This window comes from Selaginella moellendorffii, unplaced genomic scaffold, assembly GCF_000143415.4.
Source record: "Selaginella moellendorffii unplaced genomic scaffold, v1.0 SELMOscaffold_27, whole genome shotgun sequence".
NCBI lineage: Eukaryota > Viridiplantae > Streptophyta > Lycopodiopsida > Selaginellales > Selaginellaceae > Selaginella > Selaginella moellendorffii.
The window spans coordinates 114,993-185,509 of NW_003314288.1; the positions used below are offsets into that span (position 1 = coordinate 114,993).

A 70,517-nucleotide genomic window follows, 5' to 3' on the forward strand; every position below is an offset into this window, starting at 1 on the left:
AACGAATTTGATCCTTCCCAAGACCAAGTCTCCAAGTAAAATCGGCGCGTCAACCGCTGCCAAAAAACCACGAGGAAACTTGCTCGGTTGTTATAGAGAGACTCCCTCTTCTATCCAGAGGATCCGCAGAGACTCCTTGTTCTTTTTACTTGCAGTAGCAGTGTGTTCAGAGGTAGGATCTGGTCCAGCTACAATTCGGACTTATCTAAGTCTCGACGTGTACACAGTAGCACCCAGGAGGTAGTACCCAGGAGGCAGATTTGAATCTGATCTCTTTTCCAGACTAAGTCTAGCTAACACGATTGCTCGGTCGTTGCAGGGGGCGTATATATAACGCGCCTCACTCTATCAAGACGAAATCACCACACTTACACTTCTCTTATAATCCACAGGTTTTACTCTTAGAGTGGCAGCAATGGCGATGGACAAAATTCGTCTGGCTTGCCTTGGGCTTGTTGCCATGTTTGTGTTGCTCGTGATTATGGGAGTGGACGTGGGAGGAATCGCAAACGCTGCTGCCCAGCGCTGCAAGTCGGGGTGGTATTGGTATGACAATGGTTGCCACCGTTGCCCGAGGGGGCGCAAAAATCGCTGCTGAAGCCTCTGCTTTTAAGGGGTAAGCGCAATTCTCAATTCAACTCGTAATCTCTATGAGTGCATTGCCAGGGTCTGGAAACAAGAATAAAAAGACACCGGACTGGTAACATGTTTGTGTGGAACAAATAAAATATATTTTTGTTTTTTTCTTTCTCTTTTTGTTTTTTTGTTTTTTCTTTTTTTGCTTCATCTCGAGAGTTTTGAGCTCCCGTGGCAATACTTCCTCATCGTCTAGCAACCTTTCTTCTTGGTTTACAAACTAGAAAATTAAGCTTTTTGGATCAATGGCTATCTTCGTGTTGGGAATGGAACCCATGTTGTGAGACAACCACATGATTTGCAGGTGGAAGTAACTCGCATGATGAAGCCGGCTACGAACGCATTATCGAGCAACATTAGGTTCGAGATAGTCGGAGGACCTCTTTTGTTCCGTTTGGATTCGGTGCCACAGATAATCACGCAAGTAGCAGGATCTCTGGCATCAGTGGCAACTTCCGCCATACCAATACCAGCTTTTCGGGCACCGGTAACAACCATTGTCATACCAGTACCACTGGCAGCGCTTGGCAGCAACCTTTGCGATTCCTCGCATGTCCATTCCCATGGCCACAAACATGGCAAGGCGAACAAGGCAAACCAGGCAAACCAGTTGAGTCTTGCTTTGCTCTATACTCGAAAAGAACAAGAATCCAAGATCTTCTGAAAGGAAACTTGTATTGATTTGATTATGGTTTTTTGTTCTTTTCTCTTGCAGAGTGGCAGCAATGGCGATGGACCAATGGCTGCCACCGTTGCCAGACAAACTGGGATTAGAATAGTTTGAGCTGCGAAATATATTTTCTCTATTAATCTCTAAAGATTAAGCTTGGCTCACGATCAATATAACACTACCAACATTATAATATAGACATGTATCCAGAGCTAGCTAACCAGTGTAGCTACGACAGACTTTGTCAAGTCGATGTGGAAGGACAAATAGCTTTACTTCCGTATTATCGAGAGTACTACGTACTTAGAAAACCAAATTGCCAGCGGATCTGATCCTTCCAAGACCAAGTCTAGCAAACGGCAAAGTTATCCGCGAACAATGCTAGCAGAAACTTGTTAACATAGATTGGCTTTTTCACACCCCAAAAGCTCATTAAAGGGCAGTAATATAGGTATAAATACACTTTTAATTGTGGCTGACAACTTTCCAGAAAACAGACCATATTTATCATTGATAGTCTCAGAGCAGATTTCACACAAGATTCTATAGGACTCCAAAACATTCTCGTTTCGAAGCCACAGTTTTATTCTATGTACTTCTTCACCCATTCGACATTCGCTGGCAGGCCCCAGAGATCACTCACAAACTTTCATTAATTGACGCAACGGCTGCCATTCCAGCGCCACCCACGCTGGCATCGATGGCAGCTGTTGTCATACCAGTACCAATTGCATTGCACGCAGCGAGATCCATTCCAGTACCATCCCCTGCGGCAGCGCTGCGCCACCGCCTTGGTGATCCCCCCGACCTCCACTCCCACCGCCAGGAGCATCACAAACATCACAACCAGGCCCAGGCACACCAATCGAGTCTTGCTGCTTGCCATAGCAATCGGTCAATCGATCGATCGATCGATTGGAATTGGATAAGAAAGAAGGAGCAAACCAAAGCGAAAGAACAAAGGAGCTCTAGAGAGTGTGTGGGGGATTGTAAGAGATGTGCTGTTTATATAGCGTCGAGAGTGTGTGGATAGATACAAAGACCGCGCGGTTCCAGGCCAAAGTCTTTCATTACAATTCGCGCCCACCATTTGAAAAGACTCTTGAATTTGTTAAAATCGGTCGCCACTTGGCATAATCGCCAACGTTGAGTTTTGGACGGTCATGATTGCAGATCTTTTTCTTTTTTTAGATCGATGATCAGGAACGATCAAGCGCAGCGCAGGATTGCTATCGCTTGTCAAGCTCGGCTTCGCAGCATTTGGATTTCTAGGGCTCTTGTTGAAAGAGTGAGGGAGCGGTGGGATGTTCCTCCGCATGGCCTACATTTTATGCGCGGAGTGCTTGTCTCGCATGAGCTCACTCTCACAGGTATTTCTTGTAAGCAACCAAAGGGAACGACTCGAGAGACGGTCCATGAGGTTCAAATATAAAAGGAAAGGGCCTATGAACAAGAGTGCACCCCTTTTTTCAATCGGTTAAGGGTCTTGGGATATTTGGGGTTAAGTGTCCTTGGGTTTGAATAGTACTGGGCTGGGTGACTTCCCGGGAAGTCCAAATTTAAGAGCTTACATTTGGTATCAGAGCGGTCTCAGGTCCGACTCTGTTGGTTGGCTAAGGGAATCGCACCATATGTTGATTGACGTCTGGCTGGAGCGAGGCTCTCAGCTTCCGTTCACGAGGGCGTGAACTTGCAGGGAAGCATAGTGGATTGTAAGTGCCCTCGTGAACTTGCAGGGAAGCATAGTGGATTGTAAGCAACTAAAGGGAACGACTCGAGAGACGGTCCATGAGGTTCAAATATAGAGGGAAAGGGCCCATGAACAAAAGTGCACCCCTTTTTCCAATTGGTTAAGGATCTTTGGGTTTGAATAGTACTGGGTTGGGTGACTTCCTAGGAAATCCAAATTTAGGAGCTTACATTTCTCTCTTAGTTTTTGTTTCCTTAAGGATGTATTTTGTTGTAGGGGTCCTTTTCTGCTCATGGAGATCGCTGTGCTTCTCAAAACACTGGCGCCACTGTCCAGTGGATTACTATCAAAGTGATGAAGTTACCGAAAATCTAAGGAATCCTGGTGAATGAATAACTTACCTAGTCTTGTTCTTGAGTGAATTGATTCTTTTGGTTCCAGCAAAAGGAGAAGAGACTCTCCGCGCAGCGGTTGATTCGGACTTCGTTTTCCTCAAGTGGATCGATTCTACGCTCCCAAAGTTCTGTGGTGGATTCCCGGTCACTACTTCACGCTCAATTATGTCAACGTATGCCCGAGATTGCTGCAGTGATGATAGACTCTCATGCCACAGCCGAGTATTGGAACAACAGGACACAACAGCATCTTGGGTAAGGAATAGAGCCTTCTTTCGATATCTTACGATATGAAAGTGCGTGATAAATCTTTTTAGTTCTCCAGGATAAAGATCCCAAAGGTGCATCTGGGAAATAGCAAACATCTCACGGAAGCAGCGCAAATTCCTCTCGCTCGTCATTTGCTCCGTCAGCATGTAAGAGAATCGCTCAGTATTTCGACCGCGATGTTATGTTCTCCGCGATCAACAGTAAGCTCTACTTAAACTTTTAAGCATGAAAGTCTGAATTTACGTGTATTGCAGGTATTTCCAGAGGCGAAGGCCAGGACCTCTTTCTCAAGGCAGGCCGAAAACTCTAGGGTCTAGTGCTGGAATTTACGCTGTTACAGTCGGAAGCGACTGGATCGGGCAGCCAAAGTTTGAAGCGGAACTGCGAGAGCTTGTCGAGAAGACACCAATGTGTACTTTTAAACTGTTTGACTTAGACCAACGAAAGAATAAGAATATGACTATTGGCTAGCTGTGTAATTCTGTTCATAATTTTTGGTAATATGTTTGTTCCAACTTGGCCTCTCTCGTACAACATGCGTTCGTGTCCACTATTCTAGTACGTTCTTGTGAACTTTAAAGGACAAAACCACATAGACCAGACTCTCCTGGCTTGATTGGGTTTTGGAGCTTGCAGACCAGGCGATTCTTATCTTATCCAAACACCAGTGCCGGCCAAATACCGCCACAATCTAAAAGATAAGTAACATAATTCTTGCTGTTCTGTTTGCTACATAACAACACAGAACTGCCACCCAAGAAAAGCTCAGTGCATAGTGCCTAATCTACTCCAGATGAAATTAAACAGCACAAACACCTTATCGTTTTATTTTAATTAGGATTTAATAATCACAAAAACCCCTCAATTGAACCTCTTACAATTATGGCCACAGCTGTGTCTTGCTAATCACCATTGTCCTCGTGCTTAAATAGCACATTCCCAAACAAAAGTTTGTAGTTGGCTTTACGCTCGCTCTTGGCAGCATAGCAGTCGGCGTTCTTCCCCAATCGTGAAATGACAGAGGACTTTGTCTTTGCTTCTCCCCAGATATAGAATCTAGGTCACCCATGATGGCGGAAAACATCAGAAATCCCAACCGTATTTCTAACATGGAAATTTTAGGGTTCTTCGTTTGCCTTTGCAGGGTCCCCCATGACTTCTTACTTGCAGTAGCAAAAGGGATCTGGTCCTAGTTACACTTGAAGTGAGAACAAATGAAGGTCATAGACATAACATCACCAACATGACAGTAAATATTTATTTTGGTGAGGTAGTATATAGTCGCCCTTGCAACGACCGAGCAAATTTCTACGTGCATTTTTGGCGGACGCACGCCGCATTAGAGTTGGAGACTTGGTCTTGGGAAGGATCAGATTCGTTGACAAATTGGTTCCGATAATAGTACCACAGATAATGGACAAGTAGCAGGCTTCGAATTCTCTGGCTAGTACATAGTACCACGCGGTAATACGGAAAAAAAGCTTTCCAATTTTGTTTTCTTCCGTTCATACCGATCTGACGAAGTCTGTTAGTCAAATCGTAGCTCGACACTGTCATGAAATGGTTACTAACCTGTTCTATATTGACTTCAACAAAATATTGGAGCTAGTCGATCACCAGAAACACTATTCGAATTATAAAAGTCTTCTCCATTACCTCAGCGACTTGACCTATAATGTTGCTCGAGAAATCTCTGGACTGGACATCCTGGTACCATAAAAGCTCGGTAAAGAAAATCACATTCCCCAGTGAGAGCCCTCATCACTTTATTCTATTTAGTTTTTTTTTTTGGCATGATTTCTTACCAGATTTGCCCAATCTCAGTTTCGCCCGCAGTGGCCATTCCGGCTCAAATCATTCTGGCATCGACAGCAGCTTCCATACCGATGCCAGTTTTTCTGGAAACGGTGGCAACTATTGTCATACCAATACCGTCCTCTCTGGCAGCGCTGGGCAGCAACCTTTGCAACTCCTCCGCCCACTCCCATGGCCAGCAGCATCATCACAAACATGACAACAAGCCCAAACCAAATCATGCCTATCGCCATAGCAAGCTTAGTGCTTAGAAGCCTAAGTACTGAGAGTGCAAAGAACGAGCTTTGACCTTCTGGATCTGGATGATGTTTAGAAGAAAGTGGGAAACCTCTCTTGAGAGGCGTGTCTATATACTACAACCGAGCAAGCATTATGTCATGCATTAATCTCACGAGGGAATATGCTAAGTCGTTGCCAGCCGTGGCAGGAGCAAAATAATTTATAGGTGGGAGTGTCTAAAATCACTTCTACTGATCGAGATGGGTACGCTTCTGATCAAGAGCATGCCTCCCAGGCATCAGTCATCCAGGGAATTCGAAGCCTGCTACTTGCCTATTATCTGTGGCACCGAATCAAAAAGGAAGAGTTCCTCTGACTTTCTTGAAATTCTTCCGGATAATGTTGCTCGAGAAAACGTTCGCTCACGCATTAGGTCGAGAATGCGTTCGTGGCCGGCTTCATTTTGCGAGCTCTCAACTTCTTGAAAGTCCAGCTCGGCAAAGAAAATCACGTTGACTGGTGTGGATTCAATCGCTGGCCTTGTCTCTTAGTTCCAGTCCCAACATGAAAGGGCTAATCTTCGAGTTTGCAAATCAAGAAGAACAAAGTCCAAGCAACACAACAAAAGAAGTAAAATGGCACCCAAGAGAAGCGCCTGGAGTCAAAATCAAGTAAACTCTAAATGAAAAATACATCTTTGACTTTCAAGGCCTGGACAATTTATATATATCATTGCTGGACGCAAGGTCATGCATCACAAGTTCCAGACCCTGGCACTGCAGCATGATCAAAGGCAATTACTGTTGATTCTTAACTTGGGCTTCAGTTTGCTTCAAGGTTTCAGTTGCGCCAGTTCCAACCCCTCTGGCAACGGTGTTGTCATACCGATACCACCCCACTGGCAGCGCTGGGCCGCATGCTTGCGATTCCTCCCACGTCGACGCCCATTACCAGGAGCAACACAAACATGCGGATGAGCCCAAGGCCAGCCACACGAATCTTGTCCATCCCCATCGCTATAGACTTCAGTGCCACTGAATGAACAAGAAACAATATCCTAAAGAGTTAAAATCATATAACCTGGAGTTGGATCTTGAGAAAAGAAGACACGACCAGGCAACTTATATTGATTGCTGTAGAGATCAGATTCGACGACAAATTTGTCTGAGTCATATGGAATAGATTTTCCAAAATTAGTAATATATATACATACATACATATACACATACATACATATATATATACATACATATATATATACATACATATATATACATATATATACATATATACATATATATATATATATATATAAATATATAAAAATTATAATTTGACTTAACCAAAGACTTGGAACTCTTGTATGTACACTCACTATAATGGTACCAAAAGCCAGACGCTTTACTCCAGATTTCTGTAACCAGATTCTCTGCTTCAATCTCAATAGTTGGCATTCTTTGTTTATTAGTATATATCTATATATATTTTTTGTCATTCTGTGCACAGCTGTTTAACGTTTTTTGGCTGCCCATATATTAAAAATCCATACATTGCGAACGTTACACAGCAACAACTTTTTTCCCGAAAACACTCCATAATTATCATTGACAGTCTCAGGGCCTGTACATCTCAAAAACTTGAATAGATCTCACACAAGATTCTACAGGACTCCAAAACATTCTCGTTTCGAAGCCACACTCTTATTCTATGACTTGCTCTCCCCCAAAGATATCACTCACAAACTTTGGCGATTCTTCAGCGGCTGCAGCGGCTGCCATTCCAGCGCCACCCGCGCTGGCATCGATGGCAGCTGTTGTCATACCAGTACCAATTGCATTGCACGCAGCGGAATCCATTCCAGTACCATCCTCCACGGCAGCGTTGCGCTACCGCCTTGGTGATGCCCCCGACTTCCACTCCCACCGCCAGGAGCATCACAAACATCACAACAAGGCCCAGGCACACCAATCGAGTCTTGCTGCTTGCCATGATCAATCGATTGATTGGAAGTCTAGGTAGGGATTTGGAGAAGAAAGGAGACAAAGCGAAGGAACTTGAAAGGAGCTCTAGAGTGTGTGTGTGGAGGGATTGTGAGAGATGGGGTATTTATATAGCGTGGAGGTGTGTGGATAGATACAAAGACCGCGCGATTCGAGCCCAAAGTCTTCCATTTCCATTCCCGCCATTTAAAAAGATCTTATATCATGGTCGCCACTTGGCGTAATCGCCAACGTTGAGTTTGGACGGTCAGGATTGCAGATCTTTTCTTTGTTCTTTAGGGCGAGGACGATCGATGATCGGGAATGGGAGGAGCGATTCCGGGCAAGCGCAAGGCGGGATTGCGCTCGCTGCTCAAGCTCGGCGTTGCGGCATTTGGATTTCTCGCCGGGATAGGGCTCTTGGTGGGGAGCTACAGTGTGAGGCATCCGGCTGCTGGGATTTCTGGCGTTGATCGCCGCGATGCTCCTCCGCATGGCCTGCATTTTATGCGGGGAAAGAATGTGGTGCTTGTCTCTCACGAGCTCACCCTCACAGGTATTTCTCTCTTAGCTTTCTCTTCCCGTCTTCATTGGATTTGTTTGTAGGGGGTCCTTTGTTGCTCATGGAGCTCGCTGTGCTTCTCAAAAACGCTGGCGCCACTGTCCAGTGGATGACTATCAACAAGAGAGATGGTGCTGGGAGTGAAGTTACTGACAATCTCGAGCAGAGATTACAAAACAAAGGAATCCTGGTGAGTGAAGAGCTTAGTTTTTTGCTTCTACTCTTGTTCTTGAGTGAATTGATTCTTTGTCAGCTGGTTCCAGCAAAAGGAGAAGAGACTGTCCGCGCAGCGGTTGATTCGGACTTGGTTGTCCTCAACACTGCCGTTGCGGGGAAGTGGATAGATTCTACGCTCAAGGAGTCGGATCAGCAGCGAGTTCTTCCCAAAGTTTTGTGGTGGATTCACGAGATGCGTGGTCACTACTTCACGCTCAATTACGTCAAACATATGCCCGAGGTGGCCGCAGTGATGATCGACTCTCATGCCACGGCCGAGTATTGGAAGAACCGGACACAACAACGTCTCGGGTAAGGAAAAAAAAATCTTCTTTCGATATGAAAGTGTGTGACAAATCGTTTTAGTTCTCCAGGATAAAGATCCCAAAGGTCCACGTCGTGCATCTGGGAAATAGCAAAGATCTCACGGAAGCAGCGGAAAATCCTCTCGCTCGTCATTTGCTCCGTCAGCATGTAAGAGAATCGCTCGGTATTTCGGACCGCGATGTTATGTTCTCCGCGATCAACAGTAAGCTCTAGCCAAAGATTTAAGAGCACGAAAGTCTTAGTTTGTTTGTACTGCAGGTGTTTCCAGAGGCAAAGGCCAGGACCTCTTTCTCAAGGCATTCGCTCAGGCCTTGAAAACTCTGGGGTCTAGTACTGGGATTTACGCTGTTATAGTGGGAAGCGACTGGATCGGGCAGCCAAAGTTTGAAGCGGAGCTGCGAGAGCTTGTCGAGAAGAACGGCATGCAGCACGTAGTTCGATTTGTGAACAAGACGATGAATGTGGTTCCATATCTTGCTGCGTCAGACGTTCTCGTCCAAAACTCTCAGGTTAGTCAGTGCAAGAAAGACGTGTACTCAAACCTTTTGTTTCTTGACGATTGTCCAGGCACGAGGAGAGTGCTTTGGAAGAATTTCAATCGAAGCGATGGCATTCAAGCTTCCCATTCTGGTAGTCTATCGCATCGGCTGTGCGAATGAATCAATCGGCTGATCAACATTTGCCTTCACAGGGTACTGCTGCCGGTGGAACCACGGAGATCGTCGTGGACGGATCCACTGGTTTCCTTCACCAAGTTGGCAAGGAAGGTGTTCCCGACTTAGCCTCCAACATCATCAACCTCTTTCGAGATCCAAAGTTGAGAGCTCGCATGGGTGAAGCGGGCTACAAGCGCGTCCAGGAGCAATTTCTCGAGCAACACATGTCCGAGAGAATAGGAAGAGTTCTCAAGGAAGTGCTGCAGCAGTAGTGACCTCTTCCTTTCGATTCGTGCCGCAGATATTGGACAGCAGCACGTAAGTCGCAGCCTTCTCCGGACTTATGACTGATGCCTGGTTTGCAGCGTGCTTCCCGAGCTGGATATCACGAGAAACTTTGCATGAACCGAGGAGTGTCTGCCACGCCAAGCTGTCGGGGACGAAGGGCATGCTCTCGATCAGCTCTCGGGCGTCCTGCTGCTGCCCGGCTCTCGCAAAGAGATCGACCATGCAGTAGAAGTGATTCTCGTCAGGTTGGATCTGATAGTCGGCTCTCATCTGGTAGAAGTTCTGCAGGGCCTCCTCGACCAGCCCGAGGTGGCTACACGCGTGAATGACACACATGAAGACGATGCCATCCGGCCTCTCTCCCTCGAGCTGCATCGACTGGAAGAGCGAGATGGCCGAGCTCTGGTGCCCCGCCAGCGCGTACCCGGCAATGAGGATCGTCCAGGAGAAGAGGTTCTTGCTGGCCATCGCCTCGAAAGTTCTCATCGCGTCGGCGAGGTGGCCGACGTGAGCGTGCGCCGCCACCATCGCGTTCCACGAGAAGATATCCTGGACCGGCATCGTCTGGAACAACGCTCTCGCCTCAGCCACCATCTTGCTCTGTGCGAAGCCCCCCAGCATCGTGTTCCACGAGATCAAGCTGCAGTGGCTCATCCTCTCCAGCACCGAGCTCGCGTCTTCCATCCTTCCACTCCGGACGTAGCCCGCCATGACCGTGTTCCAGGACACCACGCACCGCCCAGGCATTCTCGCGAAGAACACACCAGCTCGGTCCATATCCCCGGCCTCGGCGTGGACTTGGATCACCAGGTTCCAGGAGCACGAATCATACTGCGGGATCCTCGAGAAGACTGCTTCGGCGTTGCTGGCCAGACCATTTTGGCTGTAGGCGCCGAGGAGAGAGTTCCAAGCCATGGAGTCGCGCTCGGCCATGGTTTCGAAGAAGAGCTCCTCGCAGTCTCTGATATGCCCGCCTTGGGCATATCCCTGGACCATGGCCGTGGAGGCCACCACATTCTTGGCAGGCATGGCGACGTAGAGCTCCCGCGCCTCGTACATATGCCCGGCTTGGGCATACGACGCTAGAACGATCGTCCACGCCACTGGGCTTTGCTCGGGCATCTTCTCCAGCAGAGCTCTCGCGTCTTTCAGCCTCTTCGTCTCCGCCAGCGCCGAGAGCATCGTGATGTAGTCGCCCATGTCGCGCTCCGGCTTGGAGTGGAACATGGCGATGGCGAGATCCAGTCGGCCGTGCTCCGCGTAGCCGTTCATGATCGCGACGCGAGAGATCGCGTCGTGCTGCGGCATCTTCCGGAAGAGGAGCTCGGCCTCGCGGATCCGGCCGGAGTGTGCGTAGCCTCCCAGCATCGCGGTCCAGGACACGACGTTGAGCTGCGGGAAGCGGTCGAAGAGGAGCTTGGCTTGGTCGACTCGATCGTTCCTGGCCTGCGCTTGGAGCATCGCGGACCAGCACACCACGTCCTGCTGTGGCATTCGATCGAAGACGCTCTTGGCCTCGTCCGGCTGGCCCGTGTCGACGAAGCCTTGGAGGATCCCTGTCCACGGGACGATGTCTCTCTCGGGCATCTCTAGGAAGGAGCTCCACGCCACCTCCAGGTCTCCGTTTTGGGCGAATGCCAACACCATCACCGTCCACGAGAGAACGTCTCTCTCGGGCATTCTCCCGAAGATCTCGGTCGCTTGGGCGAGGTCGTTGTTCCTTGCGCTGGATTGCATGAGCTTGGTCCATGCTAGCAGGCCTCTGGACGGCATGGAGTCGAAAAGGAGCTTGGCTTGATCCAAATCCCCGGACCTGGCAAATGCCGTGAGGAGGATGTCCCAGCAGAAGCTCGACGGTGGCGTTGGAATTCGATCAAACAGCTGCTTGGCGAGATCCAGGGACCCGTTGAGAATGTAAGCGTGGACCATGAAGTTGTAAGAGTAGTCGTTTTGCCTGGGAATCCCGTCGAAGACGAGCTTGGCTTCGTCCAGCTTGCCACACTCGCTGTAAACTCTGATGAGAAGATTGCTGAGGAAGGTGTCGTGCCTGTAGGGGCTCTCCAGCATTTGATTGTGGACGCGCTTGGCCATGGAAACATTTTTCGTGACGCAGTAGCTCCGAAGGAGTTTGGCGAAGTAGTCTTGGGTCTCTCGAGTGGACGTGCAGTAGCTTCTCTTGACTCTCATCTACGTGGTTCTGATAGTGTCGAAAACCAGCCCATCAAAACTTTTTCAACTTTTGGATCAACACATGTACCTGGCGACGAATTTAATAGCCATCTTCTCTGTCGAGCTCTTCTTTGTCACTGCTGTTGGCTGGAAATGTGATGAGGAGGTCCTTGTTGTCACGATAGGCTTGGACAAGAGCAGCAGCTTTATAAGCAAAAAAGCCGAGCAGCATGGGAGCAATCTGATAACAAAGCCTTTTAGCTTTCACACAGGAAGTAATCGAGGATCATACCTCCAGTTTGAAGGGAAGATCTTGGCATAACTGAGAAGAGCCCAGCCATAGTCCATAAAATGCAACCACCAGTAGCAACCGTGGGGACGATAGAGCAAAACGAATGCCTTGCAAGTTCTTCTCCACGGAGTCTCTGAGGTCATTGCTAGTGAATCCAATCCTGCATGACACAACCTACAGAGTTGTAACAAGAAAACTTTAGACGTCCTTGCTTACGTCTTTCTTCTCTTCCTTTGTGTGAAAATCTGTGGCACCGTCAGTTCTGACGTCTTGTCAACTTGATTCGCAAGCAATTGCAAGTAGACCCAGCTGAAGGACTAGATTGAGTCGAGGAACGTTAAAGATGAGATGAAATTTTTACCTTCCAAACACACCGATTTCATAGCTGACAGCAGTCTGAAAATCACAAAATATCTTAACAGTACGAAAACGAAGGAGATTGACACACCTCGGTTGATAAAAAAGCGAGACAATAGACACCAGTCACGAGTCCAACGCCAAGTGTTACAAGCGAAAGCTCCCGTTTCAACTACAAAAACACACATTACAACAAGTAAAACCAAATGAGAGACACTCTTACTGCTTCGTAATCCAGCAGGCATTTACGACGAAAATCATCTCTTTCCTTCTCAGCTTCCTGAAAGAGAACTTTCAAAGCCTGGATAATTTGGTGACAATGATATACTCACGAGTAGCTTCTGGTTATAATTCGCAGGAGCAGTAGAATCCAGGCCCAAACTCCAATTCTTGGCCTGACTTAACCTTAGAAATCCACCACTCTCGGAAGAATCATCGTCCGTCTTTGAAAGGAAAAAAATCAGAGGACAGCACGTCATAGAGAGGAGCACTTGCCTTTTGTTTCTCTGCAAGACGAGTCCTGATTTGTTCCAGCTTGGCCTCATCCTCTTCCTGGAGCTCCTTCTTCCACAATATATCCGACGCTCTGGAAATAAAATCCACATTCCCTCTGCGGCTTCGCAAGAATGCCTCAAAGAATTCCTGCGCTGAGAGCCTATCTGCTGGAATCCACGCCAGATCAATCTCGGCAGCGAGAGAAAAAATTCCCACAATGCAGGTACCTGGCGGCTGCTGCTGCGCAATCGCTGCCACGGGAATCGTCCCTCTTCTCCTTCGAGCTGGAAATCGCAGCCGAGAGCACGAGAAATTGGGGCACAACGACGCCATGGTCTCCCAAGAGCCCTAGAATTTGCCCAGACGCTTTGCCGCCTAATAGTGCTTGTGCGTTTGTGGTGGATTTTCGCCGCCATCGGGGCCGTCCATCTCGTCGCCTCGCGGCCGGAATCGGAATCCATCGGTTGGCATATTCCGGAATGGAATGGCGGTGTCGCGACGGATCTATGGCGGGTAATGGCGGGCATTTGCTGCTTTGAAGCCTCGCATTTGCATGGCCCTGGCTATGGCTGTCAAGAGCAAGGCGCCCGACGCCGTGAAGCTCTTTGTAGGTCAGATTCCCAAGCATTTGACGCAGGAGGAGCTCCTTCCAATCTTTGAGGAGGCGGGAGCCGTGTTTGACATCAACATCATCAAGGACAAGTCCACCAAGCAATCGCGAGGTAAAATCTCTAGCCTAGGAGCTAGTGTCATGCTAGAAATTCTTGTTTAGCTTCGAGAGCTTTGTCTCGTTTGTTTCATCGCATTTGGGAATCTTTTCTCTATCTTTTGCTGTGTTTTGGCTGAGATCTTATCGATTTTTCTTCTTCTTCCAGGCTGCTGCTTCCTTACTTACAGCTCGAGATCTGAGGCTGACAATGCCATTGATTTGTTCCACAACAAGAAAACCATCTCTCCGGTAATGGATTTTTTTTCTTTCTTTCTTGTCCGGTTTTTAAGTCGATTTCCAGATTTTGGTCGAGTAGATGAACAGTCCGATGCAAGTAAAATATGCTGACGGCGAGCTGGAGCGTTTAGGTACTGTTTTTCCCGCTCGTGCTTTTCTTCCACACTTGACTTATAGTTCTGGTCTTCTCAGAGCACAAACTCTTCATTGGAATGCTACCAAAATCCGTCACGGAGGCCGAAGTCCGTGATGTGTTCTCGGAGTATGGAAACATCAAGGAGCTACAAGTCATCAAAGGTTCCCAGCAAACTGCTAAAGGCAAGTTTTACTCGTGCTCTTGGGACTTTAGCTGATATCATCGTTGCTTCTCGATTCCCAGCTTGCGCGTTTTTGAAGTATGAGACGAGGGAGGAGGCCGCCGGTGCTGTGGAGGCCTTGAACGGAATTTACAGAATGGAGGTAGCTTGAGAAGTTGTCGTGATGGTATATTATATTCAGCGCTTTCAGGGTGCGTCTTCTGCCTTGGTGGTGAAATGGGCCGACACGGAGAAAGAAAGGCAAGCTCGAAAGATGCAAAAGTCTCAAACGCTATCTCCTGCAACGAACGGTGCTTTGGCCGCTCCTTTGCCACAGCAACCTGCGTCTGCGTCATTCGGACCTCTTCCATTGGCGACACCTCAGTTTAATGGATTTGCGTATCAGGTATGTGTCCATTCATATATTCTCTACGTTTCACAATCCACCTACAGGCTTCAACATACGGGATTGTTCCTTACCCAGCCTCTAGCCTTCAGAACCAGCCACTAATCTCTGGAATGACAACAGGAACCACTCAATCTCTACCAGGAACACTCTCCGACATAGGATCGGGGGTTTTGACTCCTGTTCAGCCTGCTGGATATGTAAACAGTGCTTTCTCCAACGTTGCTGGACGACAATATCCATTAGCATATCAAGGAGCTTTGCTGGGACAAGCATATGCGGGTGCCACTACTACAGCCGTTGTCGGCTATAACTCCACTCCAGTCGCTCCAAAAGCTAAAGCCAGCATTACTCCTCAAGCTGAAGGTACTTTTCTCGGCTTGTTGTTTGTTTTTGTTTTTCTAGAGTTCCAAATTGTTTTCTCTATTTTTTTGTTTTCCAGGTCCACCGGGGGCAAATCTGTTTATCTACCACATTCCTGCCGAGTTTGGTGATTCAGAACTCTCCACAGCATTTGCGTCTTTTGGAAACGTAATCAGCGCCAAAGTATTTGTCGACAAAACGACCGGAATCAGCAAGTGTTTTGGTAATGAGCCTTGTTCTTCGCTGCGATGTTTACTAAATCCTCCCTGTGCGTCTTTTGTAGGATTCGTCAGCTATGACTCGCCAGAGGCTGCTCAATCAGCCATCAATGTCATGAACGGGTTTCAATTAAGTGGAAAGCGGCTGAAAGTTCAGCTCAAGCGAGACAACAAACCAAACAAGCCATATTGAGAAAAACGTTTGTGAAGGTAAGCGAAAGGTAAGCAAATAACAGACAGAAGCTGGCTGACGCGCAGTTCTTTGTTTTGCAGTGGTTTGTTGATTGACAGTCACACCAAGTTTGGCTGACAAGAACCCGACTATCAGCTAAGGTGGGCAGTGTTTTGTATCCTGTGAGCAAATTATCGTTGCAATCCCTTGACTTGTATCATACCAGCATTTAGTTTGCTTGGCAAACTGCATTGTCTTGTGCTATTGCTGTAATCGCTTCAATTGGAGTTTTATCTATTTCGTGCGTGTCCTGTTTTTGTTGACTTTGTGTCCCAAGTTTTTCTTTTCTCTTTTCCTAGTTTTGTCATTGCAGCGACAGTGTTGTTCATGAAGATTTTGTAGTGACAATCGCCAAAGGCTCAACTTCGTAAGCATTGTCTTGGTTTTTCTAGTGTGATGCGGGCTCTCGGATTTGTTTCAGGTGTGCGCTGGCCCAGTGCTGTTTTCCTGGTTTCTGGAATTTTTGCCGCTCTCACAGCTCCGCATTCTAACGAGTTTTTCCAATCCCTGCAGGAAAATCCTTGATGATAAGTTTTGGGTGGAGATGATGGTGTCCTCGTTTATGAGGTGATTTGAGAAAAACAAACAGGTACTCTTTCTAATGCTACTCCATTAATCTCAGCTTTACTCTTTCTTCCAGTCTTTGGTCTTACACGACTGCTACCAAAATCTCCGCGTTGTCAAGAACAGATCTCAGCTCAACTCATCACGAGAAATGGTAAACAAAACTAGCGTTTTTTCTTTTCTGGAATTTTGCCGCTCTCACAGCTCCACATTCTAACGAGCTTTTGCAATCCCTTGGGTGGAGAGGAACTTATCCTCCTTTGTGAGGTGATTCTCTAATGCTACTCCATTTTACTCTTTCTTTCCAGTCTTTGGTCTTACACGACTGCTACCAAAATCTCCGCGTTGTCAAGAACAGATCTTAGCTCAACTCATCACGAGAAATGGTAAACAAAACTAGTGTTTTTCTTTCTGTTCTGGAATTTTGCCGCTCTCACAGCTCCACATTCTAACGAGCTTTTGCAATCCCTGTAGGATAAGTTTTGGGTGGAGAGGAACTTATCCTCGTTTGTACGAGATTTGACAAGAACAAACAGGTTCTCTCTATGCTACTCCATTACTCTCAGCTTTACTCTTTCTTTCTAGTCTCTGATCTTACACGACTGCTCCGCGTTGTCAAGGACAGATCTTAGCTCAACTCATCACGAGAAATGGTAAGCTAGCGTTTTTTTTTGTTTCGTTCGCTCGTGAAACACTCTTATGGACGAAACAAAACAAGGAGACTCCATCCATCGAATTTAATGAGAGTTCCTCGTTGACAGAAGAACTGACAATCGATCACTGGGGAAACTCCCATTAGTTTGGAGCTTCTCTCCAATCTTAACGAATTTTAACGCTCCAAGACTACCGTTGTGTGGCGTTTTTGCTTGACCGGATTCGAACCGGCGACTCTTTAATGTCAAAAGAGGCCAACGGCTCCTTCTCGGCTGGCCTGGTCTACACGGAGGAAGCTCGTAAGATACGAGGGTTTCTTGGTTTTTCTAGAAGAGAGCTTTCTCTCGCCAATCTTCCTAGATCTCTGGAGGGGCTCATTCATCGCGCGCGCCAGCGACCGATTCAACGCTGCTGTCAAGGCGGCTTGCGGCTTAGGGTTTTCGATGAGATTTCGCCTCGCCAAGGGGTTTCTAGCAGGGATTGATGGACAGGGACAGAGTCTGGGCGATATTTCTCGTCGCCGTGGTTCTATCGATCGCTCACGCGGCAGCGGCTTCGATCGGCAAAGAATGTGATGCTAGAGCAGTGAATTGCGAGGCCACGGTTGCCGAGGGAGCTTCGCTGCGCTGGAATTTCCTAAGAACAGTCGAGGTATGTGTTCCCGAGATATAATAATTGTCTTCCTTGTTCTTAGTCTCTCTCTAGAGAATGCGCGTTTGATCTGCTCTTTCTTGCCAGGTCAATCGAAGGCTCAAAGTCCCATTCGTTAGATGGCCTTTCGGACAAGACGATGCGGTATCGCCAGCTCCAGCTCCATCCTCAAGCGGTGACGGCTTAGACGAAGCCAGCATTCCAGGCCGTGTACCTCCGCCGGCTCCAGCTATGCCAGGTACTCGATCGTTCTCACAGGCAAGTCCTCCCAACTCTGTGACAAGCCTCGCAAGCTCGTCCAGCCCTTCGCGTGCTGCGGCAGTGGCCGTGGCAGTTCCCATTACGGTGGTGGCTACGTTGATCGTGGTGGGAGTTTTGTTCTTCTGCTACCGCAAGTTTAGAACGCCCAAGCTGGTCCCGGATGAGAACAGCCACAGCAACGAGAAGGACGTGAATCCGCTGATCCCACCAAAGGGTCTATACTGGAGCGAGAATTCGGACGAGGGAGCTCGTCGGCCACCTCCGCATCACCGGCTTCCTCCAGTTCCGTCGAAGGGAAATCAGTTTGATACTTCCGGACTGTCCACGCCTACGTCTGTGTCGGTGCTACGTGCTTCACACTCGGTTCCACCAGCGAAGACAGCGGTCCTTCCGCCACCTCCGTCTCACTATCGCCCGAAAGCTGGAACTCGGTTTTCTAGAGACTATGATCTGGATCAACCCGGGGAACGAGAGCAAGCCGGTGCTCGATCTAATTCGAGATACAGTGATTTGGCAGACGAAGAAGAAGGGACTACGGCTGGTGTTTCGAAAGCGGAGCAAGCCATGCACGCATTGCCGGCTCAAGTATCAAACAGGCGATCGTCTGCTGCTAGATACGATCAAGTGACAAAAAGCCGGGAAGGAATGCAGGCTTTCTTACCGCCGGCGGCGCCTCCTCCTCCTCTACCCGTGCCACCACCACGAGGACCTCCGCCAGGACCGTCACCTCCGCCTCCACCACCACCGGGGCCGCTACAACCACGTCCAGGGCCTCCACGTCCAGCACCACCACCGCCACCTCCACCACCTGGACCACGTCCATCACCACCACCACCACCTCCACCACCTGGACCACGTCCATCACCACCACCACCACCGCCACCTCCTGGCCCGCGTCCAGCACCAGCACCAGCACCACCGCCACCACCTGGGCCGCGTCCGTCGCCACCACCACCACCGCCACCTCCTGGCCCGCGTCCATCACCACCACCGCCACCACCTGGGCCGCGTCCGTCGCCACCACCACCACCTCCAGGGCCACCTCGGCCACCTCCACCACCAGGCTCGAGAGCTCCGCCACCACCTCCACCGGGTCCAAGGCCTCCGGGGCCGCCACCACCACCCGGTCCGCCGCCGCCGCCAGGTTTGAGAGGCCCTCCACCGCCTCCAGGTCCGCCAGGTGCGCCGCCTCCTGGCCCTCCTGCATTTGGCAAGCCAAAGCTTACGGTTGGGACATCCTCACCTTCAGAGGCCAAGACAGCTCAGAAGTTGAAACCACTTTTCTGGGACAAGATCAAGGCCAATCCAGATCACTCCATGGTGTGGAACAACATCAGTGGCTCGTTTGAGTAAGTAGACGCGCAGTGTTTTCGTTGTTGCTGTTATCTGACCGTTGGAATTGTACAACAGAGTTGACGAAGAGATGATGGAGTCTCTGTTTGGCCTCGCTGCACCGCCTGCTGGTGGCAAGCTGGCAGGAGCTTCTCGTGCGCCGGCTCAACCAAAGAAAGAACAGCTTATTGACGCAAGGAAAGCTCATACCATGGCAATTCAGCTTCGTGCTCTAGGATTAAGAAAAGAAGAAGTAAAAGACGCATTGTTGGAAGGTTAGTGTTTTTCTTTTTCCTAGTTGCATTTATATTATGAAAGACTAATGCTCTTTTGGCAACAGGTGACGGCCTCTCTGTCGAATCACTGGAGGCATTGACGAAGATGGCACCCACCGATGAAGAGGAACGCAGGTTGCGGAATTTCAAGGGAAACTTTGCCGAATTGACCTTGGCGGAGCAATTCCTTTTGCGCATTATTGAAGTTCCTTTCGCATTCCAACGGCTTCAAAGTATGCTGTTCAAAGAGCAGTTTGAGGACGAGCTCTTGCAAGTCGAGGATTCTCTAAAGATTTTCAAGGTACGTTTGTTTTTTCTCTTTCTCATTGTAATAACAATCTTCGTCTCTTACAGACTGCATGCGTTGAGCTCAAAGGCAGCCCGTCCTTGAAGAAGCTACTACAAGTCGTCCTGAGAATTGGCAACCGGATGAACGTGGGAACATTCAGGGGCGATGCCCAGGCTTTCAAGCTCAACTCGCTCCTGAAGCTCTCGGACGTCAAAAGCGTCGATGGCAAGACCTCATTACTCCATTTCATCGTCCAGGAGGTAGTCCGGGCGGAGAACGCACAGGCCCGCAAGTCTCCCACCGCGCAAAGCCCGGCTCGTACATCCTCCTTCATGCTCGACAACAAACAGGTGGAGCTCGACAAAGCCGGGCGACAGGACATGCAAGACGACTTGAAGCAGATTGGCACGCAAGTCATCCTGGGGATCAACGCGGAGCTGGAGAACGTCCGGAAGGCAGATGGGCAGGATTTCGACACGCTCAAGAACTCCGTGTTCAAGCTGGTTACTGGGCTCCAAAGCCTCGAGAAGAGCCTGGCGGCGTTGCGAGACACGGCACCATCGTCGCGGGAGAAGGGAGAGGAGGAGGAGGAGGAGGAGGAGGACGTGTTCCTGGACGTGATGACCAAGTTTATGTCACGGTCCGTGAGCAGCGTGGAGAGGGTCAAGCAGGAGTATGACACGGTGCTGGTGGCGGTGAAGAAGCTCAACGTCTACTTCGATGGCGATGCCAAGAAGGACGACGCCACCGCGTTCCAGATCTTCCACATCGTCAGCCAGTTCATCGTGATGCTGGAGCGAGCGTGCGCGGACACATTCGGCAAGAAGAAATGAGCAAGCCAAGCAAGATCATCGATATCTTTCTTCTAGCGAGCCCAGCAAGGTCATCCATAAGTTTCTTCGCGCCGAGCAAGATCATCTATATCTTTCTTCGTACGGTGGAAGCTTGGGATCGCTTCCGAGCGACCGAAGAGGATCGACGAAATCACCATCGACGTGATCCTTGAGGACAAACTCTCGTCATTCTCGCCAGATTCATTGGAAGATCACCCAAGAACCACTGGTCAAACTCCCTGGACCGGCTCTCGTTGACCTTTGACCGATATAAACTTGGCTACTTCTATATTATGTGAAGAGAAGCTCTTAAGCGAGGAAGAGTGATGAAGTAGTGGCGTTTGGGCTTGAGAATTCCTGGATGTTGGGCACGGCTGGGAAGCTCTTAGTGGGGATGGAGGTGATGGCCGCCACTAACGCCACCACCACGCAAAAACAAGTCACCATTGTGAACAGCACGTAAAGATATGCTCGCCAGGCTTTATCTTTGCCGCTGTTCTTGTGGAGAGAGTGTGCCTCGGCCATCACTGTGGAGATTGTAGCCATGCTATCTACGAATCCTCCCTGGAAAGCGTCCACTGTTGCTACTAGCACGATCGCTGCTGGGTCCTGGAAAAACAAGAAAGTGAGTCGCACACATTTTAGCAGCGAATATAGGAAGACATCACACCGCCGTGTCCGTGGCGGGGGAGAACTTCCCAGTGTACTGCAAAAGAGCGCGTTAGGACGTACCGTTATCTTTACGAGAAGGAGTCCTGGCGTGGCGAGCGAGGATAAGAGATTAGCGAGCAAAGTTCCCAAAGGAAAGAGCTCTAGCTTGCAATGATCGTTGAGCTTCACGGAGAGCGCGTGCCTTGTCCATGCTCCCAGTGGCGCGACGAGGCAGGCGAGCCAGAGTTTTCTTCTTGGGTGATCGAGCACGGCCAGGACTGCGACGAGAAGCCACAGAGAAGTGGCGGCCACGGACTTGCTGGGCTCTGCAAAAATCTTCTTCTTCTTCTTCTTCTCGGGAGCGACGGTGGACGATCCAAATGCGTCGTGGAACATGAGACCGGTGTCGAGGCCGATCTTGTAAGAGATGTAAGCGAGCTCGAGACCTGCATTACATATGTGCACACATGGTTTGCAGTGCTCAAGAGTCTTTCCATGAGCTTGATAGCAGTGTTACCTGTGATGAAACTCGAGAGGGCGAAGAACCAGTTCCCGTTGAGAGCGCTGGTAGCCATAGCTTGGTTCCAAAACGCAAGACTGGTTACACTGTCAAACACGACTTGGAGAGATGTGTTGCTGTTGGTGAAGAATCCAACCAGGAAGCAGCCCAGCTGAGGATCAAAGCCAGATACCATGGATCATAGAGAAGCTCTTATACCGACTTAAGTTACCATGTTGGCTGGGATTTGTCTGAAAGGAGCCTCCAGCTGGGAAGAGAGTGCTTGGTATAACCCATTCTTGATCACTACCTGAAAGAGCAAGTCTGAGAATGGTGCACTAGCGATCGAGAGAGAGAGAGAGAGCTACTGGGCTTCTGGGTGAGATAAGAGAAGGGAGAAAGATACCCCAAAGACTCCAGAGACGATGGAGACGAAGGAGTTTACTTGAGTGATCTACACAAGAACAAAGTTAGATCAGTGGAAGAAAGAGCTTGCCGCTGGGAGAAGAACTCACCTGGTGTTGGTCTTGTTCCATCTTCTTCCACACTCCAAGGAAGAGCAGCCGGACCGGCTTATCCGGTGGAGTAAGGAGCTAGTGGAGGAGTCAGCTATAAAAGAGAAAAATCGTTTTTTTTATAAAAAAATGAAAAACAGCAATTGCTAATGTCTTCCTTGAATGCTTTAAGGCTTGGGGCAAGGCAGAATCTGTGGGTGGTCCGGCATCTCCCTTTTGCTGGGTGGGGATCACTCAATGGGTACTGCTTCTTTATTCGTACTGTAAATGCGAAGATTGATATATCACCCGAGAAAAGATATGCAAATCCAGTGGCAGTGTCAGTGCTTGGATCGTTCATTTGAGGCTATTTGCACTCACATTGTGTTGTTGTGATCATGCCAAGTTAGCTTGAGAATGTCAACCTGGAAGTTCAAGCGATTAGTAACCTAGAAAAGCTTAAAAGTTGGATCTTTGTTAGAATCTCTTTCGTACAATAACGAGGTGGGTGAGAATTGACACCATTATGGAAGTTTGTTGACCACATTATAATGAATAGTATGCTTGTAGTTTTCACATCATGTTCACCAAGAAGCAAAAAAGCTGGGAAAGGTAAAAACAGTCCAAGATGTAACTTGTAATGGAGAGTAGCCATGTGGTTGCTAAAGTATAGGTAATAATGCTTGAGGAATCCAGAGTGTTGAAATAATGTCTTCTATTTTTCACCTTTGGAAGGCACAATCCTCTTTATAGCTGCTTGCAGGAACGAGCACCACTCCAGCAGCCAAGCAGGAATTTGTGGTTAGAATTAAGGATAATTTTGCTGTAACACTTATTTTAGAATTTTTAGAGCCTTTTTTGCACCAATCTTTACCCTTAAATGTTTATTTAAACAATATATAAAATAATTTTTCCAAAAACTGTGAGAATATACGTGATAATAATCATAACAACTTTAATATATATTTATATATATTTATTGTCACATGTTTGTTATTTATCTCTATTTATTAAGCCATATATTTACCACTATGACCACCACTGGAATTGAACCTTAAACCTCTATTCATGGGACTTAAACTCAAGACCTACTATGCACATCGATAGGCATCTAGAATTAGCATGCACCCATACTTAAACTAACTTTTTGGATTAGGTTGGGGTTGACCAAATTAGTTTCTAGAGCCTCTATACAAGTAAAAATTTGTATTTAAAGTGTTCAATATAAATTCATTTTTTAAAATTATTTTAGTATTTTATTAGTAGTTTTGTTCTCTTTTAATAATGAGCTCCAGATAGTTTGAACATTTTGATATTAATAGCTTCCCCAAATCATCTACTACAACTCTAATTGGATTTTGATACTTTAGGGAAGTCATATCAAACATTAGAGCAATCCAATACAACACTTCACTTGCAAATTATTTAGCATTCCAAGCCAAAGATTGGTATACTAACAAAGTTCAATAGTACATAATTTGAATTCCATGGTTTTCATGTCAAGTAAAGCTTTGAATCACTATATACCCTAGCCAATATTCCACCCTGACTTCTTATATAGGATTGATTAGATCTTTTCTTATATTCTTTAAAATTTTGATCTCTTTGTTCAACACTTCACTAGCATGTTCAATGATATTGATCAAGAGTAAGTTTCTATTATTCTTGAGTGGCAATACTCAATTTCTATTTATGATGTCTAATATTTCTTTGGATTTATGAAGTTTTATTGGTACTTTATTCAAACCTCTAAAATCACACTCCTGATGTAACTCATTATAGAAGATGTCTTTTTTATGTGGTCTTTTGCTACTTAGACTTCTTTTAGCCTTCTTAAATTTACATTTACATTCTCTCTAGTTTTTATTCATTCAAACAAAATAAAGTAGTATTTTGTTGAGGTAGATATTTCAAATTTTGGTTTGGATATTGTGTTGTTGCAAGAGGGACCAAATAGAAAATTCACCTAATTACTTTCCACTTTCAGAAATAAAAATTGTAAAGATAAATTATGATGTTTTCAATAAGGACCTATTTGCAATTATAGACCCCTTTGAAGCTTAGCATAAGAACCTTGAAAATATATCTTTATGAATTTCCTTACTAATATTCCACCTTCTTAGGGATTTGACAATGTCTTTATTATGGTCAATTGGTTTTCCAAAATGGCAATTTCTTGCTATATCAAAACACAATTGACAGAGAGCGACTAGCTAAGCTTATTTATAAGTAGATTTTTTGTTTTCATAGATTGCCTCATGATATTATTAGTGATCATCCTCTTTTGCATAAAGAATAAATTGTCCATTTCTTACTCTTCAGATTAATGGGCAATTAATAGGATGATTGGGTTGATCTCCTTCCTTCTTCTGAGTTTGTACATAAAAATTCTTAGCACTCTTCAACACATCATTCTCTATTCTTTATTGAATATGGCTTTCATCCTTAGTAGCTATATTTTTTCCTTTAGTATCTAATCTAACTAAGTTTGTAAGTGCATAGAATATGGCAGCACCAGCCATAAATGATTATTAGGATCTGTCCCCATAAAATAAAGAAGGTTACATTCTCAATATTGAGAATGTAAATGCTAAAATGACAAGTCATCAATAAGTGATGCAAGATTCTCAAACCTATCCTCAAGCTTTTGGATCTACAACTTAATCTTTTAAGCCTAAAAAACTTTATTAAAAGAAGGTAAATTTAGCTCTGCACTTTGTGAACACTGAATATCAAGTACAATAACTACCGATGGCATGGAATCCTTATCTAAAAAATCTACAAATGCTAGAATAATAGGCTCATAAAAAATATGAGAAGAAAGCGAAGAAAGAAAAGGAGCTCGAGAAAAAGCATCAGCATCAGCATAGAACTCCTTAAGTGATGAACAACATCAAAATCATATCTAAAGCTTCAAAACCTATTAAATAGTATGACCAACCAAGTTCTTCCATTTTAATAATGAAGTAAATGTAGTATAATCACATTTTATTAGTGTCTAAAAACTATGTAATATACATGAAGTTTCTTGAAACCCCAAATTGTTGCTAAACATTCCTTCTCTATTGTAGATTAATTCACCTTCACTAAATGTAATGTATAGTTGATATATGTAATAGGATGGCATTGACTAAGCACATACAATCTCTCTTGCATCAATACACCTCTAAGATCGATATCAGAAGCATCCACGCACAAAATGAAATGTTGAGTGTAGTCAGGATATACCAAAAATGGAGGTGTCAACAATTCTTTAAATTTTGTAAACACTTACCACAGTTCATGGACCACATGAAAGATGATGTTGACAACTTTAGCAATGCTTTTGATATTGTAGTATAATTAAAAAGATGATCAACGAAACAACTAAAATATTATACCTTGCTTAAAACTTATTTCACATCATTCATACACTTTGAAGTAGGTGTGAGACACAAATCCCTAAGCTCCAAAGTGGAGCCAAAAGGGTGCCATGTGGTAGTGGCCGAAGTGAAAACCAAATGGTATAAAACATTTGGACTAAAAGCTCCGATTTGAAAGGTCAAGAGTGGGAGTGGAACTCCCAATGAAGTGCTCGAGGAACAAACATGAAGTGAGTAATAAATGAGTCTCTAGAAAAGAGACACAAGAGGACCGACACATGAAACATGGAAAAGCCCGAGATGGACTGAGATGGCACCTCGGGTCCATCTCGGACTCCATCTCAGTCCATCTCGGACTCTATCTCGGATCCATCTCGGACTCCATCTTGGGTGGAGTCCGAGATGGAGTCCGAGATGGAGTTCGAGATGGACTCGAAATGGAGTCCGAGATGGAGTCTGAGGTGGATCGAGATGGAGTCCGAGATGGACCCGAGATGGAGTCCGAGATGGACCTGAGATGGAGTCCGAGATGGAGTCCGAGATGGAGTCTGAGATGGAGTTCAAGATGGAGTCCAAGAAGGACCCAAGATGGAGTCCGAAGTCGAGACTGAGACTGAGACCGAGACTGAGACCGAGAATAGGACCGAAACTGAGACCGAGGCTGAGGCCGAGACCGAGCCCAAGCCTGAGTCCGAGACCGAGCCCAAGCCCAAGTTCGAGACCGAGTCCGAGTCTGAGTCTGAGTCCAAGTTCAAGTCTAAGAGGGTGAAAGCCCAAAGCGTTCATCTCCCAGACCCTAGGGGGTTTGGTGAGCTCCAAAAGTATAGCAGGGGGAGGACTCCAGTGGAGCCAATTTGGCTAAGAAAGGCCAGTTTGGCCCAAGAAGGCTATACCCAGGTGTTGGGTGATGGGATAACCATTGGGAAGTCCAAAGCTAGAGTGAATACAGATCGACAAGCAGGGTAACTTGGTGAAGTGTTCAAAAGCTGGCTCTAGTTCCCCCAGGAGATTGAATAGTCGATGCTCCCAGTCCAAGTGTGGGTGGCACTACTTACTTGGATACCTAGTGTGGCTCAACAGAACCTCGCTCTAAGCCCATGGCTAGAGCACCAAAAGGCGGAAGGTGGGGAGAGTACCCATGAGGCTCGTGTAAGGCCATAGTGTTCCAAGATGTTGTCCCAAAGTCCCAGACTATGGAAAGGAAGAGGAGTGGTCCTCTAGTGTAGTGCCCAATGATGCAGTCATGTGGTGAGAAAGTCCCAGAGGACAGTGGGACTTAGTGTTCGGGCCTATGGGCCTTGTCTGAGTGGCAGTGTTGGCGAACACGGCCATGGGCAGAAAAGGGACTTGGTGGGGACTGTAAAAGGGATATTAGGGAACGCTGTTCCCCATGTTTGCGGGCATCTTAAGGATGCTAAGGAGTGGACCTAGGATGGTCACTCATGGACGGATGGCCCAGTATTTGAGAGACGGGATTGCGATGTAAGTGGTATTAGACCACAAATGTGGCAAAGGTGAATGGGCATGGCCTTAGCATAACGAGCCGATATGTCCGTAGTACCTTTGGGTGTTGGTCATAGGATTGGACACGTGGAGCACTTGGGCCAAGTGCAAAGGTTGAGTGGCGGGGATGCCATTCTCGGGGCTAGCATGCCCAAGTCCAAAATAGGAGTTACGGAGGTTGTGAGTGAGACTCCTCTAGGTGGTGGAAGGTGTGGTTAAGTGACTAAAGTAGAATGGAAAATTTAATTGCTTACAGTAGGGAACTTAAGAATAACTACAAGTTTATCAAGATCAACTTGCAAACCTTCACGAGATATATCATACCCAAGATAAGTCTTGTCTTTGGACCCAAACACACACTTTGACTGTTTTAGCTTTAAACCAATTTTTTATAGCTAATCTAACACGTTACAAATGTCCTGGATATGTTACTCCCATGTCGATCAAAACATCATTGATAAAGCTAATAGTCACCTCTAGCATATAGTAAAAACTTTGTTTATCATACGTTGGAAAGTTTCTGAAGTGTTATTAAAACTAAATGGCATCACCAAAAATTCATACAAACAAAATGGTATATGAAAAAAAATCTTGAGAATATCTTCCTCAGCTATTGGCGCTTGTCAGTACTTAGAAGCAAAATTTAACTTGGTGAACCAATGACTTCTCCCTAGACAATTCAGAAGATTAATAGTGTGATTGTAGCCCATGTGGTTTTGACCCTTTATCCTATGGTGATTTACCATAGGATAACACCACGAAGCAGAACCTAAACCCTCTTTATGCCACGTGACAGATGCCACGTGTCCAAAGGACAGTGGTGTGGAACTCGAGGTTCAGGGCCTTGAGGCACTGAATGAAGGAACGGTGCCAAACTCCCAAGCATGGAGCCAAGGAGTGACGGAACTGAACCACGAAGCAACTCTCGAGCATACAGCCCAAGGAGCAAAGGGACAGGAGCTCGGAGCAACTTGGAACAATCCTAGAGTAACCAGCATCCCAATGCCAGGACTAGCATGCAAAACGGAGCCAAACGAAGTCTAGCCTATTTCGGCATACCGGTGGCCTAACGCGAGGATATGGGTACTCTACCAGCTAGCATGGTGTGGAGCTTAGGCTTAGACCCAAGCCGGATACAGAACAAGGACAGGCACGCAAGCGGGAGTTAGACTATACCTTAGGTTGGTTAGCCATGCCCGACTTACCCACTATCCCTACTATACATTTGGAACCCCCCATAGCCCCCCCCCCCCATAGCCCCCCCCCCCCCCCCCATTGAGGAACACACGGTTTGGGCTTTCACCCCAAGCCTCCCTTAGTATCAGGAGTTAGTCTCTGGGACAAGCTTGAAACTTACTAAATATGGAATGTTCCTAAATTGCAAATTTGGACACGAGATGAACACCATTGTGTTCAGAACAATCTCTACATTCTGTAGATATGCCAAATGAGCAAATCTGGACACTTTCCATAAATAACATTTGGGACCAAAATGAGACTAACACAAAGGGCATAATAGCGAGGGTGTTTGGCAGACATGGTAAACTATCATCTAGTGATGTTGAGGGACCAATCTCAATATCACGGGGGTTCTTGATACTAGCAAGTGCAAGCCAATGACTCAAGTTTGTTAAACTAGGCCGAGTATACTTAGCAAGAAACACATAGGGTTCCTACCTTATGTTTATCCAATCTAAGTGCATGGTCATTGACCAGTTTCTCAACTAGCTCAAGTGGGAACTGATAACGGGTCCATGGGTATCGAAAGTTACCTGTTGGCTAGTCCTTTCGGATATTCTTTCCTTACTGCTACGATGGCAGGAGGTCGGTATTGCAAGTCACATTCGCGACACTCTCCCCCCCTAGGGAAGATCGATGTCCTCGTTGATGCATACTCAAGTCTAGAATACCACCAAGGAAACAACTCCATAAAAAGTTCACAGTACTCACACTATATGAGAAATGCACCAACTTAAATGAGTTAAGGGGTAACCTCTTTGTCTAATGCGGATGCGCTACCAACTCAGACACCTTCCAGCCATTACCGACAAGGAAATGACCAACAGAGTCAACCACCATTGCTGCTCTGGGAGTCACTCAGCTTACAAAAGTGTGATATGCCCCTGCCCGCAAGGACATAGAGAGAGAAGCTAGAGGCCCCAACCCTCCTGAGCAAAGAAACTAAACCTGTCAGTAAGGTTTAGATAGACTACTGTAAACAGGCAGTTAGAGTTGTTTACACAGTCACGCCCTTTTAACGGAATAAGAAACAGCGACAAAGAGGCGGGTTATGTGACCAGTCGATAGTAGCTACCCCATGACTAGAGATTTCACCATGCACACGAAGTGTCGAAGCCAATTTGCCTATACTGGCCCAAACTTAAAGATCAATATAGGGACCATATCAAAGTCATAGACAATGATATCTTAGAGATTTAATTATCAATGAATAAAGCTTAGATTAGAACACAAAAGTATTCCAAGTAAGTTATCATCCGATAAACTAGTATTATAGTATAGGAACCACCAAGATCACTATTATTGGATAACATAAAATTCACCATCCAAAAAAATTCAATAGCAAGTATATCATTAAGTAAACTCAATGATGAAACTTAACTATCGAAAATGGCAGATAGCATGCCAAACAATTCACAAAACACAACTCAAGGAACACAAAGTATCATTGACTAACAAGCACAAAGCCCGCGAATGTATCACCTAAAGGAGATAACATCTTAATCTATCGAAACTAACTCGAGCAACAATCAACAAAACATAATGAATGTGGTAAGACCAACAAACACGTAGTCATGCCAACCATTGCATCAGCCAATCTGAATAGATCCCAGTCAACAATACCAAGGAAGTCAAGTTGCCTAAGCAAGTGTCAGCAACGTCCTACTAATGTCTCAAACCCAAAAGACCAATCCAAAGCAAACCACAAAGAATATGTGGTATTACGAAAAAGCTATAAACCATCAAAGAGATCAACTAACCATCATGAAAGATTAACAATCATCCTATCAATAAAGAGATGCAAAATCATCAGCTAAGAAGGAATCCACCATCCCGAAAAATGGCAAATCATTCTATACCAACAATAATCAAGCAAAACTTTTTGCCAAGGATAATCAATTATCCTAGATGATAGTCAATCATCACCAATGATTGTTAGATATAAATGCTAACTTCAACATCGAAGCTAGGAGCCAAAATGCTTTACCCAACAACTTCAAACAAATGGAACAATGAGCATAAAAACTCAAGGAACCGAAAGTTCAAAGAAGCCTATAGTTAAGTCTTGCCTAATAAATGATCACGAGTCTTGTAGGAACTAACTTCAATGCTAAAGAAGAAATCATGGTATAACCCACAATATCCCCTTCAACACATCCATAAGCCAAACTTTATAATGCTCAAGCTAATGAAGAGCATATTTGCATCAATCCAAAAGTTAAGCACAATGGAGTTATGCTCAACAAGTGATCATTAAATGATCTTCTATGAATCCATCTATAGTAAGACGTAACTCACTTTGTAACAAGCAAAGGAGAATCATCAATGATCGATATATCCCGAACTCAAATCCAACAAAGACTCAAACATTCTAATATCAATCACTAACTTTTCCTCTTGTAGAGTTAGCATAGTCCACGACTAAATCACCTTTCAAGGAAAAGCTAAAGCTCAACCTCTACTAAATAATCTCGTTTAGAACACAACTAACTCAAACTTGCCACTCAGTTCATTTGAATGTCAACATAGTTGCTAACTAGCAAATGTGCGAATGCTAATAACACAAAGCTACAACCAAATCATCAACACTATTGCTATCGAGACTAATGAAACTCAATATTAATCTTTGGAAGGATATCTCATTTCACTCATATCTCAATATCAACAATGTCAACAATAAGGCATCACTTCAATGCCATCAACACCAGAACAAAGCTAGAAGAAAGCAAGAGTGAATCACCACTCAAAACTCTCTAACAACCAAGCTAGCCAAAGTCAAAGATACTTTACTCAATATCCGAGACTAATCCTTCAACAATACTCAACTACAGATAACACATCATCAAGGTGTGATTCACCACATCCATGACTCAATGAAATCCAACACTACGGACTAAATGTAACTAAATGATATTAACAGAGGTAGAGTCAATATGCCAACATGGAAAACCCATGTAAGTCTAACGACACGATCCTCCACAACACCATCTGGTAAAACAAGCCCATCACTGTTAAATCATCATCGAGCAAAGCAAGTGTCAACAGTCCTCGACTAAGTCTACAAGTAATCACTAGTCGCAAAGCAACTAACAATCACTCCTCAACTTGCCTTCACAAGACCCAAACACCAACTTTTATCATCAAGTTATATACTTATCCAACATGAATGTGATACCCCAGGTACGAGATAAAAGTTCATGGACAAGCACCAACCAAATGACTACTCGAATCCAACTCAACCGTAATAAACTCACTAAAACATTTAGCCACTAGCTCTGAGCATGCCTTGAAGAGGCTAGCTACGCATAATCAACACTCAGTTGAAACTAAAGTGAAGACTATGAGATGGACTCATATCGGTACACAACCTCCTTATAGACAAAGCTATAGTATGGGTACCAACACCTCAAACTCAAATAACTAAGTTGGACATCACCATCCTTAGCCAAGGTGTAGGGCCACCAAGACCAAGTCAAGATCAGTGAGAGCTTACTACTCTCATAGAGTTTAACGAAATGCAAGATGCAAACTACCACCAAGCACAACGCTTATAGAAGAAAGGCACAAAGGTCACCTTTCTTAGAAAAACACAACAACCACTTTTCTACACCGACTCTAGACTCTATCCAACTCAATTGCCTTAGCCCCAAAAGTTAGCATCCCTTTCGGGCTGCATCATACAAACTACATACTAAGGTCTAGGCTAACCGAAGTTAACTCCAACCCTTTCACTAGTTTGTATTGGCTTACAAAAACAGAATGGTTTTCAAGCAAAGTGACCGACAGATCAGCCATTGGAAAAACCTAAGAAAATTTGTGGAAAAATTTCCATCATAGAGAAAGAATGACTCTCAATCCAGGAATACAAACTTTCAAGACTCAACTAACTTCCTTCTACCAACAACTTCATATAGGTTCATTTCAATACCAATTCTCATGACTCATAGCATGTTTAAGCATCAAACATCTTTTGCCCATTTTTCCGACATCCAACACTGATGTTCGCAAAATGCAAAGTGAACACCCAAGGCTTGATCACGAAGACCACATCTTTGAATATCCACATTGCACTAACACTTTTTTTCAATCATGTTCAAGATCCAATATGATGCCAAAACACTAATAAGAAAAATGACATGGAAAATCAAGGTTTAAGGAGAATTCCTCATCACTCAAAATAACAATGCCACTTCCACCAACACTAGTGCTAGTGATGTCAATGCCTCAACTACACACTGTCTCCATCCAACAATCTACTCCAAGTGCTAACGGATCAACTAATGAGGTATACAAATAAATGCTACAACCCTTTTTCCAACACCTTATGGGCAAACCCTCAAGAACAAGGAACCAATTTAAGCTTAGCATAATGGACCACCATTAAAAATCCAATCAAAGCTACTACAATGCTACTATATGTAAATAGACTAGCTTCACTATCAACCACTTTGGGGTTGATCATTGTTTAACCAAGCAACTTCGTAAACGCATTGCTCATTATCACATGGATATGATATAAATATCACAATGACTTGATCATCAATTAAACAACACCATGAGCAATGCCAATGTCATTATTTCAAAGGTTCATGTGACTATCAAGTGCCAACTCAATTCGACAAAATGCAACATAAATGCCACACCCCACCAATAGAGATTTATAACACCGAAGACCACTAACTTTTGTTCACAACATGGGCAAACTCATGCCACTCTCTTTCCGACCAAACTCAAAACTAATCCAACACCAAGCTACTCAGAGAGCAATAGTAAGGTTCCTCATAAAAGAATTAAGCATTGTAACCCAAGTCTTCTAATACCAAGCCTAGATAAAATGGTATAGCGCTTCACCATTATCCATCCCATAACTCACTACTTGTAAGACCACCATAACCAACATGCATCAAGGTAGGGACTCTTGATTGCATAACGTGAATACGAGCAATGAGTTAACACTTCATTGCTAATCATCTCTCCAAGAAGAGTAAGATGATTTACGTGTTTGATCTTTCGTCCCTGACGACTCTCTTTTCGGTCTCATCTTTGACCAAACCTCAAGCTTGCATTCGTACTGCCTTCAGTCCAATCCAAGAAAAGTTTATGAGAGAGCACGGCAATGATTACTTGAACCAATAGACCAATCCCCACAGTCTTGATTGATTCACCCATAATCATGCCTAGGAAGGATCTATTAGTGCGGTGCTAAATAGCTACGGACTAGCCTATTTACCACTCATAGCAAACCCAGGGAAAGTTTACTTTCACCCATGATACATGGAACAACTCAATCCTCCTTGTGAGCCTAAGAGCAAACTCACATTATCATGGTATTAAAAAAAAAAAAAGGTAACTAAATCCATACCCAAGGAACCATTGCAAAGCTTTTGCACCCAAACGTGTACCCACTCGGATCATTCTTTTCATCTCTACATATGCAACGAGACTAGTTGCCCAATCTCATTGAATAGTACTCGCTGAGACTCGTCCTCTAATACCAAATGTAGCGCACGTGGTTTTGGCCCTTTATCCTATGGTGATTTACCATAGGATAACACCACGAAGCGGAACCTAAACCCTCTTTGTGCCACGTGACAGATGCCATGTGTCACATGCCACGTGTCCAAAGGACAGTGGTGTGGAACCCAAGGTTCAGGGCCTTGGGCCACTGAATGAAGGAACGGTGCCAAACTCCCACGCATGGAGCCAAGGAGTGACGAAACCGAACCATGAAACAACTCCTGAGCATACAGCCCAAGGAACAAAGGGACAGGAGCCCGGAGCGATTTAGAACAATCCTAGAGTAACCAACATCCCAATGCCAGGACTAGCATGCAAAACGGAGCCAAACGGAGTCTGGCACTATTTCAGCATACCGGTGGCCTAACGCGAGGATATGGGTACTCTACCAGCTAGCATGGTGTGGAGCTTGGGCTTAGACCCAAGCCGGACGCAGAACAAGGACAAGCACACAAGTGGGAGCTAAACTATGCCTCAGGTTAGTCGGCCATGCCCGACCTACCCACTATCCCTACTATATATTTGGAACCCCCCATATCCCCCCGCCCCAGGAACACACACTTTGGGCTTTCACCCCAAGCCTCCCTTAGTACCAGGAGTTAGTTGTAAGCCACAAATTTTTCCTTTCCACTTTGCCAGCTTACCTCGCCTATCCGTCCAACACTGCCTTGGCTTTTGCTAAGTTCCCTTGCCAAGGTTCTCGCCTATGGTACCAGCTCCTACTTGGTTTCAGCTACTCACTGCACGAGCAACGGAGTGTTAGCCATCCTTCCATGGATTCCCAAATCACTCCCAATCCCCCTCCCCGGGTTAGACTGGACTTAAGGTTCGGCTACACTCCCCGCAAGCACAAGCAGCCAAGCACACCAAGCTTCCAGGTTCCTAACATCCCTTGGTACCACAAGACTTGATCATGGGACCCTCTAAATCCCAAGTCTTGAGTGCAACGCTTGCTTCGGGACGCCGGGGCGAAACACCGTGGCCTAGCGGCCCGGTATGGGTACCTCTCGCCCCCCACTTCCATCCCGAAGGAAGGCCCAAGCCCCTAGGAAGGGCGAGGACCAATGAGCCGCATGGTACTCAAGTGGGGCACCACTCCACATGAGCCGGGAGCACCGCAATCGGTTTCCCTTTCGGGAGTGGGAGCTGCTCTTGAGCACTTCCTTGGATGGCCCCTCCGGCACCAGCCAAGTCCATGCTCACTCCCACCCAAGGCCCCTCAGTCCCAGTCCCAACCTCAAGTCGGTTTGGAAGCCCAACTGGAGAGTCCCTTCAAAACTGGTTCCTGGACCTCACTATCCCTACTATACTTTTGGAACCCCCTGCAGCCCCCCCCCCCTGGGAGACGCACACTTTGGGCTTTCACCCCTTGACCCGTATTAGTATTTGGACTTAGTCTCTGGCTCGATCTCGGACCCGATTTCGGATCCGACTTCGGATTCGGGTTCGGACTCGATCACGGACTCGATCTCGGACCCGATCTCGGACCCGACCTCGGACTCGACCTCGGACTCGGTCCTGGACCCGATTTCGGATCTCGGACTCCGTCTCGAACTCGGTCTCGAACTCGGACTCGAACTCGGTCCCCGAGTCGGTCTCGGACTCGATTCCGGACTCTATCTCGAACTCGGTCCTAGAGTCAGTCTTGGACTCGACCCTCGACTTGGTCCCATCCGATGAACTCTTTGTCACTTCGGTCAAGCTTTTGGGGATCCTTTAGCCTGCGACATCTCGGGGAGTCGGTTCCTTACAACTCCACCACCCATAGAAGAAGTTCGATGCCCACATCGAACGTCTCGTCTTATCCTACGACTTGTTGTCCATGTCTCCGGGGGCATCCCCCCACTTAGCGGTGTGCCTAAGTTAGCCTCCCCGGCCAAGAGCCCATGACAACGGAATATAGGTGTCCCTATATTCCTCACCTCACCACGCCCTAGTATAGGGTCGGGACTTGAACCCAGCCTTGCTTTACTAGGGGGTTGGGACTCGAACCCAACCTCCGTAGAATACGTCTACGGATTCGACATCCCCGCAGGGAGTCGGGCGTAGTGCCCTACGCCTGGTCGACCTATCCAACCCATGCTAATTAGCTTACCTTTGGCGCGCCTTCGGGTCCCAACATATGCCATTTGCTCAACTTTGCAAATTGATATTTTTAATTGAATTTTGCATAAGTACATAGAGTTCTGCCTCGCAGAAATTCCTCCACTAGATCTCGCGCGTTCGCTAGGTTCTCCTCCGGTTCCCATGTTGCTTCGCAGTGTGGAAATCCTTTCCACTTCACATGGAACTCTCTCACCTCGCGTCCTTGTCGCTTGCTCTTGCGCGCATTGAGGATGGCCTCGACTTCGTATTCCTCTTCCCCTTGGATAACCTCAGGTAAAGGTCTCACTTGGTCCTTGCGAAGCGGATCCTCAAAGTACGGCTTGAGTAAGTTCACGTGGAACACTGGGTGCATCTTCCCCATCTCTCGAGGAAGTCGGAGTCGGTAAGCCACTTTACCGATTTGTGCCTCAATTTCATAAGGCCCCGCGAACCTGCTTAAGGAACTCAAGATCAATTCATTTACAGGAATACATGCGTCTTTACCTTTGGGTCAACTTTCGGCTGATCCAGCTTGGTAGTCTGAGGTTCTTGGTGTTCAGCCACACCTTCTCCCCAGCTTGGAACTCCACATCCCGACGCTTTTGGTTCGCGTACTTAGTTTGCCTTTGTTGAGCCCGTTCCAAGGAATCCCTCACTAGATTCCAAATGTTGAGTCTTTCCGCCGTGAATGCCTCCACTGCGGGTAACTCTCCATGATACTCGGCCACGCCGAGTTCCACAGGACCTTCAATAGCTCGCCCATTGATGACTTCCCATGGACTCACCCCGATGCTTGAGTGTGGTGAGTTGTTATAACACATTTCCGCAAGTCCCAAATGACTTACCCAGTCGGTCTGGTCTCCCGAGTCATAGCATCGCAAATAATCCTCCAGCTGCCTATTCACCCTTTCCGTTTGTCCGTCTGTCAAGAAGTGTTAGTGCCATCAATCTTGACTTAATACCCATTACCTGTCTGTGGGTGATAGGCTGTGCTGAATTTCAATTTGGTGCGATACTGTTCTAGGAGTGTCCTCCAGAACCTACTAGTGAAGATCTTATCTCGATCTGAGATAATCTCTTCCGGCCTTCCCCGCACTCGAACCACTTGTTCAAAGAACAGCTTCGCCACACCTTCCGCATCCACGTCCGTTGTGGTGGGTATGAAATGTGCCATCTTTGAAAATCGGTCCACCACCACGAATATCGCATCGAACCCCTCGCTTGGGGGTAGTCCCGTGATGAAGTCCATCGTAAGACATTTCCATGGGCGATCTGGAATTGGGATGCTTTGCAACAAGCCCCCACTAGCCTTAGTCACGGCTTTGACCTGCTGACATGTTGGACATGTCTTTACATAGTCTTGGACGTCCTTAGCCATATCTGGCCAATGGTACTTCCTCTTGAGTAAGCCCATCGTCTTGGGCACTCCGCCGTGTCCCGCAAGAGGTCCGTCATGACACTCTTCTAAGGCCACCTTCCTTAGTTCCCCTTCTGGAACATACACCCTCGTTTGCTTGTAATAAATGAGTCCGTTGCGTTCCGCATAGCCCGTTTTCTCTTCCGTTGGCAGCTCACCTCTCTGGTGAGCTTCCCGCGCCTCTAGATTCCTCAGCAACACTTCTTGTGCTAGACCATCGTTCTCATATGCTGTCCGCACATCGTCCCAGAAGGTTGCTGTTGCGCTGGATATTGCCAACTTCAAGCTCGCTTTTCGACTTAGCGCATCCGCCACGATGTTGCTCTTCCCAGGCTTGTACAGAATTTCGCAATCAAACTCAGCCAAGGCATTGGCCCACCGACCTTGTTTCCCTCTTAGGTCGGGCTGTGACAAGAAGTGTTTCGTTGCCACATTGTCCGTGTAAACCTTGAAGTGTCTCCCAAGGTAGTGTCGCCACTCCTTGAGTGCCTTGACCACCGCAAACAATTCCTTCTCATGGGCAGGCCACTTCCGTTGAGCCTTGTCCAGCTTCTTCGAGAAGAACGCTACCGGATGGTTGTCTTGCTTCAGAACTGCGCCCAACGCAAAGTCCGAAGCATCCGTTTCTACCTCAAAGTCCTTACCAAAGTCTGGCAATGCCAATACGGGAGCCTTTCTCAACTTCCCTTTGAGGTGGACGAATGCCGCCTCGCATTCTGCTGTCCATACCATCTTCCCTTTTCCTGTTTGGTCCGTTAAGGGCAGGGCTACTCTCGAATAGTGTCTGATAAACTTTCGATAGTAGTTGCATAGCCCCAGGAACGCCCTCAACTCATGTACATTCGATGGTCGCTCCCATTCCTGGATCGCTTGGACCTTCTCCGGGTCCCCCTTGAGCCCGTCCTGGCCCACCACATGCCCGAGAAACTTTACCTCTTGTTGAGCAAAGTCACATTTGCTCTCTTTAGCATACAGCTTGTGTTCCCTTAGTTTCTCAAACACCTTCGCCAAGTGTTCGGCATGCTCTTCTAGCGTCTCGCTATAGATCAGGATGTCGTCGATATAGACGACCACGAAGTGATCCAGATAGGGTACAAAGACGTGGTTCATTAGCGCCGAAAACGTTGCCGGCGCATTACATAGCCCGAAGGGCATCACCAGAAACTCAAAGCTCCCATACCTCGTTCGACAGGTTGTCTTCTCGACATCTTCCTCGGCTACCCTGATCTGGTAGTATCCTGACCTTAGGTCAATCCTCGAGAAGTATTTTGCCTTTCCCAACCTATCGAACAGGTCCTCAATTCTTGGCAAAGGGTACTTGTTCTTCTTTGTATACTTGTTGAGCAAGCGGTAGTCTATGCACATGCGCATAGATCCATCTTTCTTTTTCACAAATAACACCGGCGCCCCATACGGCGACTTGCTCAACCTAACATACCCTTTATCCACCAACTCCTCTAGTTGGCACTTGAGCTCCTTGAGTTCTTTTTCGTTCAAACGATAAGGGGGACGAACCACTGCCTCAGCACCCTCGACCAGCTCAATCTTATGTTCTATCGGTCGTGCTGGGGGCAGCCCCGCCGGTAGCTCCTCCGGCATGGTATCCTGGAATTGGTCCAACACCCGCTGGATCACTAAAGGCACTTCTTCCGTTCTTGTCTTTTTGTCACTCTTCACCGAGAGTAAGCACAAAAAGGCCGCCTTAGTTCCTTTAGTGAGTTGTCCTCTCGTGGACACCAGGTTTAAGCAGGATTCTTTGGCCTTGCTTTGCCCTACCTTTAGATCCTGGGCTTCCACCCTAGATCTTCTTCCTTGGGCATTCGCCAGTACCACAAGGTTCCTACCTTGTCCATGTAGGGCTACCACGAACCGATTGAACCAATCCATTCCGAAGATCACGTCAAATCCCGCCATGTCCAACACGGTGAAATCCATGTCTACCTTCCATGTCCCTACTTCGACTTTCGCTTGTCGAAGTACCTCATCGGTGCTTTGGCTACCTTGAACAAACTCTATAGTCCTTGGTTCGCCTAGCCGCTGCACCGTTAGTCCGGCTTGCCGGACTATGTCTGCAGCCACAAAATTATCCGAAGCACCCGTGTCAATAAGGATCTTAACAAAGCTACCTCCGAGCTTCCCTCGGAGGGCTAGTAGATGTCGCGAACGACTCTCTACCAAAGTTGCTCGTGTAATGAGTAACTTTGAGTCAGGGACTGGATCACATACCTCATTTTGGACTTCGCCCGACTTGATGGCCATATTGGCTCTGGCCTTCTTCGGGTAGGGACATTCCCTCGAAAAGTGTCCCGCTTCACCGTAGTTATAGCATACGTTGTTTCCCACGCTGCTATATGACTTGACCTTCTTATCCGTGGGTTTGTCTCTTTTCGCTTGACTCCCCCACGTACTTGCTCGCTGGCCACCGGATTTGCCTTTCCGAAATCCCGAGGACTCATTCTTAGAGAAACTCTTCTTGAATTTCCCCCTGCTATATGTTCCCCTCGGTTTGGCCCCTTTGTGAAACGTGGATCCCGACCCCGTCGTGTTCCCCTTTCGCAGGTTATCGTTGAAATGCACCTTGATGGCCGCATCCAACGCTTCCTTGTAGTTGGTCGGGTTCCAGCGCATCACCTCACCGCGAGCCCAGGTTTGCAAACCTGATATAAAGGCATGGAACGCATCCATATCCCCCATGTCCGTGACAAGTATCCTCTTTGCCATGAACCCATTCACATATTCCTGGATGGTTCCAGTCTGCTTCAGCCTACTCAGCTCATCTCTCAGATGCAGAGTGGCATTCGGAGGAACGTATGTAGCGCGGATCCTCGCCTTCATCATGTCCCAGGTGGCCACCGGTCCTTCGTTGGCCTCCGTTGTTCTCCACCAAGACTTGGCATTATCTGCCAAGTATGGTTTTGCACATGGGACCTTCTCAGAGCTCGGTAACCGTAACGCTCGGAAGTAGTCCTCCATATCGTAAAACCAATCCTCCACAACCTTATAGTTGTTCACTCCCTTGAACACCGGTGGGGGCTTTGGTTTGTACTTGGGAACTGCCTGAGGGACTGATTCCACTTCGGTCTGTTCGACCTTGTCTGGTTTTGCCTCAGTCTCTGCCGAAGGGTCCGCACCTTCTGCACTGCCAGCATCCGCAGTCTTTCGCCTTTTCTTCCGTTTCTCATCACGCTTTAGCTTGCGTACGAGAGTCTCCAGCAGGGCATTGGTCTGCGCCAATTGACCTTCTAGAACATCCAATCGAGCCTTGGACGACCGAACCTCGCCACCGGACTCCTGTTTGGAAGTTTCCTCACTAGAGTCCTCCTCATGCAAGGATTCCTCATCCATAGCCTCTTGTTCGACCGGAGGCTCCAGCTCTGGCGGAGGTTCTGTCTCCGCCTGGGTTCGCTTACGCCCTGCCCTTGCCATCTCCCAGCAATCCGCCTCTATCCTTCGCTAGAACTGAGGAGAAGGCTCCGATACCAAATTGTAAGCCACAAATTTTTCCTTTCCACTTTGCCAGCTTACCTCGCCTATCCGTCCAACACTGCCTTGGCTTTTGCTAAGTTCCCTCGCCAAGGTTCTCGCCTATGGTACCAGCTCCTACTTGGTTTCAGCTACTCACTGCACGAGCAACGGAGTGTTAGCCATCCTTCCATGGATTCCCAAATCACTCCCAATCCCCCTCCCCGGGTTAGACTGGACTTAAGGTTCAGCTACACTCCCCGCAAGCACAAGCAGCCAAGCACACCAAGCTTCCAGGTTCCTAACATCCCTTGGTACCACAAGACTTGATCATGGGACCCTCTAAATCCCAAGTCTTGAGTGCAACGCTTGCTTCGGGACGCCGGGGCGAAACACCGTGGCCTAGCGGTCCGGTATGGGTACCTCTCGCCCCCCACTTCCATCCCGAAGGAAGGCCCAAGCCCCTAGGAAGGGCGAGGACCAATGAGCCGCATGGTACTCAAGTGGGGCACCACTCCACATGAGCCGGGAGCACCGCAATCGGTTTCCCTTTCGGGAGTGGGAGCTGCTCTTGAGCACTTCCTTGGATGGCCCCTCCGGCACCAGCCAAGTCCATGCTCACTCCCACCCAAGGCCCCTCGGTCCCAGTCCCAACCTCAAGTCGGTTTGGAAGCCCAACTGGAGAGTCCCTTCAAAACTGGTTCCTGGACCTCACTATCCCTACTATACTTTTGGAACCCCCTGCAGCCCCCCCCCCCCTGGGAGACGCACGCTTTGGGCTTTCACCCCTTGACCCGTATTAGTATTTGGACTTAGTCTCTGGCTCGATCTCGGACCCGATTTCGGATCCGACTTCGGATTCGGGTTCGGACTCGATCACGGACTCGATCTCGGACCCGATCTCGGACCCGACCTCGGACTCGACCTCGGACTCGGTCCTGGACCCGATTTCGGATCTCGGACTCCGTCTCGAACTCGGTCTCGAACTCGGACTCGAACTCGGTCCCCGAGTCGGTCTCGGACTCGATTCCGGACTCTATCTCGAACTCGGTCCTAGAGTCAGTCTTGGACTCGACCCTCGACTTGGTCCCATCCGATGAACTCTTTGTCACTTCGGTCAAGCTTTTGGGGATCCTTTAGCTTGCGACATCTCGGGGAGTCGGTTCCTTACATTAGTCTCTGCGACAAGCTTAAAACTTACTAAATTTGGAATGTTCCTAGATTGCGAATTTGGACACAGGATGAACACTATTGTGTTCAAAACAATCTCTACATTCCGTAGATATGCCAAATGAGCAAATCTAGACATTTTCCATAAATAGCATTTGGGACCGAAATGAGACTAACACAAAGGGCATGATAGTGAGGGTGTTTGGCAGACACGGTAAGCTATCATCTAGCGATGTTGAGGGACCAATCTCAATATCGCGGGGGTTCTTGATACTAGCAAGTGCAAGCCAATGACTCAAGTTTGTCAAACCAGGCCGAGTATGCTCAGCAAGAAACACATAGGGTTCCTACCTTATGTTTATCCAATCTAAGTGCATGGTCATTGATCAGTTTCTCAACTAGCTCAAGTGGGAACTGATAACGGGTCCAGCAATACTGACCTCCTGCTATCGTGGCAATAAGGAAAGAATATCTGAAAGGACTAGCCAACAGGTAACTTTCAATACCCAAAGTCACATTTGCGATAGTGATGAAGAGGGTACACATTTGGGATCATCACTTTGTTTAACGGATGATAGTCAATGCAAAAATAAATACTTTTATTAGATTTCATCACAAGATGGAATTCACACTTAAAGACTCTGTGACTTTTGGATAACACCCTTTTCGAACATCTCCTTGACATTTGTACGTAAAATTTTGATTTCTTTTGGTGACTGATGACAAACATGAATCTTGATTGGATGAGCATCCTTAGTTAGAATAGGATGACATGTTGCAATCTTGGCCCCAGGCAATAGGTCAAATTCAAAGAGATTAGCATACTCCTTCATAAGTTAGAACACAAATATTGTTAGAGGGATTTGAAGAGGGAATAAAGGAATAAGAGAGAAATATAAAAGGAAGTAATAGAGAGATAAAAGTTATGGAAGCAAATATAGAAGTAAAGGGATATAAAGGAACAATAATGAAAGGAATGGAAGAAATATAAAAAAGTATAAAACAAAGGGGAGAAATTTTAAAGTCACAATTGACATGATTGTGTTATTACCAATTTATATTAAAAATGAGGTCAAAAGCTTCACTTGGCACCACTTGTAATGACTACAACTCAAGCTTGAGATTGTCTATATGCATAACTAGGTTTGCCTCATTCGGTGCACATATATATGTATAACCATTGCCATAAAGAATGGTTTTGTTGTTTAATACAAATGTAGACGATAACATGTGGCAACAAGCCGAGCAATAAAAGATAAATTCGAGCCTATATTAACTGTTATGGAAAGAATAATAGAAGACTTTATGTTATAAAAATGAGTTTGAAAAGTAAACGCTAGATGAATTGGTATTGAGTGATCCCCTTGATAATACTCCCAAAAGAAAACTAGAGGAGTTAATAACTTATTCGTGCAAGGCCCTTCCATTATTCATATGACTCTTTGTTTCCCAGAAGCATCTCGGTGTCTAAATTTTCCATTGCAACAGCACTAATAAGACATTGTTGACACCAAGGTTTCCACCCAAGAAATAAAAGTTGCTAATCTGAAAAATGCCAATAATACCCATAAGTATGACTAATTTCATCACATGCCCAGTAGTGGACATCATGCCCACAATCACATCCTCACCTTTATCCTTGAACTTGGGTAATAGCAACATCAACCTCTAGTAGAACAGGACCATCTCTTATAAAAAGTGGAGTTGAAGAATGTATAACAAGAAGTGGATGTCTCATAATATTATACCAATAAAAGTGCATTGTCAAAGGTGGCTAGAGCAAGTGTATATAGAAGTTCTACAAGATCTTGACAAAGTGCTAGCTACAATATTCTCAACTTAATCCACTCTGACATATTTAGCTTCACATGAAACAAGAAGCTCTAGAAACAAATGCCAAATTGCATCGACAAAGATGATGTAATTATTAAAAGGCATCATCACAATCATTAGCATATCCAAATGCATATTTGAAGATATATGGGAAAGTGCTTACACTCAAACCATTGTACCATTATAATACTTTCCTTTGGGGACACGTGGGAAACTCAAGCAATTGCTAAGCATTAGCCCAAGAATGATATGTGGCAATCACCGTAAAGTGATTGAACCAATGGTACATATTATCCCTAATATTCCCATGGAAGAGCTCTGGTTGGACGCAAGGATTAACAACAAGAGCAAAAGAAGCTGTACTATGTTTTGTGAATACCACCATCAATTGAGTTTAATTATTCAATTGCAATTGCATAGGATCAAACAATTGCACTAACTGCTATTGAGTCAAAGGAAGAAGAGATTGCTACTCTACCAGGAAGATGAAAGAAATGGAAAAGCAAAAGAAAAGAAATTGAAAAAGACTATAAGGAAAATGAAATCTAAACTATACAAAAGCTAGATCTAAACTAAAATCCCAAATTCAAGCACTCCTTAGGGACAATTAAAGCTACCTCTCACTTCCATGGATGCATGGAATATGGAAATATAATATAGAAATGTGTATATCAATTAGCTCAAAAACCCTAGTTTATATATAAGAGGGAATGGTTTGGATTGAAATCAATTCGATAGCTATTAAAATCCTATTAATAGCTATATACTTAGACTCATAAATTTAGTATTCTATATTTTTTTAATTCAAACTTTATTATGCCCCTTTTGATCCCATTTATATTTCACCACTACCTCTATGTAAATTTCTGAATTTTGACTTCCTAGGAAGTCACTCAACTCAGTATTATTCAAACTAAGAATGTTTAACCTTAAGTATTCTAAAACCCTTAATCGATTGGAAAAAGAGGTGCACTTTTATTTACAAGCCATTTTCCTTTATATTTAAATCTTTATAGATCATCTTTCAAGTCATTCTTTTTTGTTGTTTACACTCTAAGGTTATTGTTGATAAGTAGGGCCATCCTTAGCTTGAAGTATTGATATCACAAACTCTATTATTTAGTTAATTGGCTTAGGTATTCTCCTAGAAATTATACTTGGGATCTTACTTATTGTCTTGCTTATACTTTTGAGTTGATTGTGAATTTCAATTAACAATATCCATTTAAGCCTGATCCTACACCACTTCAATTGTCGCTTGGTGCTCAGCATTAGAGGGGAATGATATTATATATTTATCATCTCTTTGTATTTATTGTAAAGAATATTTACCATTACTGTCTATAATGTGAATTAAACTGTTCATGAGATTTGAATTCAAGATCTACTATACACATAAATAAGCATCTAGAGTTCTATACTTAGATTAAGTTTCTGGATTAACTTAAAGTTGATTATAAACAACCAAAGAGAATGACTCAAGAGATAATCTATAGAAGTTCAAGTATAAAAAGAAAGGATCTATGAATAAAAGTGCACCCCTTCTTTCAATTAGTTAAGGGCTTTAGGATATTTGCAGTTTAACATCCTTGGGTTTAAGTATAGTTGACCTCTTAAATAGTCAAATTCAATAACTTACATTTTGTATTAGAGAAGACTAAATTAATTTCCAAAGCCTCATAAAGGCTTTATACTTTAAGTGTTTACTATAAATCTATCTTTTTCTCTCTATTGCTTTAGTATTTCATTAGTAATTTCATTTATTTTTTTCTCTTAACAAAAAAATCTTAACACTTATAGGAGGAATATAATGCTACAATTTATAATTCTTTTTTTAATATTTTGAAAGAGTTCTTTATTAATGAGTTAGATTTAATTATTCATTCAACAATTTAACAGTTTATAACATTTGTTGCAAGATCTTGTAACCCTTACACTTATTTAAGTTATAAAAGCATTAAGGTAAAAACTTTTAGTATAACACTTGAACATAAGGTTTTTTCTTATATAAAGCTGGAAGTAAAATTAGCTTAACACCACAAAGGACTTATCAACAAGACTGATATAAAAGCTATCACAAGAAAAATGGTACCTTGAATGGGTTTCTTAAATGTCAAAGGGCTAGAGTGTGTTTATGACTGAGATTAAGACAAGATTTAAATATGATTAAGTAGTGGAGGATTAGCAATAATCTTAAGATGGAGCCTAACACTAGTACTGGCATTGTAACTGGTGCCAAGAAAATGAATCTCCATACTATCAAGGATAATTAGCATTGGAGCAAGGAGGCTTTAGTCCCTAGGCAACAATAATTCTTGTATAATCATTTTTTTAGTGTTGTTGGAGTTTTAGTCTATATTTTGGTGCATTGCTTAGAATTAAAGAGTGAGTGCATACAGTGGGAGAAAAGTGAATGCCTGATTGTTAATTATCAATTAGTTACCTTTAAGTCTTTGAATTAATAAGAAACATAAGTCTAAAGCATAATGGCTTCTATAGAAGTTTCTTAGCTACCCTATCAGGATTTTATAATTAATGGCCTCTATAGAAATTTCTTAGCTACCCTTATTAGGCTTTTATAATAAAACGACTCAATAAGAATAATATCTTTTGCATATCGTCATGGTAGTAAAAGTAACTAATTGGTAGTCAACCAACTTCAAAAAGATAGTATATAGGAATTCAACATAAGTTGAATAAATGTTGCAATAGAATCTTTTAGTTTTTACTACAAGAAATAAAAAGAGAGAAGGTACTTTGAGTGTGCTTCTCAAAAGCTAGAATGAGAAAGACTCACTTGAAGTGTTTGTTAATCTTTTTGTTGGTTGCTACTCCATCTCTAATTTTCTTACTATGTGTTCTCTATAAAAAATTGTCAACAAGAAACAAGAAACAAAACTAAAGAAAATTCCACTTAACAATCCATTAAGTGCTCATTCTAGTTAATGTGACTAGATTGAATTCATTTGTAACAATATTTTCTGAAAATAAGTAGATAATTTAGGTATATTATTTATACCCTAAAGAAACTAAAAATATCCTTTAAATATATTAAAAATAAATATAGTTAATATAACCTTAAACTTAATATATAAATCTAGTTATTCAGTAAAAATTCATGTTCATCTTAAAGAAAAAATCACCAAGGAGTAAGAGAGCATCTCTACCACTATTGTGTTCAAAGAGAGGAACAAAAAAGCATAGCAGCAAAGCTATGAAAAATGCTTTACTTTTATAAATTTTATAGTCTAGTTGTAAAAGTCACAGCTTGTTCCTACAAAAAATCACTTTTACAATATTTCTTGATGATGTTATAGTTGCTCTCATTTATATCTTTTAACATGTTGAATTTGAAGATTGTGCTTATAGTCTACTTAAGAGTATAAAACTCTGTTCGACATAAATTAGCTAGTTAGTTCCTAGTTGTTGGCAACTTTATATTTGTCATGGATTATCTTAATAGTACTTAGCACAATTCTCCTATAGTACTTGTGATCTATTGTCTCCATTTCACTTCTAGTTGATATGCACTCCATATATATATATGTGTGTGTGTGTGTGTGTGTATATATATGTATGTATATATATATATGTATGTATATATATATATATATATATATATATATATATATATATATATATATATATATATATATATATATATATATATATATATATATATATATATATATATATGTATGTATGTATGTATATGTATGTATGTATGTATATGTATGTATGTATGTATGTATATGTATGTATGTATATGTATGTATGTATGTATATGTATGTATGTATGTATATATATGTATGTATGTATATATATATATGTATGTATATATATATATATGTATGTATATATATATGTATGTATGTATATATATATATATGTATGTATATATATATATATGTATGTATATATATATATGTATGTATATATATATATATGTATATATATAAATATGTATATAGGGAAATATATAGTAGGGATAGTGGGTAGGTCAGGCATGGGTGACCAATTTGAGGCATAATTTAACTCTCCACTTGTGTATCTGTCCTTATTCTATATCTAGTTTGGGTCCAAGCCCAAACTGTAAGGAACTGTAGCACATGTGTTTTTTACCTTTTATTTTATAGTGATTTACCATAAGATAACCATGAAGTGGAATCTAAACCCTCCATATGCCATGTGTCACATGCCATGAGAGCATGGCAATGACTACCTGAACTTATAGACTAATCCCTACAGTCTTGGTTGATCCACTTGTAATCATGCATAGGAAGGATACATTAGTGCCATGCTAAATATCTACAAATCAGCTTATTTGCCACTCATAGCAAACTTAGAGAAGGTTTATTTTTTCCCACAGTACATGGAACAACTAGTAGAGATAGTGGGTAAGTCAGGCATAGCCAACAAACTTTAGGCATAGTCTAGCTCCCGTTTGTGTGCCTATCTTTGTTCTATATCTAGCTTGGGTCTAAACCCAAATTCCATTCCATGCTAGTTAGTGGAGTACCTATATCCTTGCATTAGGCCATTGGTATGCTTAAATAACACTAGAATCCGTTTGTTGTTGCGAATGTGATTTTAGGTATCGAAAGATACTTGTCAGTCAGTCCTTACGGACACTCTTTCCTTACTGCCATGACGGCAGGAGATTGATATAGTTGGATCCCTTTGGTAGCCCCTCTTGTGCTAGTGGAGTTAATTGGGCATTTCGAGTATACTTAGATCAGACGAGCATAAGGACAGAATTCTTACATGCTATTAGCTAAGCATACTTAGCCCGGTAAGGAGTTCTTGTCTTATTATGTCTTGCACTAGCTAGTGACAAGAACTCTTGTGTATTAAGACTAATTCCTCAATATCGTTGGATGATAGCTTACTATGTGTACTAAACACCCTTGCTATTATACCCTTTGTGTTAGTCTCATTTTGGTCCTATACTATTTATCGAAAATGTCTAGATTTGCTCATTTGGCATATCTACTGAATGTAGAGATTGTCTTGAACACAATAGTGTTTGTCCTGTTGCAATCTAAGAACATTCTATATTTAGTAAGTTTTAAACTTGTCCCAGAGACTAACTCCTAGTACTAGGGGAGGATTAAGGTGAAAGCCCAAAGCGTGTGTTCCTCAGCTATGGGGGGTTCTAAATATATAGTAGGGATAGTGGTTGGAATGCATGTCCAACCATCTGAGACATTAGTTTGGCTTCCACTAGGCTATGTCGCTCCTTGTTCTGTGTCCGGCTTAGGTCTAAGCCCAAGCTCCATGCTGCTCTAGTTGGTGGGGTCCTATCCAACTTTTGTCAGATTTTCTGACTTAAGTTGTATACGCAAAGACTTTTCTAGTGGATCCAAAATGACTTGTGTAAGATTAGTTGGATTGCACCATTTAGTAAGAATGTTGTATGCAAGTTCAATTACTGATAGAGGCATGCATGCAACTAATGGGATGGTGAGAAAGAATTGTGTTGATGATGTTGAAACCTCTAGACAGGCGAATCAAGAGGAGGAAACTCTTGCTAGAGATGCTGTGAAAGAGGCTGAGGCCGAGTCAAAAGAGGAAGAGCTAGATGTTACGACACTACAGTGTACGGCTCAGGAAATCAAGATTGAGAATTTGAGAAGGGAAGTTTACAAATTGAAGAAAGAGAATAAAAAGAGGAAGAAAAAAGATGAAGCGGCTAAACTAGCTAAACCTAAGCAACTAAACTCCTCTTCAAGTTACCACCTATTTTTAGAAGTATGCAGGACTATCAAGTTTTAGAAGACTGGGTCTACAATATAGAAAATTATTTTATAGTGGCAGACGTAGATGATCATACGAAAGTTCCGTGCACACAGTCTTTTCTCACCGATCATGCCAAAACTTGGTGGCACCAAGTGTGTATTGAAAAAGGGTAGACTAGAAGTTGAACCAAGATGCCGTCTTGTATTTTTAAGGAATACTTGCCAGATGATCTTGGCCTGGGACTTCCTGCAGAGCTGTGGTGGTTAAAGCAACAAGGGGACCTTATGTATTATGTTAATGCATTTGCTCAGAAGTGCATTATGATTGCCAATATGAGTGATGAAGATGCTCAGAGTTATTTTCTAGAGGGTTTAAGTTCACTTTCTTGCAATGAGATTTTGAAGTTTAAGTTGAAGACATACCTGGAGTGTAAAGAGGCAACGTAGCAAATTGCCTTTAGTCACTCACTTATGGAATAATATTAGCAGCCATATGCTAGTACCTTGGACAAGAATAAGAATTCTTGGAATATACAAGGTGATAAAAAATAGAGGGTGGAAGGAAGGTTCCACCCTGGAGGCTCACAAGCAATGGTTAACAAAGGTGGTGGTGGTTGGAGACCACCAGTAGCTTCTTTTGGTCCTAGACCCTTTGTTCCTCCTCCTGGTGGGTATAAGCAATAGTAATTTGCGAAACCTACTCTTAGTAGAACGGGTAGTGTGGGTCATTGCTTCCATTGTAGAGAGTCAGGACATAGGTCCTTGGAATGTCCCAACAATCATAAGACAAAGTCTCGTATTAATGTCATGAGAGAAGATGGTGGTGGTGAAGTTGATGGGGTTGACGAGTTGGTCAATGCAAACTATGAGGAAGAGGAAGTGAGTTACTTTCGTTGCTTTCCTCAAGCTTTTCTCGCAGTCAATGCAAACACTGATCCGTTGTTGTATCTAGTAGGCTTTGTCCACGAACACCAAATTCGAGTGATAATTGACACAGGAGCTACACATAGCATAATATCCAAAGACTTAGTTAAATTGTTAGGATTGAATGCTGAGCAAATGTCGCCCATACACTTCCGGTTTGCAAAAGATGGGCAAGTAGCTAGAAAATTTGTGAGTGATGTTCTAATAAAAATATCTAAGTGGACAGAAAGAGTGGACATAGTAGTGTTAAAGATACTAGATTTTTAGATGATGTTTGGTATGGATTTGTTCAACAAATATATTAAAGGGATTTATGGTGCTAGACAAAGTCATATCATATTGAAGTTAGAAAGACATCCTGATGTGTCCTTCTAGTTGCAAAAGCGCTCCTCAAAGGATTGGGATGTTAAGTTTCTGACTGCGAGAGCCACTCAAAAAGTAGCTAAGAAGGGATGTCAGACCTTTTGGGTTCAAGTGATAGAAGCTGAGGGTGTTGGTGACTCAATTCAAATTGGTGATAAGCTCTATTTCGTTAAAGTGGGAATTGTCATTATCCCACTTGTAAAATAAGGTTTCCAAACCTTTATATAGTATATAAATATAACAAAATTCAACTGCATTGAGGCACATGCCATTTTATTTTAAACAAGGAAATGTCTACTCAATCACTTCTCCTCCTCCTGCCACTGCTTCACCTCTCTCTTCTCCTTGTCATCGTCGTCCAATTTCTTTCCATCCTTTTAATATTGGCTCAGTTGCTCTGAGTCTAGGTGGAGCCCAAGTCCCCATTCAATCTTTACTTTCCCCTTATTAATAAAACAATTTCATAGACTTCTAATAACATGCTGTAACACTTCTAGTATAATGCAAATCCTCTCAAAGAATTGTCTTTTAATATTAATACAATGGCATGGAACCCCATGCCATAATAAGTTACATTTTTAAATAAATACATGCCATCTCAAACTGTTCTTTTTTGCCTCCAACGCAATACAATAATCTTGGAATTTCATCACTCTCCACACTATCAGGATTTAAACCCAATAGTAATGCCATCTCTTCTATAATACGTCCACGCTCATGTTCAGTGGTCGAAGAACCCATCCAGTTGAGCAGATTATGGAGATGTGGATAGTGCTTGGCTAGACAATATACATGCCATAAATGATGATTGGTGTCTGTCCGATCAAATGGCTTCTGATATACCGTTCCATCTGCCATTTGGTTGATTTCTGCAGCCACCTCCTGGACTGGCCCGTTCTCTATCACCATCGCTCCAAGCCGTTTTGCAAGGTCCCCCAAAACATACGGTTTCTTCTCCCTAGTTTCCATACTGCAAGAGATGGGGTGCACTGCATATATGTGCGTGTTCGCTGCAGTTTTAATCGGCAAGTCATCGATGATGAGGATTTCACTTGACCTAGCAGTCCGGTTCATCACTACAGCCTCTGAAATGAAATGCGTCAGCATAAAAAATGGTACAAGTCAATTTTACCATCTACAATATTAGCAAATGGTGCTGCCGATGGTCGTTGAGAGGGTTTTGGTCGAGGAAACGTGAAGGGTGGAAATACTCTCCTCTGCAATGTGGGGTCAATCGCATCCGATGGCGTGTGGGCACATGCCATTTCAGCTGTAGACTCTGGTACAACTGGCTCAACAGTGGCATGGGGTGGTTCCGATGGCGTGTGATCACACGCCATTTCAGCTGGTGCCTCCGTTGGCAAAGTGGACATGACCGAACAGGCAACAGGGGCGGTGTAGGGAGGTTCCAATGGCGCGTAGTCAGACGATTGGGCACACGTTGAGTCCGTTGGAAATGAGGATACGATCAGCTCGGCGGCTGGGGCGGCCTCATGCGGGTCCAATGGCGCCTGGTCACCGTCAGTTGGATACATGGACAAGATTGACTCAGTGGTATGGGCAGCATCAAGTGGAGCGTGGTCAGCTTGCTTGGCGTTGATATGGATAGTAGCCTCCACCAGCTCTGATGACTCTTGCAAGCAAGTAGAGTCCACTGGCGGATCCATATGCATGTCCAAATATCTCCCTTCGATTGAGATGGTATCCTCCCTACTGGCTACTAAAAACAAACTCATTAGCACATTGAATCGACTATACTGTATTTACTATCAATTGCTATTGAGGAACTAGGACCGATATCACTTGGGCGCACTATTGATTCTGAAGGATTGGACATACGTTTCGACCCTTGCTTGGGACTATCCTTCCTCGACACTAAAGGCTAGAGTTTGTATCTTAATTCAACTGAATAATCTCTACTTACCATTTGCTCTGCGACCTACATGGACAATGTTAGAAATGGTAAAAGGTTAGGAATGGATGTACTATTATTTACCTGATGGTTTGTCTTGTATGACCTTCCTCCACTGCTCTTTGGCCACCTTAGGCTAGCCATCGTCGTCGTTATTATGATCGTCACCATTGTGAGGACCATCCAAGTCCTCTTCGTCCTCCTCTTCTTCCTCCTTCTCTTCTTTGTCCTCCTCTTCGTCCTTCTGCTCTTCCTGCTCATTATCTTTCTCTGGCTCCTCATCCCCCTCCTGCATTTCTTCCATAGGCTGCTCAGGCTGGATGGCTTGTTCTTCCAGGACCATTTTGGGAAAATCATCTGGCTGAGTCTCCATCTCAAAATACAAGACATCCATAGCCTGTTTTAGTGCGTGACCTAGGACCGTATCCTCACCCGACTGTCTTAACATGGTTTCTGCACGTTCTTGCACCCTTTGAAGACGACGAGATGAGAAAAATGTGGCCCTGACTTGAAAAGCATCCCTCATCCATTGTACCTCTCCATTGAGATTGGGGAAGGGGAGTCCGCCATAGGAATCTGAGTCAGGAGGTGGTGACTGGCTGCTTTCACTCAACCCTTGATCTGCAATGAATGGCATGAGCACACACGCCATAACCGCGAGGCATTACCTATCATCTTTTCGTTGCCCTTCTTCCTTTTCGAATCAAACGCCTCTGATCCCGACGACTGTCCAACGTGCTTTTGCTTTTTATGACCACTGTCAGTTTGAGCTTGGCTGATGCTTGCCTGTTTTGCCTTTGAAGAAGTGTCTCCTGCAAGGAATGGCATGAGACCACACGCCATTGCAAATATAATTTGTACCTCCTTTTTTCCTATTGCTTGTCTGTTTGTCCTTCTTCGACACACCACTAGTGCGCTTTTCAGTCCTCGTGTCTGAATATTCACAACGATCTATAATCAAAATGGCGTGAGGCCTCACGTGACCTTACTTTGTGCAGGTTGTGAGCTCGGCCCAACATGGGTATCTTCAACAGTAGCTGTTAATGCCGTTTCAGCATCTGGGGGTGGCCACGCTCCTGCATACAGAGCTTGTGAGATAACATTTAAACTTAAAGTGCGTACTCACCAGGTTCGCAAAGAAGATACTGTTTTTCTTTGGCAACTGTAATTATATGCTCCATTGAAGTCACCTCTTCAATGGAGTTTGTCACCGCAACACACGGGACACCCTTGAGTAGTGCGGCTCGAAAGAATAGTCCGCCGCAGTTGTACTCGACAACGCATTTGCCCTTGGAGTCGGAAGCAGGTGACCCACCCGCTATTGCGTTGAAGACCCAGCTGAGCATTTCCCATGCTGCACCTGGAGCTTTCTCTGGATTCGAAAGCTCCATAGCCGTCTTCAGTTCCTCAGGCACGGGTAAATTGACCTCCCTCAGATCAATTTGATCGGCCTTGTCGAACGAAGCTGGGAAGTCACTCCAGTCCCACTCTGCTGCAGGACCAATAACAAGGGCGAGTGTGAAGATGCGGACATTTGTCGATATCTTCTTCTTAGCCATTATCCCATGGATCTCCCGTATCTCCTTGCCTTTCAACCGAGCCTTCACCTCGTTCAAGGCCTTCCAGAACTTGTGATAGGATTCGGAGTCGTAGATCATATAGTGGACTAAAGATTCCACCTCCGCAAGTCCCACCATTAAGTCAATGATGGAGCTGACTTCGTCTGCATGAGTGATCTCCTCGTTTGTGAAGTCCATCACACAAAGATGTTCTTGACCTGCTCATCTCCACGGGAAACGATACTCCTCCACCTTTGATCCTCATCCGAATTCACGTATACCCGGTAAGGTTCTCGATAGGCCTCTGCTACGGGGTTGAGCTGTTTCTGAAGCCGGCAGTCGACTTCCCTCTTAATGAAATTTGGATACTGATCCAACTTCTCAGCTTTACTTTTCGTGGCATCCCGCAACAGATCGATGAACTTGGGGGCCCCCTTCACGTACTCGTCGTTGTCTTCATTTGACAACTCCAGCTCTTCCATCATCTCTTGCGTGGTGTTGATGCTCACCCTCTCCATGGCCACTTGCTCGAAGATCCAATCCTTCAATAGCGCATGAGCACTCAGAGTCATGCACAAGTCCTCGTATGTCACAATATGGTCGGGAGTCATTTTGGTCTTGTTGAAGACTACCTCACCACGTAGAAGAGCATTAGCCACTGTCAGAAGGTCATCGTCGTCTAGAGACCGCGAGAAACGCAAGGTGTTGAGCTTCAAATCATTGGGCTTCTGGCCGTCCTCCACACCCATTGAGTTTGGCAACTCCCCGTCATGGTACCTCCTCAGCACATCTACCCATTTGTCAAAAACAACTTTTGTCGCGAGTAGAATGTTATGGATGCTGAGTGTGTCATTGACCCCCAATGTTTTCGAGAGAAGACTCGAGAATTCCTGCAATGGAAATGGTGTGAGGCCACATGCTATGCCACATGCAACGAGGCTTACCTACCAGGCACTAGTTGTTAGTGCACGTCCTTGTCCTGGTTTTTGTGGCTTTTTCAGTTGAACCCAGAGCTTCCGTGTTCATGCCAATGTCTCCTGCAGACCCGATTTGTAGCACGTTTCTTGCTTGACATTCAGCGCGTGGGAGATGTATATGATAGATCGGAGGGGCGAGTTGCCTTTATCAGGCGGACAACTCTTGTCTTGAAGACTTTCTTCACCTCCTCGCCCACCATAATATCCACAACTATCTCTTGCATCGCCAAGTTAGAATGCTGCCCAGAGACGGCATAGAACCGGATGTTCTGATCGTCCAACACCTTCCTATTGATCAAGTCTGGAAACCTCGTCTCGCCCTTCATTGTTCGGTAGTAGGGGATCACGTCTGCGATGTCGGGTGTTACTGGACTTGCCAGCATCTTCTGCTTCAATTTCTCCACCCACTCATCAGATACTAGCCTGTGGTTGTATTTGCTTTGGATGTCGATACGGCTCACATCGATTGTATATACTTTGTTGGAATAGTAACAAGTACTATTATCTGCGACGATTTTTGCTGCCTCTTCTTGCTCTTTCTGCTCTTTGCGACTCTTCTTTTTGGTGGGTGTAGTGTTCGAACCCGAGGCAATGGCATCACCGAGTAGCTTCTTTTTTGGAGCAGGAGAGTCGGACATCGGTTTGAGATTGACCACCCTTTTCTGCTTCGGGGTAGTTTCCAGATCGACCCCCTTCCCCTTCGCTTTGCGAACTGGAGGCACTCTCAACGGCTCAATGTTGGAATATAGTTTTTGAACATCGCCGTAGGTGAGGTCCGTGGATTCCATGTGATCTTCATAGACCCGCAGCGTCTTTGAAATTGTGGGCCTCTTGGACAACCTCTCCCTAGCTCCCTCTAGGAATTCCTCATAGCCGCTGCCCCCCTCCAGGAAGCCGCTAGGATGTGCAAGGTGGATCTTGAAGGCGGACGCTGTCTCTACCACAAGTGCCAGTCCATATTCTTGCATAGAACTGCATGGAGTGTCTGTCACTTGGATGAGGATCCCCATGCATTCTTTTCTCCCACCATCTGTGTTGTACAGCCTCAGATCCTTGCCTTCCATCCCGAAAGTCCAACTGGTGAGCTCCTCCCCCTTCTCTGCATCCACATTGATAGTGGCTGGAAGAAGAACACAATTCCTCGTCTATTCAGAAATGCACAACAATTAGAGCTGACAGATGAAAAGCTAGCAGCTGGAAATAATGTGAGGCCACACGCCATTCACCACTACATCAGATGTCTTGAGGCTGCATCCTAAGATGGCGTGAGGCTACACGCCATCTGTAACCGGACTGCACTCGAGAGCCCAATCGGTGCATGCCAATGTTGCTACTGAATGGCATGTGGCCTCATGCCATTTTCTACTTGGCCTAAAAGACTTGCCATTTGAAGCCGAATGGAGGCGTGACAATCGAGGCCGGACTCGCTGGCGAATGTGCACTGTGTGTGCAGCGGATTGTAGCAGCAAGGCTACTCTACCACTTACAGTTGGAGAGTGGCGCTAAAATCTCCCGGGACGCCAAGTGGGCTGCGTGTGGGTGGCGGAGTGGGCGGCGGAGTTGGCGGTGAAGTTACAAACTGGGTGTGTCTTGAAGTGGACGCCGATGCACACGAGCGCGAGTGTGATGCAAGCGCGAGTGGACGCTGATGCACACAAGAAACCTGTAGAGAAGGTAGATGAGCGCGAATGTGAGCGTGATCGCGAGTGGGAGCGTGATGCGAGCGCGAGTGTGCGAGCGCAAGTACGAAGCAAAATGCAAAACCTAACCTCACACGCGCGAAATGTCACGACGGTTGGTAATCCCGCAACGTCATTATTCCTCGGACTTGGGCGCCACCATTAATTTCTGGATCGCCGCGCGCATACATGCACGTGAAATCCAAAAGAAATCCGCAACATCATCATTCCTCGGACTGCATGCACGCGAAATCCAAAAGAAAGATCATGATTGGGATATCATTTAATACCCTCGCTATATTTATACCATGCATGATTGGATATTCCAAAGCATCTTGTATTTCCAAAAATGCCAGATGTTTGGCTAAATAAAGAATGGTATACAATGTCCTTCTTGATGACCCTGCAAAGAAGCATCTTGATCGGACACCACATGAGACCACACGAGCCTTACAATGTTTTAGGGGCATTTGCCATAGATCCGATTGTTATTTTGCTCCAAGATTTTACAGTTTGGTGTGCATTGACCTTTCCATCGACACTGCAAAGGGACATCACAATCAGATGCGGGATCACAAGAAACAAACTTCACTAACTCTGGTTTCACCAAGATCTACGTAAGGAGTTATGAAATGAAAGGACCCTGTCTATTGAAATGTGTTTATGGTCCTAGGGGCATTGTGACATATCAAAGGATTTTGCATCAAGTTCTGTATTTGCATGTTTATCAAGCTACTGAATTGCTAAACCCTAAACCCTAAACCCTAAACATGTGCGTGAAGAAAGATGCCTTTTCTGGGCAAATGCTATAAGAGGCAGATGCCGAGCAGATGTATCTCAGGCTAGCAAAGGGGACAAATGAAAGCTAGCTATAAACATGACGGGATGCAAATAGATTACTAGGCTGGTTCTGCGAAAATCAAAAACCATAATTGAAAACATTGAAAATGCAAAAAGAAAGGTTTATAATATTTTTGAATTTTAAGCAACCAAAGGAATGTAAGTAGGGCATGTGTTTGTAAGTTTAAAAATGCCTCAACCACTTAAATTCCCAAGTAAATAAAGCTGTTTCTATTTTTGGTACAGGTAAACTTTATAGTGTGTGGGCTCATGCAATTTTGAACCCAAAAATGCACCAAAAAATGCTCGACTAGCATTATTCTTTGAATGGCGTGTGGCCTTATATTGCCATAAATGGACGTACACACACAGCATAATTATTCCTTTACACGGCGAATAATCTTGGCGCGGATCACTGACATGGCATGGAAAAGTTCGAATCACTGACATGGCACAGCTGGATTGAGGCAAGGACATGATGTGACAAAGTTCAACCTCCGATAGCAAAGTCTAGAAGCTACTTAGTTTGAAATTTGTCAGAGGAATCATAAGATCTGGTTTGTCAGAGGATTTGATGTGACGTTCAAGCATGTGTTATTTTTGAATTCTCGAACTCATTCCTAGGTCTATCACATTTGTGCGCCGTGTTCTTGGTTCCGCTGAGCGCAGTGAGCACTGCTTGTGTAAGCGGCGTTGTGAGCTGTGGTTTATGCGTCTACGAGCGGTTGTGGCATTGCGAGCGCCATTGCGAGCGGCAGTTTATGCGAGTGGCAGTTTGTGCGAGCGGCACTACGAGCAGTTGCGGTGTTGCAAGCGGCACTATGAGTAGTTGCGGTGTTGCAAGCGGCACTGTCTTTGGTGTGGCTACCGCTTCCTCTTGATATTCGGCACTTGTGCTTCCTGGTATGTTCACCATGGAATGGCTTAGGACCACATTTAGAAATGGCATGAGGCCACATGCCATCTTGGGCCCTTGCAATTTCATGGCTAGCGTATTGTCATGTATGTTTTTACTTGCCTGCAGCTATGTGTATATCAAGATGGCATGAGGCCTCATGCCAATTTTGTGAATGCGAAATTTCACGTGGGTGTCAATAGCATGTTTGAATAATGGCATGTGGCCTCATGCTATTGAGGTTGTTTGGTATGTTATGATTTAGGCCATTCTCCAATCATTTATTGTATGGTCTTAACTTCTTTTCTGGACTTTCAGAATGGCCTCCGCAAGTGCGACGCATGTTCCCTCCGTGGATCTTAAGAACCGTGCTACATGGATTCAGGCAAAGGTGTTTCTAAACAACCCCGAGGGGGAGGTGGTAGCTGAGGGCTTAGCCACAGTTGTCGATCCAAGAGATGTGGTTGCTAATCAAGAATTGGGCTGGGATGATATTGGAGTTGCGATTTTAGAGGTTGTTGACACAGAAGAAAACAGTCTGACTATTGGAAGCATTGTGTGGTGGAAATTGAGGCACTTAGTGTTTGAGAATGTGAAGGATTCACAATCAAACACCACTACAACTGATGACAGAACATCTCTTCATGGGAAAAGAAAGTACACCTTCCTAAAGCACAGCCAAAGGGATCTGAGCAACGAACCGAAAAGGCAGAAAATGGCGATGGAGGTTCGAATGGTCTCGACAATTGCTTGTTGCAAGAGGAGGTGCTGTCAACATGCTGATTGGGATGCTATTGAAAAGGAGAGAGCAAGATACAAGACATTGTCCTGGAAGGTAGCTCGCAATTTTGTGTATGAGGCATTACGGTCATCTGTTGATGCTTCAGAACATCAGGTGGGGGGCATGGTCTTCCAGAGGGGTTTGGTCTGCATGAAGGCATGGAGAATCATTTATGGAATCCCTCGAACCACATTCTACAGAATCAAAACTGAGTTTGAGGAACAAAGGGTTCAACAAGCAGTCCATGGGAACGACGGTACTCACAAAACCAGGGGTCATGTTGTATATGGAGAGGCAATCTTCAAGAGGTTTGTCGAGACATGTAGCGAGCAGCAACCACATAAAACCCGCCTCTTGGAAGATGGAACTCGAGACACCCAACGAGTTCTCCCTTCCATGTATACCAAGGGGGCCATATTGGAAGATGTGAATCGGGAACTCCAGAGTAATGGCTATAGGAAGCTGAGCCAATCTAGATTTAGTAGATTGTGGAGCAACAGGTTCAGGGATGTGAGTATAGGAAAGTACTCCAGCTTTTCAAAGTGTGACGAGTGCACTGCTATCAAAATGGCTTTGTCGAAGAATTCTTGCATCGCTCAAGAGCGAGAGACGTTGGTTAGAAGGCGGCTCGACCACAACATCGAGCAGAGAAGCTGCAGGACTGCATATTATCATAACAGGATTCTCTCCATGGAGAGACCTGACTCTTACCTCTGCATCATCCACGACAAAATGGACCAGAAAAAGACATGCTTACCTCGACTCAATCCTGCCCCCAAGGCAATCTCTTCATCCATGCAGCTGCCTGTGTCTCTATTTGGCATAATCGCTCATGGGCATGGTGCCCAGAACTATGGGAACTTCTTTGTACCTCTATGGGGTGGCGGGGGTGCAAACATGATGATTGCGTCCCTAGCAAAACACTTAAGGTCTCTGCAAAGTGCGCAGATTGAGCTGAATGGCCAACCCTTGCATAAGGCCCTTATCGATCGAACCCCATACAGGGTTCAATTGGAGGAGGAGCAAAGGCTTGCAGTATCGCGTGGGGCCCCATGCCATCCCAGTGAATATGTTGGCCGTCAGATTGTAGGGTTATCATGTGAGGCCTCATGCCATTCCGACGAGGCTGGTCGCCCGATGAATGCACAGCCTCATCCAAACGAAGCAGAATCTCAAGGAAGTTCTTGCGGCCGATGTGGCCTTCCACCCCATCTTCTGCTCCAAACAAACAATGCTGGCAGTGAGAACAAAAACATGTATGTCTTCGCGTACTTGGCGATGCTTGTTGCCAAAGGCATATTTGAAACGGTTACACTTGGCTTTCTCATGGTTGGGCACACTCATGAAGACGTCGATGCCATGTTCAGTCACCTGGCAGAGTCCCTCCGGCGATCCAATGTCCTCACCCTCCCACAACTCTACGATGAATTCCAAAATTGCATCAAAGGCACTGTTGAAGCTGCACTTGTGATAGAGGTTCCAGACTTTAAAGGGTTTGTAAGAGGCTACATCAGGGATGGATCCGAAATGCTGATTGGCCACTCTAAGCCTCTTCAGTTTCATTTCAGCATGCGTGACGGTGCTCCAGTGATGAGGTACAAGATGAGAGAATGGGACACAGTGTGGCTGCCAGTGGACGGCATTGAACTCTTGAAGAGAGATCCCATAACTGGGGAACCTATGATTCCTCAGGGTTCCCCACGGCCGATGCACCCGGATGGACTCAAAGACCAGGAAAGTATAGTGGCCGGGATTAGACAGCATATTGCCTTCTGGAAGAGGGGGTTGGTGTTTGGTGGAGAATCCTATTTTAAGAGGTGCAAGCCTTTGCTTGAATACTGGGAGAAGATTATATCTGCTATCCAAAATGGGCCGGTTGTATATGAAGAATTGGAAGAGTCCTTTTGGCCAGAACCCAGAGCACCAGATAGTAGCGGAACAATGTCCTCTGGAAATGCAGTGACAGATAACGATGTTGAGGATCACTATTGTGGGCCGAGGAACAAGAAGCTGGATTCAGCATTCAATCCAGTACAGGTCTGCAAAGGAATGGTCGTGCTTGTCAGACCCAGTAATAAAAAACAAATGATATGGGTGGGGCGCTGCATCACTGATGCAGAGGAGGACGCGGAAACTAACTCCTTCAATGTAACTGTGGAGTGGTTCAAGCCAAGTTCCGGATATACAAAGTATTGCCTAGAAAAGAGATGGGTGCTGAATCCAAGGGATCCCAGCATGAGCATATCGGTGGATAATGTTGTGCATGGTTGGATGCAGAAGCAAAGTGCCACCATCACCTTGCCAGACCATGCAAGAGATGCAGCAAGAGCATTCATAACCCGGGTTCAAGGTGAGATTCATTAATATTCCTTTACTAAGTTTCTAATGTATTTTATTTCAAGGTGAACAATCCGAATCTGAATCAGAGGAGGCGTGATGGCATGTGGCCTTATGCCATTCCTAGGTGAGATGATACAAATAACAAGTATAAATTCTTAGTTGTTCTAGCAAATCTTACTTAAAGTTCAAGGTGAACAAGCCAAATATGAATTCATCGGATTGTTATAACAAATTGTGAGGTGATGGCATGAGGCGATACGCCACTTGAGAGTGGTAGCCATTCTTATATGAGGTGAGTGAAATACTTATTAGAAATACCTCATTCAATTGTGCACTTCTAAGTCTTGGTCCACTCAGTACTGTTTGCATGTTTTTATTTTAATTCTTTCTCTAAAATGTTATTTAGCATGTGGCTTCATGCCATTGCTCTCCACAATCATGCATTGAATTTTTCTATCCTTGCATAATACTTCTCCATATATATAGCATATGCGCACATGTGATATGGTTCATTAGGCCTGATATAGTGTGTGAGGTAAAACAAAGATGATGTGATATATGCATTTACCAATCACACGTGCATAAATCTAATAATATGGTGTGTGGCCAATATTAATGGCACATAAACCCATATTGTGGGCTTACGTGCTTTATGTACCATCATTCCCTTGCAGCGTGTGTGTTGGTTTCCTTTTATAACACAACGAACTCCATATTTTAGGGTGAAGAGTGTTCTCATGGCAAGCACAAAATCTGTAAGTGAGGCAGAAAAGGAGACAGAGAAGGAGATAGGTGAAGATGTAGAATATATAAGTCTTCCAAACTCCCCATACTATACTCCAGGTGATCATTTTTCTGAACAAACGGCAACATTAACAACTATCGAGAATGCCCCAGTAACGTCAGAGACAACAATCCAAAGCAAAACAACTGACCCAGAGAAGGATGATAGTACCGCTAAGAGTACCAAAAAGGAGGTGTCCACTAGCGCTTAGGCTTATAATGGTGTGTGCCCTCATGTCATTTACTTGATCACTAAATACCTTTTTCCCTTTGCACTAGTATATCTTAATACCGGTCTGAGAAATAGAATGGCATGTGCCCTCAGGCCTTTTACTAAATCACCTTTGAAAGAAATGCAAGCCTCTATGTCGTAAGAAAAAGGTACTAGAGAAATTCCTTAATAATATGAATGTTATTTAGTTTCATGAAAATACACTAAGGGTCAAATGAGTTAAATGACTTCTCCAGACTAGCAATGCCTCTTGCTACACCTTCACAATTAGATTCATTAGAAAAAGATAACATTGAATAATATCTAAATGTTCTCACCATTAAGTTATATGTCTGGCTAATAGGAATGACGTTCATCTTGGAAAGCTCACCACACGCTCAATGAACAAACAAATAGTGTGTGCGCGCATGCCATCGCTCTTCTTTAGCTTCAGATTCGGCTTGTTCACCTTGACAATGAGATTTATTATACAACTAGATGGACTCAGTCTGGACACAAAGTCACCGCGCTAGTCACCATGCCCCAGATATGTCTAGCCCCTGGACAAAAAACATATAATTTCACGTCATTTTCAAATACTTGAAAATTTGTACCTAGTCCCATTTTACTGAATAAATCCCACTTTAACGAAATAGAGCATTGATTGGGTTGATCCTGTACTAAAGAAGATATTGGTGTTGTTTGCATAGAATCAGGATATCTTTCCAAAGGAATTACCACTATAGCTACCTCCTAATTGTGAAGTTGATTATTGGATTGAGGTCATTCTGGGTTCTAAACCACCTAAAAAAGCTCCATATTGTTTGAACATCAAGGAGATGGCTGAACTCAAAAAGCAATTCACAAAGCTTCTTGACAAAGGTCATATTTGACCAAGCAAGTCACCTTATAGAGCACTGGTCCTTTTTGTTATGAAAAAGGATGGAACCATGAGGATGTGTATCGACTATCAAGCACTCAATAAGATCATGGTCAAAAACAATTATCTTTTTGCCTCATATTGATGATTTTTTTTACCAACTCTTAAAGGCTAAGTATTTTATATGACTTGATTTGCGGTCCAGGTATCATTAGATAGGTGTAGCACACCTTATCTCTCTCCCCTTAAGCCAACTGGAAAAGGGGCAATTGCTTGATGAGAGAGCCCTTAGTGGCTATTTTATACCCATTTATCTCTCAAGGTTCCAAAGATTCACGGTGACAGTATATCCAAATCTCATCCCATGATCACATGCGCTACACTCACCCCCCCTTCAGAGATGTCAATGTCCTTATTGACTATTGACTAACAACCCCTACTGAGCCAAGGAGAACCAACACCTCCATTTCCGCACTCAATTTACCAATCCTTCCATTGTGTAGACCAGCTATTCCATGTGAAGCAACTAGTCATCCACCCGTACTACAGTCCCACGGTGGATACCTTCGTCCGTGGATACTCCACACAAGAGGAAGGACGTACGCATAGATGCCCAATACATACGATTTCAAATTTAGGGGTAGGAATATACCTTGCTCAAGGGTATATTATACTTTTTAAGTAGCCACTAATCAATGGGAATCGAACCCGTGCCATTTGCTCCGATACCAACTGTAACGCACTTTATCTCTCTCCAGTTAAGCCAACTGGAAAAGGGGCAATTACTTGATGAGAGAGCCCTTAGTGGCTATTTTATCCCCATTTATCTCTCAAGGTTCCAAGGATCCATGGTGACAGTATATCCAAATCTCATCCCATGATCACATGCACTACAATAGGGGTGGCGGATCAGGATGTGGAGAAGACAGCCTTTAAGACTCGGTATGGATCTTATGAGTTCTTTGTCATGCCATTTGGGTTATGCAATACTCTAGCAATATTCAGCACAGTGATGGATAGAATATTTGGAAATTATTTGGACACATTTGTTATCCTATGTATCAACAATGTTCTAGTCTTCAATGAAACATTGGAGGATCATTTAAAACACTTGGCGTTAGTGTTTCAGACATTGCGTGAACACAAACTATATGCTAAGGAAAGTAAATGTGCTTTTGGACAATTGCACGTAAACTTTCTTGGACATATAGTTAGTGGTGGTGAAATTGAGGTGGATCCAAAGAAGGTGGAAGTGGTGAAATCCTGGGAAATTCTGACCACTGTATTGATCATTGCTCAAATGCTCATTGATACAAGAGAAGCTTGCTAGATATGATATTGAAGCCATATATAAACTTGGTAAAAACAATATTGTTCCGGATGCATTGAGTCATCAGGCTCAATTTTGAGCAATATTGACAATCAGTTTGGACTAGCTAGAGGATGTTTGAGCTTCTTATAGGAGTCATCCATTGGCGAAGGCAATCTTGCACCATGCGGAGTTGTCAAAGCAAGATGCTAGTAGCGAAGCGGCAAAAGTTGTTAGTCGAACCAATGTGAAGCTTTACTTCTTAGTTTGGGTGGGCTTATATTATATAAGTAAGAAAGAATGTATCTTCCCTCTAAAGATTTGTAGTTGTTGTTTCTGTAAGAACATCATGATGTTCCAATAGTAGGATATGGTGGAAAGCAAAAGACTCTGGCTTCATTGAAAAAGGGATTTTTCTAGTCTGGTATAGAAGGTGATGTAGCAGACTATATCCGTTCCTGCCCTATATGCTAGCAATATAAGTGTAGAACTAAGAAGTAGGTTGGAAAGTTGCAGTGCATTTTAACATCGGCATGGCCATTTCAAAGTGTGACACTTGATTTCATCACTTTCTTGCCGAAGTCTAAGGGTTATGGTACTTTGATGGTGGTTGTGGATTGGTTGTCGAAGATTGCACACTTCATTCCAACTATGGGAATAGTGAATGCAAAACAAGCAACAAAGCTCTTTTTCCATGAAGTAGTGCAGGTTCGTGGTCTTCCCGAAGAAATGTTTAGTATAGTTTATCATCCTCAAACTGATGGGTAGACTGAACGTGTGAATGCTCAAGTTGAGGATTATCTATGGTACTATGTCGTGGCAGACCAACGCAACTAGGTTGAGCATTTAGACACAGCAAAAATTTGTTATAACAACACATTTCACAATGCTATTGACTGTTCTCCATAGGAGATGTTGCAAGGGAATGCTCGTGGGGTACCTCAATAGATTGTTGTACTGAAACCAAAGTGTCCAAAGTGTTGGTCCCAGTTGTTGAGACTTATGTGGAGCAACTACGCCAAAGTTGGTCTAGAGCTACTGAGGTGATGGGCAAAGCTCAGAATAGGTATCGACATGATAAGGATTAGTATTGATGGGATGTATCCTATCAAGTAGGAGATTAGGTGTGGCTATCTTCCCGGAATTTGAACATTAAGGGATCTTTGTCTCGAAAGTTGTTGCTAAGATATGTTGGGCCCTATCGGGTGTTAAAACGAACTGGTGATGTATCCTATCGGTTGGATTTTCCTATGGAGATATCCAATGTTCATAATATATTTTATGCCAATCTCTTGGCTCCTTACACTATAGATGTTGCATGACATGGGGAGATTCATCCACCACTAAACATTGTGGAGGGGGCTATGGGGGGTTCCAAATGTATAGTAGGAATAGTGGTTGGAACGCATGTTCAACCACCTAAGACATTAATTTAGTTTCCATTTGCCTATATCACTCTTGGTTCTACATTCAGCTTGGGTCTAAGCCCGAGCTCCATGTTGCTCTAATTGGTAGGGTACCCTCCTCTTCGCATTAGGCTACCGGTATGCCAAAATTATGCCAGACATCATCTGACACCATTTGTGTGCACATGCTAGACATGGAGAGCTAGTGCTCGTGGGATTGTACTGGATCCTCGTTACGTAGTGCAATGGGCTTGGAGTTCAACTCTAAATTCAAGTGCACTACATTGGCTCTGTTTTGCCTTTATCCCTTTGCTCCTTGGGCTAAATGCTCAAGAGTCGTTCTGTGCTCTAGTTCCTTCGTTCCTTAGCTCCGTGCTTGGGAGTTTGGTTTTTCTCCTTTGTTTAGTGGCCCAAGGCCTTAAAACTTGGGTTCCACACCATTGTCTTTTGGACACGTGGCATGTGGCATGTGGCACATAAAGGGTTTAGGTTCCGTATTATCGCAAATATGACTTCGGGTATCACTCACCACTTGTAATACTATCATAACTAACATGCATCAAGATAGGGACTTTTGATTGCATGATGTGAACACAAACAATGAGATCACACTTCATTATGAATCATCTCTCTGAGAAGAGAAAATGATTTACGTGGTTGATCCTTCGTCCCTGATAACTCTCTTTTCGGTCTTAACTTTGACTACACCTCAAGGTTGCTTTCGCACTACCTTCAGTTTAATCCAAGAAAATTTTATAAAAAAGTATGGCAATAACTACCTAAACCAATAGAAATCCCTACAATCTTGGTTGATCCATTTGTAATCATGCCTAGGAAAGATCCACTAGTGCCGTGCTAAACATGTATAGACCAACTTATTTGCCACTCATAGCAAACTTAGAGAAGGTTTACTTTTTCCCACAGTATATAGAACAACTTATGAAACCACTGATAGGCTAATATTAATCCTGCCAACTCAAAGTATAACCTTGAATTGCTAATATGCCTCACTCACAAGCCCAAGTGCAAACTTGTGTAAGCGGAATAACTCAATCCCTCTTATGAGCCCAAGAGCAAGCTCATATACTATACAAAAGATAACCAAATTCTATACCCAAGGAACAAATGCAAAGCCTTTGCACCCAAACGTGTACTTACTCAAATCATCATTTTCATCTTTACATATGCAACGAGACTAGTTGCCCAATCTCATTGGATAGTACTCACTAAGACTTATCCCTCTGATACCAAATGTAGCACACATGGTTTTTACACTTTATCCTATCGTTATTTACCATAGGATAACCATGAAGCAGAACCTAAACACTCCATATTCTATGTGCCACATGCCACATGCCCAAAGGCCAGTGGTGCGGAACCTGAGTTTTAGGGCCTTGGGCCACTGAATGAAGGAATAGAGCCAAACTCCCAAGCATGGAGCTAAAGAGTGAAGGAACTGGAACACATATTGACTCTTGAGCGTACAACCCAAGGAGTGAAAGGACAAAAGCACAGAATGACTTAGAACAGTCCTTAAATATCCAGCTTCCCAATGCCAAGACCAGCATGCAAAATGGAGCCAAATGGATTCTGGCACTATTTCAGCATACCGGTGGCCTAACTGTTGCGAATGTGACTTCGGGTATCAAAAGTTACCTGTTGGCTAGTCCTTTTGGATATTCTTTTCTTACTGCCACGATGGCAGGAGGTTGGTATTGCTGGACCCATTATTAGTTCCCACTTGAGCTAGTTGAGAAACTGATCATTGACCATGTACTTAAATCGGATAAACATAAGGTAGGAACTCCTATGTGTTTCTCGCTGAGCATACTCGGCCCAGTTTGAGAAACTCCTGTCATTGGCTTGCACTTGCTAGTATCAAGAACCCCTGCAATATTGAGCTTGGTCCCTCAATATTCGCTAGATGATAGCTTACTGTGTTTGCCAAACACCCTCGCTATCATGCCCTTTGTGTTAGTCTCATTTTGGTCCCAAATGCTATTTATGGAAAGTGTCCAGATTTGCTCATTTGGCATATCTACAGAATGTAGAGATTGGCCTAAACACAATGGTGTTCGTCCCGTGTCCAAATTCACAATCTAGCACCATTCTATATTTAATAAGTTTTAAGCTTGTCCTAGAGATTAACTCCTAATACTAAGGGAGGCTTGGGGTGAAAGCCCAAAGTGTGTGTTCCTCAAGGGGGAGGGGGGGTTATGGGGGGTTCCAAATGTATAGTAGGGATAGAGGGTAGGTCGGGCATGGCCGACCAACATGAGGCATAGTGTGACTTCCGGTTGCGTGCCTGTCCTTGTTTTGCATCTGACTTGGGTCTAAGCCCAAGTTCCATTCCATGCTGTCAAGACCCCTGACAAGATCAAGATTGGAAAATGCAAAAAGACAAAGAGAAAAGCTAGTGGAAACAAAGAAGAGGCCTTAGACTAGCGTTGATTCAGATTGTGGAGAAATGGAATAAGGCTAACCTATATATACTATAGGTTGATGAAGCTCCACCACTCTTGGATCGAGGACGGCCTAAATATAGCTGAGGTCGAGGAGGCGCCACATCATCATCAGGAATGTGGCTCAAGACTCAGGAATCGGGAAGTGTCTCGAGAGTCAGGAATAGGAAAGTGTCTCGAGAGTCAGGAATAGGGAAGTGTCTCGAGAGTCAGGAATGTGGTCTACAGGTCAGGAATCCGGCGAGAGTCAGGAATGTGGCAAGAATTGGGGGATTCCTGACAGCACCCCCTCCTCAAGAACGAGTGGAACGAGGATGTGAATGAGAACGAAGAGGAGGATGAGATGAGCGGCGAGGGATGGGAGATGGAGAAAAAGAATAAGGACTGGGACGAGAAGGATAGCAGCGGTGGAAGTCCTGAACAAGGTCAGGAGAATGAAGCAGGTTGTCTGTAGGTTCCCAAGTGCGTTCCTCAGGTCTGTAACCCTTCCAGTCCACCAGATAGTAGAGTTTAGACCGTGAAATCTTGGAATCAAGGATGTCCTGAACCTCGTACTCAGACCCATCCTCGAGCTTCACTGGTGGAGACGGAGGAATGACCCGATTTGGAATAGGACTGGGAATATAAGGCTCAAGGAGAGAGGAGTGAAAACCGGGGTGAATTTGATATGAGGAGGGAAGTGCAAGGCGATAAGTGACAGGATTAATGATGGCAGTGATAGGGAAAGGACCAAGGCATTTGAAATCGAGTTTTGGACAGGGCCTGGTGGTGGAGATATTTCACCTGAGGAGCCAGACTTTATCCCCGATATTGTAAGGGGGACAATCCTGACGATGGACATTGGCAAATGTTTTATGAAATTCCTGAGCACGATGGAGGTGGAAGGAGATGGAGTTGTGGATTTCCTGGAGGTTGGAGATAAATGCCTCAGAGCAGGGATTTGAACGAGAGGATTCAGATGGAGAAGGAAGTGAGAGATTGAATCGGGGATTTCGGCCAGAGTTCGCAAAGAAGGGGGAAACTCGAAGAAAGGAGTGAACAGAGTTGTTATAGGAGAACTCAGCAAGGGGAAGGATATCGAACCAGTTATCCTGATGATAGTTGATGAAGCACCTCAAGAATTGTTCCAACGTCTGAATCGTTCGCTCGGACTGCCCATCAGTTTGAGGATGATATGCCGAAGAGAGGTTGGCCTTCACTCCAAGCAGCTGCAAAAACTGTTGCCAGAAATGAGAGATGAACTGAGGCCCCCGATCCGAAACCACATCTGTAGGAATCCCATGAAGTCGGAAAATTTCCCTGAATACCAGTTTTGCCATGTCCTCGCCCAAAAACTCCTTGGTACATGGCAAGAAGTGCGCCATCTTTGTGAAGCGATCCACCACGACTAAAATGCTGTTGAAGCCTCCAGAACTCGGAAGATCACTCAAGAAATCCATGGAGATGGATTCCCAAGGACCTGAAGGGACCGGAAGGGAACGAAGCAAACCTGAAGGAAGGTGGCGAGGTACCTTATTCCGGGCACAAGTGTCACAGGAGGTAACAAAAGCTTTGATGTAGTCGTCCATGTGAGGCCACCAAAAGTCCCGTGCAACTAGCTCATAGGTTTTCGCAATGCCGAAGTGACTAGCAGTCGGGCTATCGTGGCACGCCATTAGGACCAACCTTCGAGCATCACCTACAGGAACGTAAAGCTGCTCCCCACGGTACAATAAGCCATCTAAGAACTCGAACTCGTCAAATCGCCAGCAGTCGGGAGTCACTGGGTGTCCAGCCTGCAGATGGGGGAAAATGTCGCTAGCGAGATCATCGGATTGAAGATCGTTTCTGATTGCATCCATCAAGGAGGAGTCCTGAGGGGCCAGGGAA

General features: G+C 44.8%; 5 protein-coding genes and 1 long non-coding RNA gene across 6 annotated transcripts; 4 read left to right on the forward strand and 2 right to left on the reverse strand.

Moving 5' to 3' along the window:
* Positions 1–377: 377 nt before the first annotated feature.
* On the forward strand, positions 378–742 carry LOC112348188. The gene is made up of 2 exons (XR_002992978.1): positions 378–616; positions 667–742. It is a non-coding gene; the product is annotated as an uncharacterized LOC112348188 (long non-coding RNA).
* Positions 743–7,985: 7,243 nt separating this feature from the next.
* LOC9629384 lies at positions 7,986–9,974 on the forward strand. The gene is made up of 8 exons (XM_002975215.2): positions 7,986–8,230; positions 8,281–8,426; positions 8,490–8,764; positions 8,827–8,981; positions 9,038–9,288; positions 9,347–9,409; positions 9,471–9,753; positions 9,801–9,974. Exons 1-7 carry the CDS (start codon positions 7,999–8,001, stop codon positions 9,705–9,707), a joined length of 1,359 nt encoding a protein of 452 aa, XP_002975261.1. The 5' UTR covers positions 7,986–7,998; the 3' UTR covers positions 9,708–9,753; positions 9,801–9,974.
* LOC9629632 (pentatricopeptide repeat-containing protein At4g02750) lies at positions 9,436–12,663 on the reverse strand. Its single transcript, XM_024680277.1, has 6 exons — positions 12,633–12,663; positions 12,546–12,580; positions 12,401–12,493; positions 12,185–12,344; positions 11,981–12,133; positions 9,436–11,920 (listed from the first exon to the last, which is right to left on the reverse strand). Exon 6 carries the CDS (start codon positions 11,908–11,910, stop codon positions 9,685–9,687), a length of 2,226 nt encoding a protein of 741 aa, XP_024536045.1. The 5' UTR covers positions 11,911–11,920; positions 11,981–12,133; positions 12,185–12,344; positions 12,401–12,493; positions 12,546–12,580; positions 12,633–12,663; the 3' UTR covers positions 9,436–9,684.
* A 938-nt stretch (positions 12,664–13,601) lies between these two features.
* LOC9629633 (RNA-binding protein BRN1) lies at positions 13,602–14,450 on the forward strand. Its single transcript, XM_024680236.1, has 3 exons — positions 13,602–13,758; positions 13,912–13,994; positions 14,175–14,450. The coding sequence occupies exons 1-3, from the start codon at positions 13,602–13,604 to the stop codon at positions 14,448–14,450; spliced, it is 516 nt and encodes a 171-aa protein (XP_024536004.1).
* Positions 14,451–15,538: 1,088 nt separating this feature from the next.
* Positions 15,539–20,677, forward strand: LOC9629386 (formin-like protein 8). Its single transcript, XM_024680237.1, has 11 exons — positions 15,539–15,918; positions 16,011–16,086; positions 16,138–16,215; positions 16,266–16,447; positions 16,536–16,597; positions 16,647–17,366; positions 17,454–18,421; positions 18,698–18,976; positions 19,038–19,234; positions 19,300–19,535; positions 19,589–20,677. Exons 6-11 carry the CDS (start codon positions 17,199–17,201, stop codon positions 20,354–20,356), a joined length of 2,616 nt encoding a protein of 871 aa, XP_024536005.1. The 5' UTR covers positions 15,539–15,918; positions 16,011–16,086; positions 16,138–16,215; positions 16,266–16,447; positions 16,536–16,597; positions 16,647–17,198; the 3' UTR covers positions 20,357–20,677.
* On the reverse strand, positions 20,617–22,361 carry LOC9629387. The gene is made up of 7 exons (XM_002975334.2): positions 22,284–22,361; positions 22,022–22,099; positions 21,913–21,960; positions 21,739–21,816; positions 21,525–21,678; positions 21,089–21,453; positions 20,617–20,965 (listed from the first exon to the last, which is right to left on the reverse strand). Exons 1-7 carry the CDS (start codon positions 22,359–22,361, stop codon positions 20,666–20,668), a joined length of 1,101 nt encoding a protein of 366 aa, XP_002975380.2. The 3' UTR covers positions 20,617–20,665.
* Between the last annotated feature and the right edge of the window lie 48,156 nt (positions 22,362–70,517).

What these genes read in the sequence shown, in the direction of transcription:
- LOC9629384 (XM_002975215.2), top strand. Translation starts at nt 7,999, where the DNA reads ATGGGAGGAGCGATTCCGGGCAAGCGCAAGGCGGGATTGCGCTCGCTG. An exon ending in TACAAAACAAAGGAATCCTG is followed by an intron (nt 8,427 to 8,489) that starts GTGAGTGAAGAG and finishes ATTCTTTGTCAG; the next exon opens with CTGGTTCCAGCAAAAGGAGA. An exon ending in TTCTCGTCCAAAACTCTCAG is followed by an intron (nt 9,289 to 9,346) that starts GTTAGTCAGTGC and finishes ACGATTGTCCAG; the next exon opens with GCACGAGGAGAGTGCTTTGG.
- LOC9629632 (XM_024680277.1), bottom strand. Translation starts at nt 11,910, where the DNA reads ATGAGAGTCAAGAGAAGCTACTGCACGTCCACTCGAGAGACCCAAGAC.
- LOC9629633 (XM_024680236.1), top strand. Translation starts at nt 13,602, where the DNA reads ATGGCTGTCAAGAGCAAGGCGCCCGACGCCGTGAAGCTCTTTGTAGGT. An exon ending in GTCCACCAAGCAATCGCGAG is followed by an intron (nt 13,759 to 13,911) that starts GTAAAATCTCTA and finishes TTCTTCTTCCAG; the next exon opens with GCTGCTGCTTCCTTACTTAC. An exon ending in ACAAGAAAACCATCTCTCCG is followed by an intron (nt 13,995 to 14,174) that starts GTAATGGATTTT and finishes TGGTCTTCTCAG; the next exon opens with AGCACAAACTCTTCATTGGA.
- LOC9629386 (XM_024680237.1), top strand. Translation starts at nt 17,199, where the DNA reads ATGGACAGGGACAGAGTCTGGGCGATATTTCTCGTCGCCGTGGTTCTA. An exon ending in ATTTCCTAAGAACAGTCGAG is followed by an intron (nt 17,367 to 17,453) that starts GTATGTGTTCCC and finishes CTTTCTTGCCAG; the next exon opens with GTCAATCGAAGGCTCAAAGT. An exon ending in AAAAGACGCATTGTTGGAAG is followed by an intron (nt 19,235 to 19,299) that starts GTTAGTGTTTTT and finishes TTTTGGCAACAG; the next exon opens with GTGACGGCCTCTCTGTCGAA.
- LOC9629387 (XM_002975334.2), bottom strand. Translation starts at nt 22,361, where the DNA reads ATGAACGATCCAAGCACTGACACTGCCACTGGATTTGCATATCTTTTC. An exon ending in TGGAACAAGACCAACACCAG is followed by an intron (nt 21,961 to 22,021) that starts GTGAGTTCTTCT and finishes GTTCTTGTGTAG; the next exon opens with ATCACTCAAGTAAACTCCTT. An exon ending in GACAAATCCCAGCCAACATG is followed by an intron (nt 21,679 to 21,738) that starts GTAACTTAAGTC and finishes TTTGATCCTCAG; the next exon opens with CTGGGCTGCTTCCTGGTTGG.